The sequence below is a fragment of the Arachis hypogaea genome, chromosome 17 (genome assembly GCF_003086295.3).
Source record: "Arachis hypogaea cultivar Tifrunner chromosome 17, arahy.Tifrunner.gnm2.J5K5, whole genome shotgun sequence".
In the NCBI taxonomy this organism is placed as follows: domain Eukaryota; kingdom Viridiplantae; phylum Streptophyta; class Magnoliopsida; order Fabales; family Fabaceae; genus Arachis; species Arachis hypogaea.
In genome coordinates, this window is record NC_092052.1 from 117,844,026 (window position 1) to 117,915,876 (window position 71,851).

The following is a 71,851-nucleotide window of genomic DNA, read 5'->3' on the forward strand; positions in this document are numbered from 1 at the left end:
ATTTAAGGATTTGACTCCCCTTGAGACAGGATGGGACAGCTCCGTCAGGATAATGGATCAAGTTGTACCAATTCTGCATTGCCATGACATGATTCAATGTAATTGAGTTTTCAATTTTTCATCATTTGAGTATTATCCTTTTCTTTTTCTTTTGTACGTCTGTGTTTCCAGCCAAAATTAAATATTAATTAAACTCTAATCATATTGCTGGAAGAATTACTTGGCCCCATTAGTTTGGTTGGAAGATTTACTAATAAAGGCAAAAGGGTGATATTATTTATACTTGTATGTCTCAAGTCTAACCAAACTATTCAACCCATTCAGCTCCATGCCATAGCGTTCTCTGATCTGATCTCATAAGTCATAAATATAAAGTATTACTACCACATCATATACAAAATAAATGTAGCGTGCAATACCATAACTATTTTGTTAAGACGAGTATTTCAATAAAGATGTCAAAAATATCTTTTTACAATGATTTTGATTTTAAAAGTGTAATTTATTTGTTGTCATATTTTAAATAAAAGTAATATTTTTATAACATATGAAAATCAAGTCCTAAAATATATTATCCAATAATCAAAATAAAATATTTTATATAATAATAATTATAAAATTTTCATTGTAGTATTACACTTTTCTAATCTCAACTCGCTCTCTCTTGTTCATGCTTCTCCCGACTCTTCTTTTTTATATTTTTCCAGAAAACAGCAACCCTTTTCGATCGCATACATACTCTAATTGGAAAACACTACCAAATAGAAATATAAAATAGTAATATACAGTGCATCTTTGTATTTTAATACAATATGTAGTAAAACTAGTAGTACTTGTTTTCCTTTCTCTGATTCCTTTTGAAACGAGCAAAAAACAATAGTAGTTTGAGATACTAGATTGTGTATGTGTGTGTGAATATGGGAGAGACAGCGAACCACCCACCACCCGTGGCACCGGCACCAGCACCACCACCGCCTAATCTTGCACTTTCAAGGGGCCCCACTTGGACTCCAGCTGAACAACTCTTGCAGCTTCACTACTGCATCCACTCCAATCCTTCATGGCGTTAGTATTCTCTTTTCATTTTCTCTTCCTCCCAAATGAAGCATAAGAATCTTAGTATTAGGCTATGTATGATATGTGCTTGTGTTAACAAGTCCTTATATGTGATTGAATTAAATTCATCAGCACAAGCACTTTTACTTGGTTTTCAACACTACATTGTTATGCTTGGAACAACGGTTCTGATCGCAACTACACTAGTGCCTCAAATGGGGGGTAATCATGTAAGTCCACTCCAGTCCATAGCATATTATAACAAGCTAAGCTTGGTGTTAATCAATCTCAGGATTGTGTTGTGTTGCAGGGTGATAAAGCACGCGTGATTCAGTCATTGCTGTTTATGTCCGGTGTGAACACGCTACTACAGACATGGTTCGGATCAAGGCTTCCTACAGTGATGAATGCATCATTTGCTTTTGTTCTTCCTGTGCTCTCCATCATTAATGATTACACCGACAGAGTATTTCCATCTGAACACGAGGTTAATAACATCGTTTTCTCCTGTTTTCCTTACAATTGTTATGGTTAATATTATGTCTTATTATTAATTAATGTTAATTGCTTTCTCTAATATGAGTAATGAAAAACAATACCGGAACTTGCAGAGGTTTATCTACACAATGAGAACAATCCAAGGGTCTCTTATTGTTTCTTCCTTCATCAACATCTTCCTTGGGTATAGTAAGTCATGGGGAAGTTTAACAAGGCAAGTTTATCTGAAATTTGCCCTTTTTCTTCCTAAAATTACTAGTTAATGAACTAATCCTTTGTGTGACTCTTCAATTTGGATCAGATTGTTTAGTCCTATAGTCATTGTACCTGTGGTATGCCTGGTGGGTCTTGGTCTTTTCATGAGAGGCTTTCCACAGGTAAATAGAGTGAAGGGTAAAGTATATTTTTTGTCATTGAGTTTGGCGAAAGTTTCAAAAATATCCCTAAATTTTATTTTATTTTAATTTTGTCTAAAAGTTTTCGATTTGCATCAAATATACCTTTGACGGCTAAATTTTCAAAAAATTTAAGACCAATTTAACAATAATGCATAAAAATTATGCTTGATTTGTTTGTGTTGAGGGTTGTTCTTATGAAATTGTTGTTGAATTGGTCTTAAATTTTTTAAAAAATGAGCCGTCAGGAGTATATTTGATGCAAATCGAAAACTTGTGGGACAAAATTGAAACAAAATAAAACTTAGGGGTATTTTTGAAACTTTTATCAAACTTCAGAGACAAAATATACTTTACCCTAGAATGAATTAGTTATTGTATTTTTTGGCTAAGGAGATGAGTTTGTTAACTAAACTTCTATTTTTGTTCTTCCCTACAGCTTGCAAATTGTGTGCAGATTGGACTACTAATGCTGATACTACTTGTCATAACCCAACAGGTTTGAAGCAATTTGAGTTAGCTATACTATACTATGCACTTTTCTATCTATGGAATGTAAAATAATAGGATATTTTCTTGGCTCATGACTTCAGTATTTGAAGCGTATTCATCCCTCCATGAATCATGTTCTTGAGAAGTTTGCCTTACTTATCTGCATTGCTATCATCTGGGGATTTGCCGCCATCCTTACCGTGGCCAGTGCATACAACAATTCCAAAGAACGGACACAAGCCAGTTGTCGCACGGATCGCTCATACCTCATGTCTTCTGCTCCTTGGTATGTTTGGAATTTGGATACTAGCAGCTCTAAATGACAACTTTATAGCCATATTTTTTTGGATATATAACATTGTTTCTATTCTAGGATTAAAATTCCATACCCATTTCAGTGGGGTACTCCAATATTCAGAGCCAGTCATGTCTTTGGGATGATGGGAGCTGCACTTGTCACATCTGCAGAGGTCTGCCAACTGTTCTTTTTAGTAATAATTTCAACTAATCACTGGAGATTCTTATATTTGATGAAATTTGGAATCTTTTGATGCAGTCAACTGGGACTTTCTTTGCAGCAGCCAGAATCTCTGGTGCAACACCACCTCCAGCACATGTGCTCAGCCGAAGTATTGGGCTTCAGGTGAAGTTTTCCTCATCTTCTTTGTCTTCTAACAACAAAATCAGTATCGTGCCATTCATATATTAATACAGGACTTTGAATTATGATTTTCAACCTCTTAAGAACAGGGTATAGGCATGCTGCTTGAAGGCATTTTTGGTGCTGCTGTTGGTACTACTGCATCAGTGTAAGAATTATTATGTTCTAATGAATTCTGGTTCTTTTGCTAAAGTTTGCTACTGATTCTGTGATCACTCGATTGATATTTTCAGTGAAAATGTTGGACTACTTGGTCTAACTCATATAGGAAGCAGAAGGGTAGTGCAGATATCTTGTGGTTTCATGATCTTCTTCTCAATATTTGGTATTATGCATGCTTCACCTTAAATGTTCCTTTTTGGTTATACACACTTTATCTAATTATTTTTATTTTTCTTATGTCTCCTTAGGGAAGTTTGGAGCATTTTTTGCATCAATTCCCTTACCAATCTTTGCTGCTATATATTGTGTTCTATATGGTATTGTGGGTAAGTGGATTATTCTGCTGCTGTGTAAAGTATAACAAATGTTATAACTAGTTAGTACACTCCATTCATCACTTTTTTTTTTCCTTCAGCTGCTGTTGGGATCTCATTTATACAATTTGCCAATAACAATTCCATGAGAAATATCTATGTTTTGGGGGTATCCTTGTTTCTTGGGATTTCAGTACCTCAATATTTCATCATGAACACTGCCCCAGATGGACATGGCCCAGTTAGAACAAACGCTGGATGGGTAAGTAATAATAAATGTGCCAATCATGGGTTAAGAGTTAAGATCAATATTATTATATTTAAGATGTTAATTTATTAATGTTGCTCATTTTATTGTATGACAGTTTAATGACATTTTGAACACCATATTCTCTTCTGCTGCAACTGTTGCAATAATTGTTGGGACTATTCTTGATAACACACTTGAGGCAAAGCATGCAGCTAATGACAGAGGAATGCCATGGTGGGTTCCTTTCCAGAACAGAAAGGGAGATGTTAGAAATGATGAGTTTTACGGTCTTCCTCTTAGGATAAACGAGTATATGCCCACCAGATTTCTCTAAAAGCAGGTTTTTTATTTAAATAAATAGAAAAAGTTCAGTATTTCCAATTCTAAGTAAACTTATCAATAGGGTCTTGTGAAATGTGGATATGGTTTTCCAAACCGGGTTTTAATTCGCACTTCGCAGTAGACATTGTAAGATTGAATCACTTTTAATTTCGAGTGTAATTATAGGTAGATATTAATTAATAATAACAGTTATGGTAAGTGCTTTATTATTCTAATCAACACATTATCATATCTGTATTAAGATTTTATATGTCATGTCCAACGTGCGGATTCAATCCAATACGTGCTCAAGTTGTTCAGAGTAGAATGGCACATTGCCATATTCTCTTCCTATGGGTTTAGGGTTTAATTAGAGTATAGATTTTTTTTTTTTTTTAATTTTGGGGCCTCCCTAGAGAAATTACTGAAAATATAACAAAATTAGGATGAGTATATCTAGAGTGGTTATTAGTATAATAATTTCAATTCTTAAAATTAAAAAAAAATTATAAGGAAATAAGGAATAAGATTTAAAATAGAAAAAAGTATAGACAAAATAATAAAATGCACCGTTTGTTTATAATTACTTTAAAATTTTGGATGAAGTATATTCGGTCACACAACTACCTACGTTTTATTTGACTGTGAAATTGTGACTCATGCTCTTACAAGAAGCCTTCCCTATCTTGACTTGCACTGATTTTGTTTGTTTAAGAACTAAGAAGAGAAGCATCGTAAGACACGTAAGAAGGGGAATAAAAAAGTTTAACTACTCGATGGCAGTGATGAAATCAGCAAATTTTAAGAGTGAGAGTAAAAATATATATATTAAAATAAATTTTATTAAATATTATTAATTATACTTAAAATATAATAAAAATATAAAAATTAAAAAAAGTTGGTGAATAATTTTATTTTTAAAATATTATTTATTATATATAATTTATAAAAAATATTTTTAAATTTAAACTTAACATTTTAATTAAATTGTAGATAAGTTGTCATTTTAATTAATTTTATTTTTATTTATTTTTATACATATTTAATAAAAAAAAGATTGAATCGTACTTATTGATACTAGTATTTATAGTTTAAAGCTAGAATTATATATAAATATCACAAAAAATAAATATGTATATGAAAAATATGTTTTATATAAAATAATAAAAATTTAATTTATAATTATTTTTCTTTTTTTTTTAAATAATTAAATTTTTATATATTTTTAATTTAATTTTAATATATTATCAGATTAAAATTTTAATATATCTATTTAATTATTATTTTGTAATTAAAAATATTATCTTTTATATTTATTAAATAAATAGTTATCTAAAAGAATAAATGTAATTAAATGATTATGTAAAAAAATGTATGCTTTAAAATATCAAAATTAACTTCTATGCTTTTAAATAATTGTTCTACTAGTCACAAAAAACAAAAAACAAAAAATAATTATTCTACTACTCATTATAATTTTCAAATATTAATTACCTCTCATTTAATTAGGAAGTTTATTTGTTATAATATTTATGACATAAAATATTTTTTAATCTAAAATAATTGTTACAAGCAGATTATTTAAAAGATAAAATTAAAAATGTTATATAAATTTAAGGGAAAAATACCATAATAAGCCAGCATCACTTCAAATTTACGTATATCAGCCAAAATGAAAATCGATTCAGCAATGAGCCAAATCGTATTTTAATGTAATTCGAACCAGGCTAGTTCGAACTGCATTTAGTAATAAATCGAACCAGGCCAGTTCGAATTACCAAGAAAGACTTGAAGGTAAATCGAACCAGGCTGGTTCGAACTAGAATTGCATGTAATTCAAACCAAGCCAGTTCGAATTATAGGTAAGTTAGGTCTTCAAGTAATTCGAACCACCCTGGTTCGAATTACACTTATGCTAGGTTCTTAGTAATTCGAACCACCCTGATTCGAATTATTAGTGATTGGGCTATATAAGGAGTTCGAATCAGCCTCATTCGAACCATTCTCACCTTTCCCTACCCCACCAAATCTCAGAGAAAACGACCCAGATTCTCTCCGACAAAGACCTGAACGGAATATTCTGCTGATGGGGGACGATCCGGCACGGTTATATCGCTTGGACGGAGTCGCCCATATAGCTGGGGTCATCAACGAGGAGGTTAGTACGGAAATAACTTTGTTCTACCGGTACATGTGAGTTAGTGGTTTTGCATGCGGGTTAGATGGTGGTTTAGTTGGTGGTTTATGTTAGTGGTTTATGTTAGTGGTTTCTGTTAATGGTTTATGTTAGTGGTTTATGTTAGTGGTTTATGTTAGTGGTTTCTGTTAATGGTTTATGTTAGTGGTTTATATTAGTGGTTTATGTTGGTGGTTTATCTTAGTGGTTTATGTATGTGGTTTATGTAAGTGGTTTACGTTAACGGTTTATGTTAGTGGTTTATGTTAGCGGTTTAGTTGTGGTTATTTTATGTTAGATCTTTCATGTCAGTGGTTTATGCTGGTTTCTTATGTTAGTTGTTTATGCAAGTGGTTCTCGTTCTTGGATTTTTAAGCGGTCATATTTAGTACGATTTTTTGGTTTATCAATTATCGTGTTGATTATGTTTGTGACTGGTAATTAAGTTGGTTCTAATAATGCGGTTCATTTCTTCCGCAGCCTCAGCGATGCATCAGGAGCATGCGGCAGCAGCAGGGCATGCTCCTCGATGACAGATACGTTCCGTACCTGCAGATGGCAGGTCTTTACCATCTTGCAAGGCTGAACGATAGATGGTTCCGGTTGGACGAGGCCCTTGTCAGTGCGTTTGTCGAGCGATGGCGTCCGGAGACGCACACGTTTCATATGCCGTTCGGAGAGTGCACGATCACACTCCAGGACGTGGCATACCAGCTGGGTTTGCCAGTGGACGGGCGTTACGTCAGCGGCTGCCTATCAGAGTTCCAGATATACATCGAGGGTGGCCGTCCAGCCTGGGTTTGGTTCAAGGAGTTGCTTGGAGTGGTACCTCCTCCTAGCCAGGTTCAGAAGTACGCGGTCAACTGCAGCTGGTTTCAAGAGACTTTTGGTGAGTGTCCGAAGGGAGCTGATGAGGATACTGTGCGTCGATATGCCCGTGCGTACATCATGATGTTGTTGGGCACGCAGCTGTTTGCGGACAAGTCCGGCAACCGCATTCACATCAGATGGCGCTGGACTTGGGTCGGGACCTTTTGGACATTACTTTGTTGGAGTACCCGCCGACGACCAGCCTCAACAGGACGGCACTCCATGGGTTATTCCCGGATCACAGTGGCAGGACTTCCTTGGAGCAGATACGCTTGATGCGGACTTCGGCAGTCCACGGTTTCTAGAGGAGATTACGGCTATCATGCAGGAGGACGAGCCGGGCAGGAGGCGTGCTCAGACCTCCGGCACGCAGGCACCCTTAGATGTTGATCTGAACGAGCCTGCTACGACACCTGTTGGTGACCAGTTTGGTTTGGGAGGTACCCCACCTTCCGCCTACACCGCTGCATCAGAGTCTGTCGCCGGGCCGTCTGCTGCACCTGTCCATTTTACGCCACCCGCACAGCCTGCCCCGCATGAGGACGCGGATGAGATAGAGGATGAGGAGCCGTTTATCCGCAGAGGTCAGAGGCCACGGGTACCCCGTCGTTGTGGGAAGGCAAGCGATACTCTGTAGGTACCCAATGAGAAAGAGCCCGTCGGAGTGGTCTCGGCTACGGTGAACTCGGAGTTATCCCGGTCATACAAAGTCATCGTGAAGCACCTGGCCGTCTTCAAGTTGGCCTCTATACACTTCACCAAGTACTGACTGAATTGTTGTCCGGTTCCCATCTGGGCCTCAGCCTCTCTCCCCTTGCGAACAAAGAGTTCCGCAAGCCTTCCATATGTTGCCTTCACCAGAGAGCATACAGGGAGGTTTCTGACACCCTTCAGGATTGAGTTCACACACTCGGAGATATTCGTCGTCATGTGACCGAATCTCCGTCCCTCATCACGATGCTGAGTCCACAAGGAATAATCAATCCGGTTCGCCCACTCACACATCGCCGGGTCTTCAGACCGAAGAATATCAAACCAGTAATCAAACTCAACCTCGATCTTGGCATATGCGGCATTCACTAGAAGCCTACGTGCATCTTTGCCCTTGAAGGTAAGGGCAAAATTAGCCGCTACGTGTCAAATGCAGAATGCACGGTATGCAGATGGAGGTAACCAACCTCCGTCCGGAGCCTCAAGCGCAGCCTTGATGCCGTTATGCCTGTCCGATATAACCAGAAGACCGGGCTGCGGTGTCACGTGCTGTCGAAGGTAGGAGAGAAAAAATGACCAAGACTCTGCATTCTCACCTTCTACTAGTGCGAATGCAACAGGTAGAATGTTGGAGTTCCCGTCCTGTGCAATCGCGATGAGCAAAGTACCCCCGTACTTCCCATACAGATGGGTGCCGTCAATGCTAACTAGGGGCTTGCAATGGCGAAATGCCTGGATGAGCGGTGAAAATGTCCAGAAAAGTCTGTGGAAAAAAGCTTGAGACTCGTCTACTTGTCCACTAACTCGAACGGGGCTCGTCCGTAGGATTGCAACAGTACCGGGCATCGTCAACTGGACTTCCAAAACCCACCTGGGGAGCTCGTTGTATGACTCATCCCAGTGACCGTATTCGAAGGCAATTGCCTTCTGCTTCGCCATCCAGACCCTCCTGTAAGTCGGCCTAAACCCGAAGTGTGCTGCCGTGGCATTTAGGAGAGATGCTGACGGATGCATCAGCCCTAACCATTGGCATAATGAACGCCGAAATCACATGATAATCCAAGCTCCTGTGGTCACTCGAGATGGAGGTCGCAAGACAAGTGTGAGGTCCATTGTACCGTTTGACCTCCCAAATGCCCTTCCGCTGCCGCAGACTCAGTCGAATCAACCATGTGCACCCATTCCCAAACTCAGAACACTTGCCCACATAACGGCGATGATCAGACTCCACAACCTTGTACTGTACCCCTCGCCGGATGCTGTAAGTCTTCACACTTAACAGGGCCTCATCTTTATCCTGAAATTGCTGACCAACATGAAACTCTGTCAAACCAGCAGTCCCTTCAGCATCTCTAGCTCCAAATCCAACAGAGTGCCCTGAAACACCCTCTTGCCTCATGGCATCCAGGTCCAAAGAGGAAAAATGTGGTGGATACTGTTGTGTGCCAGAACTAGAACCACCGACCGCCAATGCAGGCTCAGTCGCTCCAACCTCGTCGCCGCTGTCATCCTCAATCATATCCGGCTCGACGTCGTCCTCCTCTACATCACCCAACACTCCGTCTCCGACGCCAACCGGTGGTACTCCCTGTAAAGCGTTCGGCAGAATATCAACTGATCCTACCACGTCGCCTACTCCATCATTGAGATCAACAGCAAAAGATGGGGAAGCGACTGGTTGGACCGCTGGCTCGTACACAGGGACGGACGAAGAAGCAACGACAGGCCTGAAATTGGAACCGGCCGCCGCGGCTTTAGTGGTGGCATTCCGGTTCGAACCCCCTGAGCTGGATACCACATCAACCAGCTTTGCCAACAACTCTGGTGTCCTCACCTCGGAAAACTGCCTCCGACATAGAAACATGACTTGCAGGTCCTCATCACTACCAATTGTGAAACAATCATACTTCACGGTATCCTGCAAGACAGTGATTGGAATGCGATAGAAAAACTTCTTAACTCGCTTCGCACCTTCCAGACCAAGTTTCATCAGCACAGATCTAACAAGGTCATCATAGCTCGTCGTTGGTTTCACGACAATACAGAGAGGATCCTTATCTGTAAACTTCACACCGGAGCGAGTTTTCCTCTTAATGGATCCTTTGTGGTGAACCAAAACCACAAAACTCTCCTCACTAGCCATCTTACACCCTCTAATGAGAGCAACTCACGTTTACAACCATATATATACTACACTGTCTACCACTAAATCGAACCGGACTGGTTCGAATTTGGGTTTGTGTAATTCGAACCAGCTTGGTTCGAATTACTTGATGCAGCGTCTCCCCATATAATTCGAACTAGCTTGGTTCGAATTATGTGCTGCAGTTTCTTCCTCTGTAATTCGAACCACCCTGATTCGATTTACTTGAACCAACTTCTCTCCATGTAATTCGAACCTCCCTGGTTCGAATTATTAATGAATGGAGTTCGAACCATGCTGGTTTGAATTATATAAATATAGGGTTTGACTCATTGCTGAAACAAATTTCACTTTGGCTCATTTAGGTAATTTGCAACTTCCCTTGGTTTATTCTAGTTTTTTGTCCTAAATTTAAAATAAAGAATATTAATTAATAGATAAATACTATTTTTTCTTATCTTAACTCATTTTTGAAGGCAAAAAAAGATATCGATAAATTTACTTATATTTAGAAAACTAAATTTTGGTTTGGCAATTAACTAGTTGATTAATTTTAAAAATTATATTATCACTGTTTATTAATTTTTTATTGAGTTAATTTATTTACTTATTTTTAATTTTGATATTAAATCAAATTTAATAAACTAAATATTGTTACATGTTAAATTTAATAAAAAATTATTTTTAACATAAATCTCAAGATAAAATTTTATAAATTTTTGTGGGGATAAAAATATAATTACAATGGAAACAAATATATATATATATATATATATATATATATAGAATTTTTTTTTAAACTTAGTAGGGGTAAGTGTCCCCCTCCTCTAAACTTCAGTCTGTTCTTATTCGGTGGGTTTCTATAATTTTATAAAATAAATATTAGAGTGAAAGACTTTTTTGGTCTCTAATCATTTACCTGATGAAAATTACGTCCCCTAACTAGGAGTGCACATGGGGCTCGGATTCGCCTTAACCCAGATCCGATCCTAAATAATGACCAGGTCTATTTATGAGATCCTTATCCGACCCTAAATCTGATGAAATCGTGTTACTTTTGGGCCACACTAAAGTCGGGTATAAACTGGATGAAGTATGGATCTTGATCAACTTTATCACGACATCATCAAAGTTTGGATTCTACATCTTTTGAACCTCTAAATTTTAGAAAATAATTATTCCATAACATTGCAACATTCACATAATAATAATTTAGAGTCTAATAATAATAATTTAAAGTTTTATAATAATAATTATGTGGGTTAAATACTTTTTTCGTCCCTAAGGTCTGAGGTTAAAATCAAAACCGTCTCTGACCTTTTTTCTTATTAAAATCATCCTCAACGTTACAAAACGTTATAAAATCGTCATTTTTTTACCTCAATTTTAATTTTTTGACTAAATTACCTTTAACAATTACTAAAAATAATATTAAAAAACAAAAACAAAACCCTTCAACCCCACCCCCGTTATCTCTTCACTCTCTTTCCTCCCATCTCCTTCCTCCTACTCTCTTCGAACTCCCCTTTCCCCCGAAACCCCAATTCTTCTTCTATCCCTTTTCGCCACCCTACCATCTCTGCCCTCGCCTTCTTGTCCACCTTCTTCTCCCTCTCCATCGCCAACCTCAACCCTTCCTCCATTGGCGTCGGCCTCACCTTCCTCATCTCCCACTACGACCACTCCCTCGGCGATCCCAATCCCTTTTTAGTCCTCAACGATAACTATGTCGGCATTTACCTCAACAGCGTCGTTTCAGCTCAGGCCGCCGATTTGAGTCTCCTACACCAGTGTGGCCGCTGCCATCGCATCATGTCTGAGGTGGGAGCTGCTCTATCGGCGTCGAGCTCCATCACCATCATCGAGCTTCTGGTGGTGAGGGGATTTACTCTTCTCCCTCTCTCGATTTGTTCCTATTCTCAACCACAGCTGCGACAGTGCCAGCAGCAGTAGCTTCCCGCACCGTCGCTTTTTTCTCCTCTTTTCTTTAACCGTGACGGCAACGGACGACAGCAACACCACCCCCTCTTTTGAGTTTCCTGTTCCTATTTTTGTTCTTCCTTTTATTATTTTTTTTATTTTTGAAGAACGTAAACATCATTTTTTTCTTTTTAATTTTTTTTAATTTCTGTTGTTGCTGATTTTGGATCTGAAGTTACAGTTGATAATTGCTAAATTATTGTTTAATCTGAAATTTCTGTTGATTTATTTTGGGAATGTTGCTATTGATTTATTTTATGGTTGTTGCTATTGCTGAATTTGCTGTTGCTGAAAGAAAAGGGTTGGGGGTAGTTTGTGGGCGGGTGATAGTGATTTAGGATGATGAATGGGTAATAGAGAGAAAGAAGGTGTGCTGGTTATGGTGGTAATGGTAATGATTATGGTGGCAGTGGTGATGGCGATGAGAAAAGAAAAAGGGAGAAAGATGCGTAGCGATGATGATGATGATGCAGAAGTTAGTAGTGAGGGTGAGGAGGGTTTTTTATTTTTGTTTAAGGGCAAAATTGTCTGAAAAATATCGTTTATGGACAAAAGGATGATTTTATAATGTTTTGTAACGTTGAGGATGATTTTAATATGAAAAAAGTCGGGGACAATTTTGATTTTGACCTCAGATCTTAGAGAAAAAAAAAGTACTTAACCCTAATTATGTCAATTACACACTAAACATTCAAATTTCAAAAGACGATTGAAACAAAGTTAACAACCAACACAAGATTAACATAATAATAATTTATAATGTCATACCAACCAATAACAACAAAATATTAAGTAACAAATAACTACAGAGCAAAAGTCATTTGATTCGTAGCTTGCTATCAAGATTTTGAACTTGATTCTTGTTGTGTGGATGTTTTAGTAACATCTGCAAAATATATAAAAATTAGTCCCTCAAGATTATTATATGAATTAAATTAACCAATAAAAAAGGAATAAAGACATCATGGTGCCTATGGTGCAAGGAATTAGGAAGCGTCCAGGATCTGGAAGCTTCTGAGGTAGCTTCTGCTGAACCAAAGCTTTGAGTTCTTTGGAAAGTACTGGAGGTTCTTCCTCCAAAGGCTTTGTACCAAATAGCTTGGCATTCAACTTCATAAGAGCTCCTAGGTTCCAAGCAACTTGCTCTTCCCTAGTGTCTTCATCCTCATTAGAGGATGAGTATTCATCAGAACTCATGTACTACAGGAGTGCATGCAAGGGAACCTCTATGGTCTCTATATGAGCCTTGGCTTCCTTTAGTTCTTGGATAGGATTTATTGAGTGGGTACTGAGTACTCAGGGGGTGTGCCTTTACTGGCGTTCAACGCTAGCTCTAATGGCTCTTTGGGCGTTGAACGCCCATGCTGTATACCCTTACTGGCGTTAAATGCCAGTTCCCGTACCATTTTGGGCGTTAAACGCCTAGCAGGGATGTCCTGGCTAGCATTCAACGCCAGCTTTCCTGCCTGCTGGGGCGTTGAACGCCCAGTGAGGTCTTCCTCACTGGCGTTCAATGCCTTTCCAGTCTCTCCAATTTCGGTCTCAACCTCAGTGGTGATGGCCTTGCACTCTTCTCTTGGGTTCACTTCAGTGTTATTAGGAAGAGTGTTAGGAGGGGTCTCAGGGATCCTTGATGAGTCCATATTTTACGATATATTTTGGTTTAATTTGAGTGGATTTCATCACATAAACCCACATTTATTCATCTAACTAGCATGCTTTTGAGATTTCTTCCTAAATTGTGCTTGAAAGTAAAAACATGCTCTTTTGTACTTAATTTAGTCAATTTTAATTCACTTTAATCCCATTTGGTGCCTTGATGTATTTGTTAAGTGATTTCAGATTTTCAAGGCAAGTATGGGTTGAAGAAGTGAGGAAAAGACCATGCAAAAGGGAAGAAACCATGAAGAAATGGAGTTTGGAAGTTTCAGCACCCGTACGTACGCACAAGTATGCGTGCGTTCGCACAAGAGGGATTTGCGAGTGATGCGTACGCGTGACCTAAGCATATGCGTGGATGGATTTTTTCCAGGCAACGCGTACGCGTGACCCGAATTACGTCAGCTCATTAATTGTAAATCGCTGGGGGTGAATTTTGGGCCTCCAGAACCCAGTCCAACTCATTTCTGAAGCTATATGAGGCCAAAGTGAAGAGGAGTGAAGGGGGGAATTAGGTTTAGCTTTTTTGATGTTTTCTTTTAGTTTCTAGAGAGAGAAGCCCCCCTCTCTCTATAATTAGGATTTTTAGCTTAGTTTTCTTTTAATTTCAGCACTTTAATTCTTGCTTTAGTGTAGTTTCATTTATGTTTCTATGCTTTCTTGTCTTTATTTTCTTCATCTCTTTTGTTATTTTCTCTTTTATGTCAATTTTTATGTTATGAACACTTTTGTTATTTTAATTCTAATTAATGCAAATTTATGTTTTCATGTCATTTATTGCTTTCTTTAGTTGTTATTGTCATTTCCTTGCTTTTGGTATTTTAGAATTTATTTTTAATGCAGTTCAATATTATTTTATTTTCATGCACACCAAGTGATTGATAAAATGCTTGGCTTAGTTTTCACTTAGTTTTTCTACACTCTTGGCTTGAAATTGATGACTTTAGTGTTCTTTGAGTCATTGATGTCCATTCTTGTTTGATACATTAGAGTAGTTAGTTGATTTGGTCTCCATTGACTCTATGTGACCCTTAGTGTTGACATAGGACTTATGGATTAAAATTAGCTATGCCTATTTGACTTATTTTTTATGTAAGGTTGACTAAGTAGGATTAACTCTTCATAATCATCATGTGTTTGTGGTTAATGGCTAGGATAGGTAGCCTTAGCTCTCAATTACTTGCCAAGATGCTTTCTTGCATTTGAAGTTTCCTTTCCTTGCATTTAAATGCTTTGATGTCTAATTTCTTGTATGTTTAGTTTTCACACTCTTGGTTGAGAAATTGGGTGTTTGGATGGAATTGAGTTGTGGATGTCCATTCCGCATTGTGTGAGAATGGTTAATTAGTTTGGTTTCCATTGACGCTAGTCTTTCACTAAGTAATTAGTGAGTTGACTAGGACTTATGGATTGAGATTAATTACGCTCTTTTGACTAATTCTCAAGTAGGATTGACTAATTTGGATTAATTCCACACTATTGCCATGTTTGTGGTCCACAACTAGGATAGAAAACCTAAATTACCCATTTCTTGCCAAGAGTCCTTTTTAGCACTTAATTTCCATTTTCATTGTTTCTTATTGCTTTGATTTTAATTCCTTACATAATCATTTAATTCCTTGCTATTTACATCTCTTGCTCTCTTGCTTTCATTGCTAATTTCCCATGCTCCCTCTCATAGCCAATAATTGTAGATTTCATTACAACTCCTAGGGAAGACGATCCGAGGTTTAATTACTCTCGGTTATTTTGTATTGAATTTAATATTTGATCTTGAGAATTCATTGTTGGTTTGGACTATGCTACCAATGAATTGATTCTTGTCTTTGATTGATTCTAGATCAATAAGAATTCTCACGTTATCAATCCTCTTGCTCAGTTGACCAATCTGTACCTCCAAATTTCTGATGGAGGATCTTGTTTCAGTTATGAAACTATGAGTGGTCTTAGAGAGGCTGGAGACTAGAATGGCTAAGTCAGAAAGGCTCTACTTAGGAGTCTCCAAATTTCCTTGAGAAAATGGGAATGGTGGCCTGTTGTTGAACCTATTCTGGGTTCTTTCACCTTGATTGTTATTGAAACCTTGCTGAGGTTTCTGTTGATCCTTCCATGAGAGGTTAGGATGATTCCTCTATGAAGGGTTATAGATATTTCCATGGGGTTCTCCCATGTAATTCACCTCCTCCATGGTGGGTTGATCAGGATCATAAGCTTCTACTTCAAAAGAAGCTTCCTGAGTGCTGCCAGCTGCAGCTTGTATTCCAGTTAAATGCTGAGAGATCATATTGACCTGTTGGGTCAAGATCTTGTTTTGAGCTAATATGGCATTCAGAGTATCAACTTCAAGACCTCCTTTCTTCTGAGAGACCCCATTGTTCATAGGATTTCTCTCAGAAGTGTACATGAATTGGTTGTTTACAACCATCTCAATGAGTTCTCTTGCTTCTGTAGGCGTTTTCTTCAAGTGGAGTGATCTACCTGCAAAGCTGTCCAATGATATTTTGGACATCTCAGACAGACCATCATAGAAAATTTCTAGGATAGACCATTCTGAGAGTATGTCAGGAGGACACCTCCTGATCAGTTGCTTGTATCTTTTCTAAGCTTCATAGATGGATTCACCTTCTCTTTGTCTGAAGGTTTGAACTTCCACTCTGATTTTGCTCATCTTTTGAGGAGGAAAGAATTTAGCCAAGAAAGCATTGACCAGCTTTTTCCAAGAGTCTAGGTTCTCTTTTGGTTGAGAATCCAACCATATCTTAGCTCTGTCTCTTACAGCAAAGGGAAAGAGCATAAGTCTGTAAACCTCAGGATCCACTCCATTGGTCTTAACCGTATCACAGATTTGCAAGAATTCCGACAGGAATTGGTGTGGATCTTCCAGTGGAAGTCCATGGAACTTGTAATTCTGTTGCAGAAGAGAGACTAACTGAGGCTTAAGCTCAAAGTTGTTAGCTCCAATGGCAGGTACAGAGATGCTTCTGCCATAAAAGTCAGAGGTAGGCATGGTAAAGTCACCAAGCACCTTTCTTGCCTCTCCTTCATGTTCGGCCATGTCTTCAGCTTCTTGTTCAAAATTTTTTGAAAGGTTTCTTCCGGAGTGTTGTGCTTTAATTTGTTGTAAGCTCCTCCTTAAAGTCTTCTCATGTTCAGGATCAAGATTAAAGAGAGGTTCTTTATCCCTGTTTCTGGTCATAAACAAGAAAAGAAGAAACTAAGAAAAGAGGAGAATGGGAGCTCTATGTTCAAGAACAGAGGACTCCTTGTGAGATGTGAAGAAAGAAGAGAAAGAAGAATGAAGATAGAAGAAGGAGAAGAAGAATTCGAATAAAGAGAGGAGAAGAATTAGAAGTAGAAAAGATAAACAAGAATTAAAATATTTTTATTTTTGTTTTATTTATTTATGAAATTCGAAAATAAAGGTTAATAAATTAAAAAGATTTGAAAATTAAATGATGAATTTTCAAAAATATAAGAAAGAGATAGAAGAGAATTTTCGAAAATAGGAGAGAGAAGAATTAGTTAGGAGGTTTTGAAAAAAGAAGAGAGAGTAAACAAGTAACTAATTAAGAAAGATTTTAAATAAAGATAAGATAGAAGATTAGAAAAGATTTGAATTTAAAAATAATTGAAAAAGTCCACAAGATAATATAAGAATTAAAAAGATTTGAAAAAGATTTAATTTTAAAATTTAAAAGAAGATAAGATAGAAAAGATAAGAAAAGTTAGGTTAAGAAAAGATAAGTTTTAAATTTAAAAAGAATTTGAAATTTAAGATCTGAAATTTTGAAAATTAAATTTTGAATTTTAAATTTGAAACAAGATAAAGATTTGGAAAAGATTTGATTTTTGAAAAGGTTTGATTTTGAAATTTGAATTTGAAATAAGATAAGATAAGATTGTTGAATTTTGAAGAGAGATAAAAGATAAGATAAGATTTTGAAAAAGATATGATTTTTTGAAATGATTTGATTTTGAAAAGATTTGAATTTTGAAATTTCAAACTAAGATAAGATAAGATAATGATTTTGAAATTAAAATTTGTAATTTTTAATTAAAATTTTCGAAAATTAATTAAAGATAAGAAAAAATTTTTTATTTTTTTGATTTTTTTATTTAATGAAGAAAGAGAAAAATAATAAAAAGACACCAAACTTAAAATTTTTAGATTTAAGACACCTACTATGCGAAAATTTTAAAGAAAAATACAAAGAGACACAAAACTTAAAAATTTTAAGATCAAAACAAAAAGAAAAATAAGAACACTTTGAAGATCAAGAAGAATACCAAGAACAAAACTCAAAGAATTCAAAGAAAACAAGAACATGCAAAGGACACCAAACTTAAAAATTTTAAAAACAAAAGACACAATTTTTGAAAATTATAAAGAAAAGACACAAGAAGACACTAAAATTAAAGATTGACACAAGATTAAAAAAAGAAACTATTTTTGAAAATTTTTAGAAAGAAAGACTCAAAGAATTCGAAAATTTCAACAAAAACAAAAACATAAGACTCAAACCAAAAACAAAGATTAAATAAAGAAAAGAAAAGGTTTTTAAAATTTTTTTTTGATTTTTTCGAAAAAAAAAGAAGAAGAAAATAAAAATAAAAGACTCTAACAAAATTAAAGACAATACCTAATCTAAGCAACAAGATAATCCGTCAGTTGTCCAAACTCGAACAATCCTCGACAATGGCGCCAAAAACTTGGTGCACGAATCTCCACACTTCGTACAACTGAACCAACAAGTGCACTGGGTCGTCTAAGTAATACCTGAGCGAGTCAGGGTCGATCCCACGAGAATTGTGGTTTGAAGCAAGCTATGGTTATCTTGCAGATTTTAGTCAGGTGAGTAGGAGATGTTGGTATGTTGTTTAATAGCATAAAAGGAATAGTGAGATCTGAACTAGGTTGACCTATTTACAATGATAAGAAGATGGTTAAGGCTTGGAGATGCTTTGTCCTTCTGGATTAACTCTAGTCTTTACTGTCTTCTTCAATTGTGAATGATTTCTTCTATGGCAGGCTTTATGTGATTGTCGCCGGTTGAGAGGTCGCTAATGCTCCTCCAGATCTGAACCCCAGGGTTAGTGTGGATCCATTCTGATTGAGGGTGAAGCTCCTACAGTCCATTCTCCTTAATGATCATACTCAAAACGCCACAGACAAGGTCAAATCTTCCGGATCAAAGAATGCTGCACCTTTGGGTTCTAGCCTCTACCACAGAGACCCTAATCTTCCCATACCTCAGCTGAACTGGTGTCTCGAGAAGTCCCCAAAGAAGTTGTGGATTAGCCGTCTAAGAAATGTATAATCAAGTTGGTGGTTCGATGCTTTCCAATTACGTATTCACACGAACCCAAGAAGAACACAGGTGGTTGTCAGGCACACGGTCTTAGTATGAAGAACGAAGATGATTGTCACGGTTCATCCCATTCATCAAATTGAATAACGAAGATACATCTTAGAATTGAATCAAACACGGATTGAAGAGAAACAGTAATACTTTTATTAATCCATAAAACTTAGCAAGGATCCTCCCTTCAACCTAGGAGGTTTAGAAACTCATACTGATAGAAAATACAATGTGAAAAATGAAATATGGCCGATCTCCCTTTGAAGATCGTGTAAAACTTCTTTAAATACTAAGTTAATGACTAAGGATTACATAAGAAATGGTAAAACAGTCTTTTAGTGCTAAAATCCACTTCTGGGGCCCACTTGGTGAGTGTTTGGCTGAGCTTTGATGAGATCCACATGCTAGGAGGCCTCTAGGGCATTGAACGCTGGCCAGGGGGTCCTCTTTGGGCGTTTGGATGCTGGTCTCCTCTTTGTGGGCGCTGGACGCCTAGACTGGGGCAGGAGACTGGCGTTGAATGCCAGTTTTGGGCCTTCAATTCTGAAGCAAAGTATGGACTATTATATATTGCTGGAAAGCTCTAGAAGTCAGCTTTTCATATCCGTTAAGAATGCTCCATTTGGACTTCTATAGTTTCAGAAAAGCTCTTTCAAGTGCAAGGAGGTCAGATCCGAACAGCATCTGTAGTGCTTTCTCTGTCTCTGAATCAGACTTTTGCTCTAGCTCCTCAATTTCAGCCAAAAAATACCTGAAATTGCATAAAAACACACAAACTCAAAGTAGAATAAAAAATGTGAATTTTACACTAAAACCTATGAAAACTTAATAAAAATTAAACCAAACATACTAAAAACTATATGAAAATGATGGCAAAAAGCGTATAAAATATCTGCTCATCAAGGTCTCCTGTATCAAGTGAAATTCCAATGAAGAAGGAGGTTGTGGAGGCATATAAGCCTAGGATTCCGTATCCACAGAGGCTACTTGAGGTGACAAAGTAACATGCAAATCACTCCCAAAAGAATCAATGCAAAATCTTGCAGAAGGAAGAGAGGAAAACAATCAAGAAAGTCCACATTCCCATGAAGCAGAAAGTTGCATAGAAGGTGAGTTCATTGGATCACCAATCCAAGAGGTTCTTGATGAAGGAGACACCCCAACAATCACACAACACCCAAAGCTTGAAATCAAAGAAGTGAAGGCAATCAAGAAAAGCACTAAAAAGAGGATTGTGACCAAGGAACGGAGAACAATATCCATGAAGAAGAAAAAGGTCAACAACAAGCAATCCCACCCCTAACCCAACAATCAAAGTGAGTCAAGCTAATAACAAAAGAAAGCTTGCTGGGAGAAGATCAAAACAGGGGACATTAATTTTCTCCTTTTCCCCCTTGAAGTCATTTTTCTTAACCAACTGGAAGAAGAGGAAGAAAGTTAACAACCACATGTCAAACTAATGACATTAAAAGAGCACTTGTTGGGAGGCAACCCAACCATAGGTAACACTTTCTTTCTTTGCTTAGTTTACTTTCAAATAATTTGGCATGAGATTGCATAGAATAAGTTTGGTGTTTCCATACAACAAATTTAATTTCCAAATCTTCACGGGGTACTTGCATCATTTTCAAATGAAAGTGTCACATTAAGTTTGATATTACCACTTACCTTTCATGCAAAGTACCATGCACAACTCACTTATTGATGCAATCACATTGTTTCTGTTTCTTTCTTGTGCCTTTATTATTATCTTTAATTTTTCTTGCTTAAACACATGCATTACTCACATCTCTTCTTAAAGACATTCATGATTAATCATAAACTCCATCACCACAGTTTTATTTGTTGCTTGAAGACAAGCAATCATTTTAAGTTTGGCGTGGGAGGAGAAGAATAGGAGGAAAATGACAACAACAATGATGAAGATCGATAAGGTGGTTAAGTTTCTTCTCCTCTTATTTGTTTTTAGTACTTTCAATGGCATGATTGTCTTCTATTCCTTTTATATGCATGTGTGTTATTCCTTTTGAATAAGCATAGTTTGATTTTTAAGTTGTAACATGTTGCTCTGATATCATAACTATCATCTTAAATTTAACAATAATAAATGAAAAGAGCATTAAATGTTTAATCTACTAATCCAAAAAGAAAAACAAAACAAATAAGAAAGATTTATTTTTATTACTCCAATGGCTTAGTCAGTTAGTCTTAATACAAAGACAAGGACAAGTGGAGTTGAAGAGCATTGCAAAGAGCTCGCTAACAACTATGGCACAATAACATAAAATGCACAGATATAACTTTCTAATTATTGATATTTGATTTTTAAATAACATCAAATTTAAAGTCGAAGGGATCAATTATAGTTATTGACGGTGCATATTATAAAAATGAAATTACTGTTCCTACTTCCTAAACAGAGATTCACAATATATCATAATTCCTATGATTTGCTGATTGCTATCTCTAATCAACAACTTCTTCCTACTTTCGTCTAGTCTGTAACTCCTATCATTGAAGTATTCAAAATATAAACCAAGAAATTAAACAAAAAAAAATCAATTTTGTTTGTTTTTTCCAAAATTAAATCAATTATGGTAAGAACAATATCAACAATTTTATTAGTTTTTTCTAAAAAATAACAAAACGAACAAAATAGGTGAAGTATTTAGCACCCAGTAGGCTAGTAGTTGTAAGAAAAAAAATGAAAATCAATGGTTTTTAACAAAAACAAATTACCTGCTCTGCTGTCTTACGATGAACACTATGCTGGTGAAAAGTCTGAGTCTTTGAGAGGTGGTTGACGGTGAATTGTTAGTGCGCACGGTGATTAACGGTGAGCTGCTGGCGTGGTGGTTGATCAAACATGGTGGAGAAAGAGGAAGAAGGTGAAAAAAGGGACATTGAAAAAACTAAAGAAGATTGGTGGTGAAGGAGGGAGTGAGCTAAAAAGCACAAATGGCATGGAGGTGTGAAGGAAGAGCTCTCCGCTGGCCGTTGGGGGCTGCGGCGCTGCGCCTCTGGAAAGGGTTGAGAGTGTGTGTGTTGTGCCCTAGCCCCTGAACATGAGTCATGTGAACTGTGAAGACTGAAGAATAAAGTTGTGAACATTGAACATGAAGTCACAAAATAGAATGTATATTTTGTTTTTTTTTACTACATATACACAGGTCCAATGGGTCAGGGCCGAGTGACTCGAGCCTTAGTCCGAACCCAATTTAATGAATAATTAGGGCCATTTATTGAAACCTCGGGTCTGACCAAGCCATAATGAAGTCGGGCCAAATTAGCCCCGAAGTGGCTGAATTTGGTCTGGGTTTTCGAGCCAGACCAGGTCTTGTGCACCCTTATTCTTAACAATTATAAAAATACAAATCGATCCCCACCTACCTTCATATTTGTTCAATCCAATCCCTGTTACCGGTTGGCAGTAGGTCACATGCTGACGTGTCAAGTAACGTGTCTATGTGGCTGTCTCCTTCGTAATGCGGATAAATCGCCCCCTGAGCTCTTCAACTATCTAGCATGATCTCTTCTCCGCTTCTCTCGCTCCCTTTCCGACGCCGCCTCCTCTCTCCCTCTGAAACTCTCTCTTCCTTCTCTTCTCCTCCCTCTTCACCATCGCCTCCCTTAGCTCCAAAACCCTAATGCCAACACCTCCAATCTGCCTCACCTCTTCCTCGGAATCATCATCAAAATCATTATCATCGCACTCACACTCCTCTTCATCCTCATCACAATCATCATTGTAATCAATAATATCATCATCAGAACTTGAAAATTCGAGGTACTGATAGTGTATATTTTGGACTTTTATGGAGACATCGCACCATGATCACGTGAAAGAGAAGACGGAGGGATTGCGGTGGTGGTGGTAATGGAGGGAGTTGACGTGGTCGGCAACTAATTTGAACTTCTTCTCACGGGTCTTGAGCTTAGCGAAGAGTTTAGACATAGGAAGAGAGAATTTTGGAAAGAGAGGGAGGATTTGTTCCTATTACGAAAGAGACAACACTGTAAACATGTTACCTAACACATTAGTGTGTGACCTGACCAATTTGTTATAAGGAGTGGATTAAACAAATGCCTAATAAATAAATAATTAGGAACTGAAAATAATTTTTACTCTAAATATTAAAATGTCGGTAAAAAATAAGCAAACTATTTTTAAAATATCCATTATTGTATTTAGTGTAAGTTTTGAATATTAAATTTTCATAATGTTATTTTTATTTTAACGGTTAACAGAGACTTAATTAAAAATATTCTTTTAGTTATATAAATTTAGTTATAAATTTTCAAATCATAAGAATTTAGTTAAAAGTTTGATAAAAGTAAACTAAGGTCAATATACTATTATTATTTATACTTATACTTAATTAAGTTTCCATTTGAGTTTTACAATTTATATTGCTTTTAAATAACAATACTAAAAATTTGAATAATGAACTGATGATAATAAGATAATTACATTATTTATTTAATTAGTTCATTTTCACTCTATTGTTTCGTCTCTACATCCTTTCTTAACCCTGCTTGTAGCAACTTTATTATTTATTAAGTTCTTCTCCGTTTACCCCTTCTTCATATGACTTGGTAGTTGGTTCTTTCTTTCACATGTCACTCTCTACATGCATGTCATTAGCTAACCATAGCAAATATTCCTATTAGTGGCAATATTTTTTTTTTCAAAGGGTGTTAAACATTAGCAGTAGAGACTAATCAAAACATTAAATGATAATTATAGAGAAGTAATTTTCAACGACAAGGTATTTAAATTTTGGTGAATTTTTTATCATATTAAAAATAAAAGGTAATTTGACTTCACGCTATTTTTTCCAATTGGACGTAATAAGTTTGTGATAGTGAGTATATCCCATTGTGAACGCTTAATCTGTCTTCAAAGTTTACCCGTTTAATTTAACCAAAAGTCAAAGGTGTTGACCACTTAAACCTTGATAGAATGCGTATATTGAAATTAATTCAAGTCCAACACAAAACACAAGGCACAGTATTATTTTGAGAAGTAGCGGAGTTGCTTCCCACGGTTGACGGAACTTGTAACTTATTCCTCTTCCTATGCCTCTGTCGTCATAGCCAAAAAGTGGCACTCCTCACATGACGACGACGACGACGACGACTTCAGAAACCACAACCACAGCCACCGCCACCGCCACCGTCCTACTCCCTTCTTCTTCTTCTTCTTCTTCTTCTCCGTCTCAGATGGATTCTTCTAACTATAACAAGCCTTCTTCTTCTTCTACTTTTTATTTTTCTTGTTCAACTGTCTCTTCAGCTGCCGCTGACAGCAAGGGGCAGTCGATTCAGCAGCGGAGGCTTACGAGGCAGAGGAGACTCCGCGACCATGACGCTGCCACCGACACCTATTCCTTGCCGGCTTCTCCTCTCCCTTCTTTCAAGTCCTTCGACTCGCCTCCCGTGCCTCTCCCCCTGCCACGTCCTGACTCCCCGTTGACCCGCCGTCCCGAGTCAACTAGTCCCAATTCCGGTCATCCTTTCTTTGCCACTCCGCGGTAAGCCCTAAGCATCATTATTAATGTTGCCGTGCCTCTCAGTTTCTAGTTTATTATCTTCACTTGGATTTGTGTTTGATTATTGTATTGGACTTGGTCAAAACTTCATACTTTATATCATATAGGGTTTTTATGCTTAGTTTATAACTTTATATACCTTGTCATAAAATCTCAGTAGTCTTTGGTTATAGACAGGGCTGCTATGTTTCTTGTTCCATTTATTTCTTATGCGATTTTTTTTTCCAAAAATGCCATGTGCACACCAAATCAACCACCAAATTAACTGATTTTAATGTATATTTTGTATTTCAATATGTATTTTATACTCGTACTTGATTTTAATAGCTGATTTTGGTTTTGACGTGTATGTTTTTTTTCTTTTTAATATAGTTTAATGAAATCAGCTCCTAATGAGTTATAATTTGATTCCTTTTGGTGTTATGTTTGTGTATAAAGTACCAGAAAGAGTGCGGATCATGATGCAGCTAAAAATGTGAGATCTCCAAGCAATTTGCGCAGAGCATCTTTTGATCCGACGATCCAGAGTGCAAGATATTTAAGGGTCAATATACCATCTACAACGGTGCTATCTGGTGATTTCTCCATTATTGTTCATGTATTGAAATTGAATGTTATATGTTTTTGGTCATGAACCTTATTAGCTTGTCATATCTGCAGGCAATATTGCATACAAAGATCCCCAAGAACACTCTCATGAGAGTTACTCTGAGACTATTTCTGAGTTGAAACTGCATTATGCTGCCAAGAGTGCCCCAACAAGCGTACTATCCAGTCCTGTTACAAGTCCGCGTAGATCCAGCAACTTAGATTTCTATGATCCTTCCATACATTTTATTCAAGATTTCAATGAAACTTTCAAAGTGTCACCGGCGAAAACACTTCACAGTCCAGACCTTTCTTCCCTTCGCGGCCGCAGTCCCTTCCACACTCCTAATAACATTCGAGAGGGATCTCAGCCTTATAATCTTTGCTCCAAAGAGCGGCCTGAAAACAATGCACATCCATTACCCCTTCCGCCTAAATCTCCATCTCCATCTCCATCACCGGCTCAATCAACTATCATGCATCAAACTTCTGAAATTTCACCCTCCATGAAGAAGGGTCAATGGCAGAAAGGGAAACTCATTGGCCGTGGATCATTTGGAAGTGTTTATCATGCTACCAACCTGTATGCACTTCATTTTTTTTGTTTATTGACTTCAAAGTATGCCTTCTCTATCATAACTCATGTGCATTCATGTTTATCTAACAGAGAAACGGGAGCATCGTGTGCAATGAAAGAGGTGGATCTGATTCATGATGATCCTAAGTCTGCTGATTCCTTAAAGCAACTAGAGCAGGTTCTACACTCAAGTCTTTTAATTTTTAATGTTGATCTAAATGGGACCACAGGAGCTGATGTCTGTTCAAGAATAGTTTGTAAATTTCTTTGGATAACTAATGGAATATTATTTTGATCTTTTTGGACAATGATTAGCCTGTTATTCTAAACAATTCCTTATTTCAGGAAATCCGAATTCTCCGTCAGCTACACCACCCTAACATTGTGCAGTATTATGGCAGTGAAATAGTGAGTAAATTTTGCTTCTTGTTCCCACTAGACTTATAGAATCTAAGTAAAAGTTTAAGGCTTTTTATGATTGTCAAGTAAGATTGAATATCTAAAATATCTTTGTTGTTAGGTTGGTGATCACTTGTACATATATATGGAGTATGTTCATCCTGGATCAATTCATAAATTTATACATGAAAATTGTGGAGCTATGACTGAGTCTGTTGTTCGCAATTTCACTCGGCATATTCTCTCTGGATTGGCATACTTACATAATACAAAGACTATCCACAGGTAACAAAGTTTGATGAAAGGAACGAACGTAATTGGTTTATCTCTCAGCATATGATATATAATAATCTAATCTGATGAGCAAGCTGAAACAAGCTTATACGTATGCTCAAAACAAATGAAAAAAATCATGAGTGTATAACTAACATTCGTGCTGCCTACAACTTTTGTTTTTTGGGGTTCCATTTCTTGCTAATAAGGTCTAATGGCCATTATTAAACCAGAAAAGTGGGGTCTAATTGACATTGTTGTTTATGGCTCTAGGGATATCAAAGGTGCAAACTTGCTGGTTGATGCCTCTGGCATTGTCAAGCTTGCAGATTTTGGGGTGTCAAAGATTGTGAGTTTCGAAGTTCTGTTGTTCTATCTTAGTTTATTTCATATAGATATATAAATATTCTGTTAATTTTCTCACCTGGTGTTATAACTGGTCTCTAGTTGTTATTACTAAAGAATTATCATTAAAGCCAGCAAGCAAATGCATTTTTTGTTTTTACAATTTTACTTGTGGTTTTCTTTTTCCAGCTGACAGAGAAATCATATGAACTTTCATTGAAGGGAAGTCCCTACTGGATGGCTCCAGAGGTAATTTATGAATCATGATCACTATGGATTACAGATTTCTAAATTGATGATGAGTAATGACATGCTCTTTTTCCTCTAATTTGTTGAGTGAAGCTTATGATGGCTGCCATAAAGAAAGAATCAAATCCTGACATTGCCATGGCCATCGACATATGGAGCTTAGGGTGCACCATCATTGAAATGCTGACTGGCAGACCTCCTTGGAGCGAGTTTGAAGGGGTGAGCGTCTCATTTATAATTGAACTTTCTGTTCTAATCTTCCCATGTAGTTTTATTAAACTTGTTTATTGCACTATTTTTGTGCATTAGCCTCAAGCAATGTTCAAGGTACTACACAGATCCCCACCTATACCAGAAACTCTATCTTCAGAGGGACAGGATTTCCTTAAGCAGTGTTTCAGAAGGAACCCTGCGGATCGACCAACAGCAGCAACCCTCCTTACACACGCCTTTGTACAAAATTTGCATGATCAAGATGTCCTAATTCATCCACAACAACTCTATCATCCTAAAGGAGACCCGGGACCAAAAGTAAGTGCTAGTTATCCTAGAATCTTAATTCTTAATCATGACTTGAACATGCTGATATGATCTTTTTTTATGCTCTGTAGGAGAATACACGCAAACGCAATAGCCCAAAACACAATTCAAAATCCAGTCCCAGACACTCCATTGGCTCCAGGATTATTAACAAGATTCATAATATAATCGGGTAACTTCCTTTTGCTGTTACTGTTAGTTAGTATCACATGGCTACCTCTAGCTGATTAATTGTCTTAGCTTAGCTTGGGTTCCTTTAATTTGTTGTTTGCTTTCTGACAGTGATAAAAAATATGATAGTGATGAATGTAATCATAGTACATCTTCTGCTGACTCTCCTCACTCCCTGACAGAAGTTAACGCTCGTCAACCTCCCCTGAAACCTACACTCAATTTCATGTCTCTTGCACCATTCAAGGTTATCAAAATCATCAGACACATTTGAAGGATACCGCGGTGAAGAGGCTGGGGCATGAATTTCTTCTGATTTTGCACTGAAGATCACGAGATGCATCAATATGCCAAATCACACTCTAGTAGTTCTTTGATTTGGTTGGATTTAAGAGATGTAAATGTGGTTAAATCGAATATTGTGGCATCCATCACAAGCTGCATTTAACCACATTTATCAAGTCTAACCAAACTAACTAACTATTGTATCATAGGTGATGTAGTAATATTGATATACCTTGTACCTTGTACCTTGTGATCTTCACTGAACGATCGCCGAGACACATCACATGATTTGATCACAACACTATTTGATGAGGATCATTTCTGTTCTTGCCTAGAAACATAACAGCCAAGGATATGATCAGATCATCTGATCTGATCTGTGCGAAAAATTTTGTATGATTTATCATGTATAGATTTTTGCAATGGATTAAGAACTTGGTTCATCATTGATTAGATTCTCTACTTAATCAATGACAAAAATCTATTCATGATAAGTTATATGAGATTGTGATGATCTAGTATACCCAAATATTGAAATAGAAGAAATAACACATTCATATTGATTTGTACTCGTAGTTATTATGTCTGTATATATCAAGACTAGGTTAGTCGACGAACTTCTTCCATGTAAAATTGATTTATTTTTTAATATATATAACCATTTTTCTTTCTTTCCTTTGTTTCCACAACCATAAAATATTGTCATTTTTTATTTTGTTTGAAGGGTACACTTAGTTATAATGTCATTTTATTTTGTTTAAAGGGCACACTTAGTTGTGAAAGTCATCTTTTCACACACTAAAATAGTAAGATTAATGCAGCTGTCCATTCAACCAGAGTAAATGATACTACAATTATAGACCTCAGTTGAAACGTTGCCAATTTATCCTTCAAAGTTGTGACTTTTCTTCTCAATTTTGCAACTCTTGGGTCATCCTCGGATTCTGCCCACCACACAAAGCACAAAGTACCCTCACTCTTTTCCAATCTAATCCATAAAAATAACACAAAAGCAGTCATATAAACAAATATCTTCAAATAACTTCAAACTATAACTATCAACAGAAACACAATATTTTGTACTAACCACATAATTAACACAGCCCAGAACCTGCATACAGGATTCTCTGCAGTGGACGAAGTAGCAAGCACGGGCCTCTCACCACAATAACATGTTGTCCTCCTTCGACGGGCGTCAAGGGCCTGGTTGCTGATTCGACCTGCTACGCGTGCCTTGGGAGCCTTGCGAGGCCATGGAATCGATAACCAAAAAGAAAGGAGGAGAAGATGCAGAGAAGAGATAGAAGCTGGGAAAGGTTTAGGATTTAGGATTTTCTATCCTTTTTAACTATTTATTATTTTACGTAGAGTATCCAAATTTTTTTATGAACTAAATTTAATAAAATTAAATAATAAAATAGTTATAACATATTTTTGTTATATTAAATTAATTTAGTTGAATTTAGTTAGGAAAAAATTTAGATATGTAATATTATTTTTTTATGTAGTTATTTCTTTTAGAACACTAACAGTAAGAAGGGGTGGTTTGCCACATTGGACACTATTGTTTATGTGTAAGTCCATACTAATTTGTTAGTATAATTGACGGTAAGATAATACTAAAAGTATTTTAGAAAAAATTTAAGGAGCCAATTATAATATAAACTAATTTAAGTTTATCTTTTGTATTTTTAATTTTAAAATTTAAAAAATTAGAATAATTAAATTTTTTTTTGTTATAACAGAGCTCCTATATTTCAACTAATTTATTTTAGTTAACTACTTTTTTAGTTGATTTTCTAATGGTACGGGATATCTTAAAATATTAAGAATACAAATAAAACGATTTAAACGTTAGGAATATAAATAAGATTTATCTCAAATATTAGAGACAAAAATAATATTTTATTTTTTATAATATTTTAATTATCAAAAAAATTGGAAAAGCATATAATTTTAGAGTTGATTGGCCACGTTATAACTTACAAAAATCATTGACTTCAGAAAAGGATTGAGAGGAGGAAGCATGCACAAAGAGAGGGGAACATGTAATGATAGAGGACTTTAAATTTCATTATGCCATTGTTGCTGTTTTAGCTTATATTCTTTCTATGATGTTGATTTATTGATTTGTCTTTAAACTTGTTCTCAAGTCCCTCCCGTGGGATCTTTGTGAGTCTTTACTGATAAAATATGGAGTAAACTATCGTTTTTGTCCGAACATTTGGGGTAAGTCCTATTTGTGTCTCTAACGTTTAAATTGTCCTATTTGTATTCTTAAGGTTTATAAAAGTGATTCAATGTTATTCTACTATCAATTATATTAACAAATCAAATTATATTTTTCAATTATTCTCATTTGGATGGATTCTCTCAATTAGGTTTCACTTGGATGTGTTCGATTTTAATATTATACCTACTATTTGTGTTTAGATTCAATTATGTCCCTAAAAAAGTGAATTATGTAAATGTTGTAGGAATTAATTTCAACATTTGATGAGATATTTTTCGGAGTAGATCATCGATTCTATCCCAGACATTTGTATTCTAACTTCAAGAAGAGATTTTTAAAACTCAAACTAAAGCGCTCATGATGTGTAATTGACGGCAGGATAACATTGAATCACTTTTACAAACGTTAAGGATACAAATATGACGATTTAAACGTTAGGGACACAAATAGGATTTACCCCAAACATTGGAGACAAAAACGATACTTTACTCTAAAATATATATATATAATTTTGGATTAATAAAAGAAAATTATAAAATTAAATGAGAGTAATAATTACCAGAACTTTTCATGTAAAATTGATTGATTTTTTTTTTAATGTATAACCATTTTTCTTTCTTTCCTTTGTTTCCACAACCATAAAATATTGTCATTTTATTTAGTTTAAAGGATACACTTGTATTGTCGTTTTATTTTGTTTAAAGGGCACACTTTGTTATGTCATAGAATCACATTACATAATTTCCTTGTCACTTGCAAGCTTTGCCTTCAACTTGTTTAAAGAAGAATTGGTATCACTAAAACAACTTATTTTGTCCATAGCAAATTTCTAATGACCCCTATATTGTTACTGTTCTATAGATATCTTTGCATTCTTCACTAATCATTGTTGCACATACATTGCTGCAATACTTTCAAGTTAAAAATCGTTTTTCTTGTTAATTATAATAGTAGAAGTAATAAACTAGACAAGGCCTGAAAAGCTGTATATAGATGCGTAGTTGTGGATTTTTATGAATGTTCGCTAAGGGAGAGAGACGTTTTGAGTTCTTATTTACTGTTTATGATGCAAAAGCTGATGTGGAGTTACTTTTTATGATAGGTGGGCCACAAATAGGTACTGGAATGAGTTCCTTACTGGAGATGATCTAATGAGTAATGATTGAATAATGAACAGAAAATAAACGAGACTAATAAAAGATTTTTTATGACTTATGTATTTAATTTTATTTTTGTTATGTTTTTAATTTTTTTTTTCAAAAATTTATTTATTGTTTGTATCTTTTAAAGTTATTTCTCTCCCTAATATGATTTATGTGGCATATTATTTCCCGAAAAATATCTTTCATACCAAGTGTCTACCTAAATGTAAGAGTGAAAAAAATAAATGAGTAGATTTATAATTTAATCTAAGGGTAATACGATTAATTTTGAAACAGACGTAAAAAAAAAAAACAAAATTAACTCTAGCTATATTAACTAAAAGCCCCCAACTAAATTGTTAGATTGAAGTTGCATAAGAGAAATAATAATTTATTGGTAATTTTATACTTTTCATTTTAAAAATTTAAATTCAATCTTTTTTGCAAACTAGAAGACCTAAGTTTACTTCATAATGAATTGTTGGCAAATATATGCACTATTTTTTTACACAGATTTTTTCTATTAGAAATGACTAATAAAAAATAAGAAAAATTTTATAAAAAAAATTAATTGTACTTAGTTAACAAAAACACTTGAATGTGTAGTTTCAACATCTAATTACAAATGAAACATACATGAATGAAACACTAAAGACACATGACACTTTATTAAATAACTCTTTGAGCCCAGTTGCAAACTCCCAGTATTGCTCCTTCCATCGTGTACTCCCATGCATCATAGTGTGTGTGCTTTTTGAAAAGTACTAGTTACCACCGCCTCTCAAAGCAAGCACCAAGTGAAGCACCGATCCGCCTTCGATGTTGTACTCTTTTGCCGTTTTGTCATCTGCGAGCTGCTTACCAGCATATATCAGCCTGTGCACACAGTTCCAACAATGTAAGATTCAGTTTTCCAAACACAACTCAACATAAATTATAATCATAAAGTAATTACTAATTAGAAAAGAAGTATCATCCGAAACAGGATATGTACTTCAATTTAAGGGCATGAGAATTATACATCAATGATGCACTTGAATATCAAGCATTAGCAAGACAAATAAAATGTAAAAATAAGAGGCAAGTAGTTTGTCAATTCAAATGCTTTGTTAATTGTTAATTGCGTATGGCTTATTTTGATTCACAAGGAAAATAAGAGCGGCACAAGAGATTTTCAAAGGCGGGGTGGAGGGAATCAGAATAGCAGAGCTCTCAATCTCTCTGCATATGTATATAAGAGAGAAGCTCCCGACGGGCTGGGGTGGTTCGATATTCCTCTAAAAACATCATGTTCCTTCATCTTTACCATTATGAACTAAATGACACACAGAAAAGGAAAAAGAGAAAACCTTTGCTGCACAGGAGGAATGCCCTCTTTCTCTTCAACACGTTCCTTGATTCGATCAATCGTATCAGTTGGTTCAATGTCAATTTCAATTTCTTTTCCAGTTAGAGTCTTCACTTTGATCATGGTTCCTCCCCTGAGCCTCAAAACCAAGTGAAGTGTCGACTCCTTTTGTATGTTGTAATCCGCAAGAGTGCGCCCATCTTCCAGCTGCTTGCCCGCAAAGATCAGCCTCTGCTGGTCAGGTGGGATACCCTCCTTATCCTACAAACACATATTCCATGCATCTTAGAAGTGAAACTATCATTTTCACACAAAGCCAAAACTTCACAGGCATCACAAAACAACAATAACTAACACTCCAAGCCAGGGCAAAATTCAAACATCACAATAAGCACCATGTTATACAAAACTACACAGAAAGATTCAACAAGAGAATCATGTCAAACTCTCAATACCAGCAGATAAACCTGCTTTGAAGATCTTATTTTCTGCTCATAAGGGTTGATCCTATAATCGCATATAAGATGTGTTTGCACTTCATTTCATAAGGTTAGTTACAAAGCAAGAAAATAACTTAGGCATAGCAGTTTTCCATAACAACCCTTCACTAAGATGAGTTACACCACTTTGGCTTTCACAGCTTTTCAACTTATCCAACCAATGACCTAATGTCTCCAAAAAGCCTAGAAAGTAACTCCCTTAAGAGGAAAAGACTCTATACCCAAAACATCATAGGTAAACCAATGCAAGAAACGATGTTGACACCACTACCCTATCAAATAAAGGATGAATCTTTTTCAGGAGCAAACTATCCTTTTCACAAAGGGTAACTCCAATCCCTTCCATTTTTTCATTCCACACAATACATATTCAAAGTATGAACCTTTACAATTCAAGTAGTTTCAACTTTTAACGCTACAAGAACACAAAAGATCATAAACTCTTGAAAATTTACCAACAAGTGTCATGCAATATATATCAACCAAAGAGAAAAGAATCAAAGTAAAACCCTACTCGAATTAAGTACGTAAAAAAAAAAAACCTGGATCTTGGCCTTGACGTTGTCGATGGTGTCGCTGCTCTCAACCTCAAGAGTGATGGTCTTTCCAGTAAGAGTCTTCACAAAGATCTGCATCTTCTTTCCTTCTTCTTCTTCTTTCTACTTATTAGAGTGAGCGAGTTTGTGTAGACAGAGAAGAGAAGAGAAGGGAATGTACCAATGTTAATGTGTGTGCGGAGGTTGTAAATTGTAAGCTATGTGTTTGCGTTTAAAGCGAAATTCAATATATATAGGGTCATGGGGGATGACTGATGATATTGGGATTATTTTTTTTTTCCGGTGAGATAAGATATCCATCAAAATTTATCTTTTAATTAATTATTATCAATAAAAATTTAAAAATTAATTATAATAATTATATTTAAATATTATCTTTCAAATTTTTTTCATATATCTAAATTTTAAAATTATATTTTCTTCAAGTTAGAATATTTAAATTTGAATTTAAATATAATAAAACAAAAATAACAAACTAAAATTAAATTCTAACAAAATTAAAATTAAATAAATATTAAAATTAATTTTCTCAATTCTAAGTGTGGTATATAATTATTTTAAAAAATAATAAACACAATTATTTTTGGATGTGTTAAAAATTTATTTAGTGAATAATTTTATAATTTTAGATGTGTTAAAAAATAATTTATATTAAGAAAATATAAGTTTGAATTTTGAATGTGTATCAAAAATATTTTGTATATTATCTTATTATTTTAGATGTGTTAAAAAAATATTTGTGTTAAGAAAAATATAAACACAAAGGACTTGTATGGGCGAACTTCTAAAAAATATTTTTTTTAAGTATATTTTTTAAAAGATTTTATAAAAAAATAAAAGTAATTTTATATTTAAATATCTCATATAAAAAGATATTTTTATTTATTAATTATATTTGGATATCATTACGAATATAAAAATATTTTTTTGTTTTTTTATTATGTGAAAAATATCTTTTTTTAAATATCTTTTAAAAAAAGATGTAAATTGTAACTTTTTTTAAAAAATATTTTTATTTTTTTAATATTTTTATTTTTACTAATAAAAATTTACCAAATGCATTAAAAAATAAAAAAAATCTTTTTTTATTGAAATTTTTTTATCATTTAATAGCGTCCAAATAAACATAAATTCAAATAAATTTTAGATGTGTATCAAAATATTTTGTGTTATTTTATTATTTTAAATGTATTAAAAATATATATAAAATAATAAATAATTAATTTGATTATTAATTATTATAATGATATTTTTCTTTTGTTCAAGCATAAAATTAATGTTCGAAGAAAAAAGAAAGTTGAAATAAAGAGAACAAGAGATTTAAAAGAGCCCACCGTAAATAAGAAATAAAAACAATAAATGAAAGAAAAATACTATGTAAATAAAAAGAATAAGTTCAGATAATTTATCATAAAAAGTTAAAAACTAAAAAGATAAAAATTGGAAGGAATAGTGAGGCAGAGAAAGGTTGAGAGAGAAAAAGACCAAAGAGATTAGAAAGAATAGTGTGACGCATCAAAAGTTGAAAGGGATTAGTAAATGTGATGATGGTACATGAGAGAGAAAATGAAAAGCAACTTTCTATTAAAAACTAAAAAGTAATTTCTGGGATTTTTTGAAAAAATCAGTATATTGAAAGTGGATACAAGTTTTACGATAATAAATATAATAAATATAAATTTAAATTGACTAAAAATAACAATGTTTTCTTAAAAATATAGGAGACATAATTAATTAAAAAATTAAAATAATATAATATTAAATTTAAAGACAGAATGAAGAATAATATTTAAAAAATGAGTATTATTTTAATTTTTGTATTTAATATTAGTATAAATTATTAAATTAGTGTATGTATCTGTACGATATATAAAAAATATTTAATATTTTATATATATTTAAAGTATTTTTTAATATATTTAATTTTAAATTAAGTTTAATTTATTTTTTTATTCATGCGAATACTAAACAACAGTACATAACAAAAAAATTCATGAAATAATTGGATTAATTAAAGAAAAAGACATAATATGTAATAATTAATGTCTTAATTTTTTTTATGAAAATATACATACATATTTTTTATCTTTAACATTAATTGTTGCATATTTATAGGTTGTATTTCTGTTCCTATATCAAATAAACTTTAAATATTATTTATATAAAAATTTGTATTTAACTAAAAAAATATAAAAAAAATTAATTAACAATAAAAAGATACTAATTAATTAAACAATATTTGATCATCTCAATTTATCAAAGATTTCTTTATATACGACATTAATCGTGATCCTATTAATTATACATTAATAAAATTTTAACCCAATTGAATATATTATTGAACATCTAAAATGTTCAATAAATACTATTGTTAAAAAAATTTTAATCCAACTATTAATTGATTTATTATTTATTTATAATAATTTTACATAATTAATTAAAATAATTATCATATCAAAGATATTATTTGTTATTAGCAGATTTTTGTAACTTAACTATTTTATTTTTTCTTTAGCTATTCTGAGAGCAAATAAGAATAAAAATAAATTTAAAAATAACATATACAAAACAACTTGCCAGACTCGAACTGGCACGGCTAGTCATATATACATTGAGACAATAATTTAAATTTTTTTAAAACTAATTTAGTTAAATACTAATAATAGAACTAAATTATTTAAATAATATTTAAGCGATAAGAACTAAAATTTTCACAAAATATCGCTTAAGTAGAATAGAATAAGTTAATTGCCCGGAATAGGTCGAAAATATAAAATGTCTTATTTTTTTCAAATATAAATATGAGATTCGGATTCAGTGGATTTTTCTGAGTGAAAAAATGTTCTCTTTTAAAAAATTTTATGTAAAAACGCGTACCGATAGATTAGCCAGCAGTACCGACTTAAGTCTGTCTAGTACTACATGAGAGAGAATAAAACAGTAGAAAATCTTAGAAAAGTATTTGAAATAGTAAACCGGGCACTTATTCTAAAGGTTTTGACCCAAAGTCGAGCCAAACGAACTAAAAACGCTACGCGGTTGGATGGAGCCCACGTTGGACCCAAGCCCAACATATAAAAGCACATTTTAACGAGCTTTCAGCTCATTCTTCAGCACACACACAAAGAGAGAGGTTATGGTTTTGAAGAGAAGTGAGGAAGAAGAAGAGCACTATTCATCTCCTCCTTCTTTTTGCCATTTCTTGAGTTACAGAGCTTCGATTGACGAGCTGTTTGCGGCCACGCAAAGCTTTCGTCGAACTCTTCGTTTCTATCTAAGTAAAGTGGTAAGAAACTCACTCTTTCCTTCCCAGTTTTTCTGCCCTATGTCATTTTTGAAAATGGCTTGTGGGTTGTTGAGTTTCTTTGTGTTATTGTTATTTAGGTGTAATCTAGCTTGGGTGAGTAGTGGGTTTTACCCCAAAACTCGTTGAACAAGGTAAGATATCACTAAATCCTTGTGTTTAGTTGAATGTCATAAACCCTAACTTTGATTCTTGTTATTTTTCATGATATAGAGTGTTTTTGGTGTTGTTTGGTGTGGAGTGAAGGGTTAAAAGCTTGTGGTGAAGTGGTTTTGTACGTAAAGGATAATCGACCAAAGTATAGTTTCGATTTTCTTTATGTAGTATATAATATTTCGTAAAATTTAGGCTAGTGACCTTTAAAATAGGTTTGAATAATGTGGTTGTGTGATTAATTGTATATAAATGCTATGTTTGATTGTGGTTTAGATGGAGGTTGTATGAGTTTGAATATGATGATATGTATATGTATGTTGGTAGATGATGATTATTGATGGGGATACCTTGATGAGTTATAATGTTGGGTATTGATGTTGAAGATGATTGTTGATGATGATATGGATTATTGGTTGTTGTGGTTCATGTTGAGAATAAATGATTGAGGAATTTTTTGTGTGAATTTAGGAGGAATTGAAGTTGAAGGAGGCGAGTATTAAGGGGCTTTGATAGTTACGTAATTGATAAATGTTTGGGAGTGTCTATTATGATTTTGGGGTTATTTTGAGTATGTTTGAGTTGGTTGGGTTTGAAAGTTTTGGAAAATTTGAGAATTGTCTCCTTTGGTAAAAACCTTTTTTTGGTGAACTTTAGTGGATCATAACTTGAGCCTCAGTTTTTAAAATTAGTTGAAAATTATTTTCAATTAAAGATGGTTTAAAGAGCTTTAAATTGATATAAAGTTTGATAAAAATAAATTTTTATAGAGGAAGTTATGAACATTTAAAGTTTAGTGTTTAAAACTTATTTCTGCATATGCGGGCACCCCCATACGCGGGATTGCATCTCTGCCAGGCACTCTTGCGTATGCGGCCTATGCACGCGTACCCGAGATGGGCCAAAACGCAAGGATGCGTACGCGGTCTCATGCACCATACGTGGGTGATGGTTTCTGTCCAGCACCCCCGCGTACGTGACCCATGGATGCGTATGCATGATAGTCAAAAATTGAAGTGTGCGTACGCACAACCCCTGTTTTTCTGAATATGTGTTTTCCTTCACTTTTAAGGGTTCTCTAGCTTTCCAAACTTCTTTAACTTCTCCTTTAGACTTGTGGATAGTAATTAGGCCCTAAGACTAGTATAGATGGATTTATGTTTGAGATTAATAGATTTATATACGGGTTTTAGAAGACAGTGACTTAGACTTGGTATGTCTGTTGGATATTTTCGTCTTGTTAACTAATGGGGAGTTGGGTTGATGTTGAACTTGATATATTGATGAAGGATTATGGTTAATGGAATGAGTATAAATGGAATTGTGCTATGAGCTATGATGTATTACTGAATTGTATGTTTGGCAAGTCGCTATGCCCCTCGGGCAAGGACTGTGATAGTCTCTCGCTTGTTTGAGGTAGCGGTGCCGGCGTAGGAGACGAAGCAGTCTCCTGCCTACGTTGAGATGTGAGGGCTATGGCAGTCTCCCGTTCACATAACCTTTCTACTGCCAGAGTGAACTCAGGCACTATAACCCAAAAGAGTATGCTAGACACTATAACTCGCGGGACGCAAGATAAAGTAAGAGTGAGAAGGGCACTATATCCCTGGTCGTGGCAGAAAGGCAACATCCCCGGAGATGTGTCGGGTTGGCATTTTGAACCGACAAGTGATATCACGAGCCAAATAAGATAGACATTCATCATATGCATCTTTTACCTGCTTGTTTGCTTTGATAACTTGAGTTATGCCTATTTGAATAATATGACTAAGTGCTAGTTGGCCTACCTGTTATACATGAATATTAATTGTGCTTTACTTGTTTGCATTAAATGTGTTTTACTGGCGTTAAGGACGATCGGGAGGCGGTGGCGATGGGATCGCATGGAGGTTAGGTTGGCGAAGGCTGTGGGATACAACGGTGTGATTAGTATTAGTTAGAAATCCCCTAAGTTTAGATGACCCTATTTATGGCTTATGGTTTAAGTTGTTTATTTTTGTTAAGCTTAAATATCTATGATATGAAGTTCTAGGATTGTCTTTAGCATCCCGGAACCTTATATCTTATATATTGGGCACTGTTACCATAATGAGAACCTCTGGTTCTCATACCATATGTTGTTGTTATTTTTCAGATGTAAGTCGCAACCCACCACGGTGAGTTTGCGGATGGTGACAGAGTGGAGGATCTTTTATTATCTTGTATTTTGGTTATTATGCTGTAGTTCTCTCACTTCTGTTATTATACTCTGTTGCCCTAGAGGCTTACTTTGAGAGATAAGTTGTATAAGCTGTTTTGACTCAAAATTCTGTTATCTTTGTATATGACTAGTCGGCTTAAACTTTGCGGGCTGCGGCTAGTACTCTATGTTTATCACTCTTTCTTGACTATCATGCTACGTCTCATGTTGTATCTTGTGCCTCTACGCTTTTAGTTATCGTGTGCGAACGCTTCACGCTTTATAATTCCGCTTATGTGATTTTGAACTTTATTCCTTTATCGGCCTCCTAGTATTACTATTTCCTTCTATATTTATTAATGTATGAGCTTTAGAACTGTCGTGACGTCTTGTTATCCCTCGCTTTACGGCTAGAGGTAAGGCTTAGGATAACGGGGTGTTACATAAGCTATTCTAGTCCCTAGACACATATATAAATTAGAGTCATTCTTGTAACGACACCCAATTAAAACAATGTCATCAGCTCGAACATTTAGAATCCATGCAAATGTAGACTATCCTCTTGTTAAATAAGCTTCATCATCCGCTATCCATGTAATGCGACAAGGTATATAATAGCCACACCGAAAAACTAAATTGACATTTATTCTCATCAATGGCATTGCATTGATGCACCAAAAGGCCAGTAATTTCTGAAAAAAATTACAATATGTTATAAAATTATTTTTATTACAAAAAATTTAAAAGAAGAAAATTTAAATACAGCCCTAATTTTTGAAATTGCATCTCCAAACTTGACACAATTCTAGCAAAATTGAATAAAATTGAAAAAATTAAATCTCATTATATGCTTTACTTCAAAGACTTTTGGACATACATAGAAAGCATGGAGTGAATGAAATTTGAACTTAGCCTATAAAGCTCCTTGGAAGCAATTGTTCGATAAACGAAAATAATAAACTTGAATAAGAACAATTATTAACTTATCAAAAGAATAATAATAGAATGACTACATAAAAAATATCATAAAAAATTATAATTTGTACCTTAAAAGGATCAATTTCAATGAAAAATGAAGAATAGTAGAATACATTCTTATTCTATGAAATAGTCAAAGAAGAATAACAAATAAAAAATTAAACAAAATAATTTGGCTCCTAAACTTAGACGTATAAACCATAAAAGAAATACTATATATAACCTTTAGTAGCACAAAAATAATTATAGAAATTAATTATTGATATCGAATTATCGATATCAATTTGCCACTAATTAATACACCCGTGCATTATAGAGTATTTTAACAAAGTTATTTACGTTTAATTTTTATTATTGAATATCAATTTGTCGTTGATTATGCTTGATTAAAAATTATATTATAATGATTGATAATTAGAATAATAAATAATTGACAATTAATATAATTAAAATGATTGAAAATATTAATAATTAATAGTTAGTCTAACTATACATTAAATGCTGATTTTTATATATAATTATAAAAAATATATTTTTTTAAAATAAATTGAGAAGAAAGTGGTAAGCATGGTACTATAAATCTATAATACACCACGTTGACATTCTTGACATCAATATTTAAAATACTATCTGTTGTACAATAATATAATAAAGATGATAAAAATGTGATTTTATAGATCTGATTTCGAAGATCCAAAATGTTTGGAGTATTAATTGATTTTAATAATAAAATATATTTTTTAATTTTTAATATCTCTTCTTTAATTTTATTAGTATTTTATATATTATTTAATTTTAAAATTTACTTTTTATTTTTTAAATTATTATTTTATTATTTATCTTATCTTTATAATTTAATCATTAACCATTTGATGTTTTATGAGTATCTATCTTCAATATCTTATCCAATTTTATTTTGAATTTAAAATTTAATCTTATCTTTTCAATTTTAAAATTAATAATTTCATAATCCGTCATTAATATATTTTTTAATTATCCAATTATATAAGTATAATCCATATTTCAATATCTTTTTCATTTTAAACACTTGAATTCAATTTTTTTTTCCTAACTAAAAAACTTAAGTTTACTTCGTGAAGAATGGTTGGCATATATATATATATGTGCTATTTTTTTACACACATTTTTTCTATTAAAAATGATTAATAAGAGATAAATAAAGATAAAAAATATCTTTATATTTTTAAAAATACAAAAAATATATAAAAATAATACAAATATTGATTTTAAAAAATATAAGAATAAATAAAATAGAAAGTTTCAATAAGGCATCAGCAAAAAGGTGGAGAATAAATAAAAGGCTAACTGCATATCCAAAGAAAAAGTCTCCTATGGGTACACAGCAGTCACAAACTGTGAAGAAAAATACCTATTTAGTTGAGTTAAATAGCAACACAGACCAAGAAATTCAAGACTTAAGTATTAAATAGTTTGTTTTCTATAATTAATTTCTAAGTGTCTCTGGCTGACTATTAGCTGTTTGTCTTGGGCTATAAATATTTAAATAGTTTATGTAAAGGTTAGGTGACCTTCATTTTTCTTCTAATAATAGTTCTATTTTCTACTCTTGTACTATATCTGTGTTTTACTTCTCTCTTCTTTTTTTTTTTTATTATCATTCTGGTTCTTCTCTTTTCTTTGGTTGTATGAAAAAGTTTATACAAACTGTTTCAAAAAAGATCAGGCTGATCCCATCCAACACCATTACTGCACTAGCTGCAACTATGTTTAGGGTGCTACAAAAATCATGTGAAGACACTGAAAAAAATAGTGTGAAACTACTAGTTCACCTATATTATGCTCTAGATTGGGATGCCTTTTGCCTTTTGCCTTTTGTTTTGAATCACAAATTATGTTTCTTGATTGAAGTCCTTTTTTTTTGAAGCTACTAAGATACAATATTCTGCATATTAGTATATTTGGTTAAGACCTTTAATACCACAATCCTAATTGGATACAATATTATGCATATTATTAGTTTATTTTCTATTGTGATTGTTTTTGAATTGTTGCAATATTATGCTTATTGAAAAAAGTATTATTTATCTTCTGTTATAGAAATATTGTCATTTATCTACAGGTCAAAATAATTGTGAAATTATTGTATTGCAAAGATGTAAATTAAAGGCACAAATTTGATTTCATTCACAATCAGATCATATAAGGAACTAAAATAAACCAAGCTGAATCCAAACAACGATTAACGAAAGATACATACAACCACATTCTTCTACCATAAACTCTCCCAGTCTCATTGTAATAAAAACCTCCCATTAGTTGTGAAAGTCATCCTTTCACATAGTAACATTAATGCAGTTGTCCATTGATGAGCGGATAATTTATACGCTTTTTGGCATTGTTTGTAGTATGTTTTTAGTAGAATCTAGTTACTTTTAGGGATGTTTTCATTAGTTTTTATGTTAAATTCACATTTCTGGACTTTACTATGAGTTTGTGTGTTTTTCTGTGATTTCAGGTATTTTCTGGCTGAAATTGAGGGACTTGAGCAAAAATCAGATTCAGAGGTAGAAGAAAGACTGCTGATGCTGTTGGATTCTGACCTCCCTGCACTCAAAGTGGATTTTCTGGAGCTACAGAACTCAAAATGGTGCGCTTCTAATTGCGTTGGAAAGTAGACATCCAGGGCTTTCCAGAAATATATAATAGTCCATACTTTGGCTGAGTTTAGACGACGTAAAAGGGCGTTGAACGCCAGTTCTACGCTGCTGTCTGGAGTTAAACGCCAGAAACAAGTCACAAACTAGAGTTGAACGCCAGAAATACGTTACAACCTGGCGTTCAACTCCAAGAATGACCTCTGCACGTGTAACATTCAAGCTCAGCTCAAGCACACACCAAGTGGGCCCCGGAAGTGGATTTATGCATCAATTACTTACTTCTGTAAACCCTAGTAGCTAGTTTATTATAAATAGGACTTTTTACTATTGTATTAGACATCTTTGGATTATCTTTTGATCTATTGATCATGTTTGGGGGCTGGCCATTCGGCCATGCCTGGACCTTTCACTTATATATTTTCATACGGTAGAGTTTCTGCCCTCCATAGATTAATGTGTAGAGCTCTGCTGTTCCTCAAAGATTAATGCAAAGTACTACTGTTTTTCTATTCAATTCAACTTATTCCGCTTCTAAGATATTCATTCGCACTTCAACCTGAATGTGATGAACGTGACAATCATCATCATTCCCTATGAACGCGTGCCTGACAACCACTTCCGTTCTACCTTAGATTGAATGAGTATCTCTTGGATCTCTTAATCAGAATCTTCGTGGTATAAGCTAGATTGATGGCGGCATTCATGAGAGTCCGAAAAGTCTAAACCTTGTCTGTGGTATTCCGAGTAGGACTCTGGGATTGAATGACTGTGACGAACTTCAAACTCGCGAGTACTGGGCGTAGTGACAGACGCAAAAGGAGGGTGAATCCTATTCCAGTATGATCGAGAACCTCAGATGATTAGCCGTGCTGTGACAGAGCATTTGGACCATTTTCACAAGAGGATGGGATGCAGCCATTGACAAGGGTGATGCCTCCAAACGATTAGCCATGCAGTGACAGCGCATCGGACCATTTTCCAGAGAGGATTAAAAGTAGCCATTGACAACGGTGATGTCCTTACATAAAGCCAGCCATGGAAAGGAGTAAGACTGATTGGATGAAGACAGCAGGAAAGCAGAGGTTCAGAGGAACGAAAGCATCTCTATACGCTTATCTGAAATTCTAACCAATGAATTACATAAGTATTTCTACCCTTGTTTTCTATCTATTTATTATTTATGTTCGAAAACTCCATAACTATTTTACATCCGCCTGACTGAGATTTACAAGGTGACCATAGCTTGCTTCATACCAACAATCTCCGTGGGATCAACCCTTACTCACGTAAGGTTTATTACTTGGACGACCCAGTGCACTTGCTGGTTAGTTGTGCGAAGTTGTGATAAAAAGTTGAGATTACAATTGAGCGTACCATGTTGATGACGCCATTGATGATCACAATTTCGTGCACCATCCATCCAACCAGAGCAACTGATATTGCAATTATAAATTTTGATTGAACAGTTGCCAATTTACCCTTCAATGTTGTGACTCTTCTTCTCAATTTTGCAACTCAGTCATCTTCAGACTTTGTCTGCACAAAATACTCACACTCTTCCCCCAATCTAATCCAAAAAAAAAAAAAAAAACACAAACCAGTCACATAAACAAATATCTTCAAATAACTTCAAATTATAACTATTAATAGAAACACAACATTTTGTACTTATGTCATAGTTAATACTGCCCCAAAACTTGCATACAGGATTCTCTGCAGTGGATTAAGTAGCACGGGCCTCTCACCATAATAACATGTTGTTCTCCTTTGACGGACGGACCTAGCTGCTGCTTCCACCTACTGCGCTATTGCTATATAAATAAGACTTACTCAAATATTGAAGGCAAAAACAATATTTTATTTTTTTATAATATTTTAATTATCAAAAAATTGGGAGAGCATATAATTTTGAATTAATAAAAGAAAATTATAAAATTAAACGAGACTAATAATTACTCGTACTTCTTTCATGTAAAATTGATTATTTTTTTAATATATATAACTATTTTTCTTTCTTTCATTTGTTCCACAACCATAAAATATTGTAATTTTATTTTGTTTAAAGGGTACACTTAGTTATAGGCTCATTTTTTTGGATATGCAAACTGTGTGTGTGTTGTGCATCACTATAGAAGCTGGTGGTACTAGACAGGGATGTGGTGGCAGCATTTTCTAAATCATGGGGTAAAGAAATCAGACCATCCGATTTTTTTGTTAGAAAAAGTAGGTACACAAATTAGACAGTCCGATTTGTGTTGGGGGAATTTGAATTTTGGTGTATGTAATCAGACTGTCCAAGTTAAATATAGTTTTATTATTTTTTTTATTTTGGAGAAGATCAAATTGGACCGTCCGATTTGATTATTATATATATATTATTTTGATGCGTCAATACAAATCTAACCAACTAATTTGTTATATATACTAGTTTTAAGACCCGTGCCAAGCACGGGAACATAAAAGGAGCCATAGTTGAACTCTGGAACAAAAGATGTTGCTGTCATGAACATAAGCAAGAGCATATTGGCAACCAGTAAATATAGATTTGGAGAAACGGTAAGGAACAACACCATAAAAGCAAACTAAGAGCATTTAACAACATAAATTTTATTAACTACTAATGGCAGGAAGCAGGTTGACAAAAACTTCTCGGTAAACAACATTAACAGTGTGATTTGACACCCTACCATTAGTATCAATGACTAAGATCTTGAGACCTGAAGTATTGTTTACTCTAGAGAGCGCAACATACAGCTTACCATGTGTGAAGACGGGCCTTGGAAGATATACGCCAACGGTGGATAGTGTCTGTCCTTATGACTTATTTATGGTCACTTCAAAGCATAATACAATTGAAAACTATCTCGTCGTAAACCTGATTATCAATGTTTCCTTATTAGGAACTGTTCCGAGGGTTACCTGAAACTGGAGGTCGATCTCGGACGAGATCTTCTGCACTGGTCGGAGCCGACGTGTCCGGTCGGTGGATGACGGCCGGAGCGGGTGCGTCCGACTTGTTGGATTGACTGCACTGCTGATCCTTCGTCACCGGAGGGTGGGGGGTACCTGCAAGAGACTCCGATGCTTAAGTTAGCATGGGTATAAAGCAGGTTTTATGTAGAATCAGAGTATATGTTATACCTGGGTGCTCCAGTGTATTTATAGTAGTTGTAGAGTGACCTTTCTAGATAAGATAAGTTAGTTATCTTATCTTATCTTATCTTATCTTCATCTTTGAGTTGAGGTCAGCTTATCTTCACGGGAACCGTCTTTATCTCTATAGGCTGAGACGGCCTTTGGATTTGGGTCGTGTCCCTCTACTTGGGCCCTTTATGGGCTTTCCTGTCAATTTGGCCGAGTTCTTTAAGAAGAAGTCGGTCCGCTTGACCTGAAGAGGTCGGTCGCTTTGTCGTTAATCATCCTAGGTCGGATAGCTCGACCTAGGGTATGAACAATGCCCCTGCTTGAGCTCGGTCTTCTTTGTCGAGGTCGAGTCCTCAACTTCGGTCCTTCTTGTAGCGAAGCCGAACTCAAGCATTTTGTCGACTCCTTTTTGTAGCAGCTTTTGAATGTAGAACGTTTTTCCTATATAAGCACGCGCTTTTGTATTAGCGATTTTTTGGGAATGCAAGCGGTTTTAATATCCGCATTTAATTGGCATTTAATTGCCCCGTTTCCCCTAACTTCTCTATTTTTGAATTTTGCATTCAAGAAACGGTTTCTCTCCTTCGCCCTTTTCATAACTTCTTCACACTTATTCATTTTCTACCTTTCACCCACATTTCAACTTTTCTTGCGACGTTGCTTGGTGATTTTTCTGAAGCTTCTGTTTTCGCCCGACGTTTTTGTAGTTTCGCGTTTCTTTCTGTGGTACTGCTTTTGTTCGTGCTTCTTTGCTCGTGAGAGGGCAATTCCCGATTTCGTCTTCCATCCTCAATTTCCCTGAAGCTTGCTACTTTTTCCAGGTTAGTACTAGCTTTCTTGCTTCTTTCATAGCTTCGTCTTTAGTTTTTTAATGAAGCTTTTGATTTTACATGTTGGAAAGTTGGAATCTTTTTCGTAGTCTTGTATTCGCTTGTCACTGTAATGTGTTTTTCCTGACTTTTCTTTTACGCATTCTCTTGGCATTTCCGTCGAGGCTTTCTAGGGTTTTGTGGTTGCTTCTGGTTGTTTTTCCTGTCTGATATCGATAGAGAATCTGCATCTGTTCCTCGCTTTGTTTGGAGATTTCTTTTTGATTTTGACAAAGTTTTGCACCTTTTGATGATTTCTATTTGGCGTGTTCAGTGTTAGTGCTTGCTCCTTGCTGATGATATTTTTGCTCGATTTCGAAAAAGTTTGCGCCTTTGCTGTTTTTCCGCTGATAAACTGTAGGAGGGTGGACCTTTTGCATTTTTTGCTTCCTTTGGTTTTTGGATTTTATTTTGATGAGTGCCGGGATGTCGGTTGTAGAAATAACTTAAAGACCTTGCTTTGTTTACTGCCTCCAAGGGATGCCCCAAGACCTTTGTCTTAAGTCTTGGGGTTTTCCCTTTTTGTTTATTCGTCCGTCGAGATGTTTTGCCCTCTGTTCGAGATGTTTTTGAGCAATCCATTCTTCTTTTCTTTTGTAGGATTTAGTTGAACTCATGTCTTCCCGAAATAACATTGTAGAGATGCCTTCCCAGGTTCTAGCGGGTATGGCCGATTGGGTGGACTCCATGGTTCTCATGTGTGTCTCGCTGGTTGATTCTGAATTTTATGCTCAGCTTAGGCAGTTTCACAGTGTCTGTAGTAATTCTGGTGATGAGAAGAACTATGAACTTGTCCCTCCCTCTTCTGATGAGAGAGTCTGCTTTTCAACTCGGGTTGTTGATGGTCGCCCTTTCTTTTATGCTTATGATTTTTTCTTTGGTCAGCTGGGTATCACCCTTCCTTTTACCAAATTTGAAACCGACCTGCTATGGTCTTGTAATGTTGCCCCTTCTCAACTTCACCCCAATTCCTGGGGTTTTATTAAAATTTTCCAATTGCTGTGCAATGGCTTTGGTATTCCTGCTTCCCAGTCTCTCTTTTTCTATCTGTTTGTCTTGACTAAGCCCGGTGTGGTAAAAAAGAAGTCAGCTTGGGTCTCCTTTCGTTCTACCCAGGGAAAGAAAGTTTTCTCCATGTTTGACGAGTCATTCCGTGATTTTAAAAACTACTTTTTCAAGGTCCGAGCTGTTGAAGGAGCTCGGCCCTTTTTTCTGGATGAAAATGACGAACCTGCTTTTCCCTTGGAATGGCAAAAAGACGTGAGGGTCTCCAGGTATTCGTGGGAGATGTTGGATGATGCTGAGCGAGCCTTTGTGACTATCCTGGAAGAACGCTGGGGTCAAGCTCCCCATCTTGACACAAAGAAATTTCTAACCAATCCTTCTCTTCTTCAAACTGAACTGGGTATCTTTGCGTATTCTTTATTATCCATGTATGTTGCTTGTAGCTGTCTTTCCGACTTGTCTGACTTGTAACTGATTTTCTGTTTTATTTGTAGAGGCAATGAAGAATAGTGAATACATGAAAGCTTTTAAGAGGGTGCAGAGGGCGACTGCTGCCAGAAATGTTGCTGCCAAGGCGGCTGGGGAGGGATCCTCCCAAGTGCGCGAGAAGCCATCAGTGCAAAGTTCCGCCGGGGTGAAGAAAGTGATCCCTACACCCCGAGTTCGTTTGGTAGATCCTCACGTTACCTCTGCTGCTCCTCTCAATAAAAAACAAAAGGCTGCTGAACCCTTTGACCTCGATGCTCCTGATTTTAATGCTATTGAATTCGTGGATCAACAAATCGGTCCCTATGGTGCTCTCTCCATGGACGATGTGTCCATCCTTCATCACTTGGAATTTATGGCCCGAAATCATGTGAAGATGGCGTATATGTCGGCTGCCATATATCGGACTGCTCAGAATCTCCCTCTCTACGCTACTAAAGCGTTTATGGAGGAGGCGAAACAAGAGTTTGATCGGATGAAGGAGTTAAAGGAGGAGCTTGAGACGAAGGTAGCTAAGTTGGAGAAGGACTTGAAGAATGAGGAGGTGAGTTCTCAGTCATTGGCGGCTTCTTTGAGGTTGGCTGAGGACGCAGTTCTGATGCACAAGGAGAGTTACCTTTCATCTTATCGGGAGGTGATGCGCCTGAGGGGGGAGCTTGACAGTGTTCGGGAAGATTATGCTGAGCTCCAAAGTCATCTCGTTGGCAGCGTGACTGCTGCTTATGAGAACTTGAGGGAGCAAGTTCAGGTCATTACTCCCGAAGCCGACCTTGCCCTTTTTAGCCTGGATAATATAGTCAGGGATGGCAAGATTGTCCCTGATGATGAGGGTGATGATGATGATGTTGTTCCTCCCCTGTGTCTTCTACCAAAGTGCCGACCTCTTCGGTTCTTCCTGCTGTGCCCGACTCGGATTGTCAGATCCTGAATCGGGAGGATGGAACTGTGGATGCTGTGCCGATTCAGACTCGCCCTCCTTCTCCTTGTCCTAATGCTGCCGAGAAGGCTCCCAATGCTTGTTGATCTCTTCTTGAAAATTTGTGTAGTTGGCCCAGCTTGTGGGCTCTTTTAGAACTTTTTTATTTATTTGCTGACGCTTCCTAGTTGCTTGTCTAGCAACTTTTTATTTTGAAAAACAAAAGGTAACTTGTTATCTCTTTGTGGTAGGTTTTGGTGGCCTTCGAGGCCTTATAACTTTATAGAGTAGAAGCAGTTGTTTGACTTGACATCTTTTTTGTTTTTCTATTGATGTTCGAAATCATGCTGCTCGACCTCCTTGGATTACTTTGCTGTTTGTAGCTTGAATCCTTTGAGGTTACGATTTGTGGGGTCCAACTTGTTTCTCGATTTTTCGTATTTGTGACCGGTTCCTTTGCGTTGGTCCCTTTCTAAGTTATTATTGTAATCCTCTCTTTCAGAGATTACTTTTATAACTTGTTTGTAGGAGATTGACTTCGTCAGGTTGATCTCTTTTTAAGTTATTTTTGTAATCCTCTTTCTTGGACCTTTGTCAGGTCTCTTTCAGGGATTATTTTGATAACTTTTCAGTAGTAGGAGTCCGACTTGGTTATGTCGGTCTCCCTTAAGTTATTTTTTATAGTCCTCTTTCTTAGATCTTTGTCAGATCTATTTCAGGGACTACTTTGATAACTTTTTAGTAGTAGGAGTCTGACTTGGTTGTATCGGTCTCCTTTAAGTTATTTTTTGTAGTCCTCTTTCTTGGATCTTTGTCAGATCTCTTTCAGGGACTACTTTGATAACTTTTTAGTAGTAGGAGTTCGACTTGGTTATGTCGGTCTCCCTGAAGTTATTTTTTGTAGTCCTCTTTCTTGGATCTTTGTTAGATCTCTTTCAGGGACTACTTTGATAACTTTTTGGTAGTAGGAGTCCGACTTGGTTATGTCGGTCTCCCTTAAGTTATTTTTTGTAGTCCTTTTTCTTGGATCTTTGTCAGATCTCTTTTAGGGACTACTTTGATCACTTTTTGGTAGTAGGAGTCCGACTTGGTTATGTCGGTCTCCCTTAAGTTATTTTTTTTAGTCCTTTTTCTTGGATCTTTGTTAGATCTCTTTCAGGGACTACTTTAATAACTTTTCGTTTTGGGCTGACTTTGTTATGTCGGACCCTTCTAAGTTAAAGTAATCCTCTTTAATAGGGTTGGCCAGACCTCTTTCCAGGGTTTACTTATAACTTGGTTTGACTTGGTTTGACCTCTCAACGTTCGACCAGTCTTTAAGTTATTATTTTAGCGATCCGTGAGACCTCGTCAAGTTCTTTTTTAGATCACTTTCGATAACTTCTTACATTATTCTGTGTTCATCTTTGCCGATTTGTAGAAAGTGGTTGTCATCTCTAGATCGTCCTTTGGGTGAATCGCGTTTTCACCTTTATCGGACGGTTGTCTTTATCGTGATCGTGCAGTGAAATTCTTTTTCACTTTCTGCCGATCTGTTGCTTTATAATCGGACGATGAATGCTTCAGATTAATGAGTCTTGAAATATTTGTAGAATATCTAAAATATATTTTATTTAAAGGAACAATGCAAATAGATACATATGGGATTGTCTGAGTCTCAACTTGATGCCTCATTAAAAAACCTTTTCAGGAAAAAGAGTGCATCCAATGATGAGATCTTTTATCTCTTCTTAACTGTAGTACCTTCTTAGGTTGCAAGCGTGCCACGACCTGGGAAGCTCTCGTCCATCGAGTTCAGACAGTCTGTAGTAGCCCTTTCCAAGTACTTCTACAACTCGGTAGGGTCCTTTCCAGTTTGCTGCCAGCTTTCCTTCTCCTGGTCGAGTTGTTCCGATATCATTTTGGATTAGGGTGAGATCATTCTCTGCAAAACTTCTCGACACTACCTTTTGATTATATCTGGAAGCCATTCGGCACTTTAGAGCTTCTTCCCTGATCCGAGCTCTTTCCCGGAGTTCGGGTAGCAAGTTGAGCTCTTCTCTCTGAAGTTGGGAGTTTGCTCCCTCATTGTAGTGGACTACTTTGGGCGACCCTTCCCTAGTTTCTACTGGAATCATCGCCTCTATTCTGTATGCTAATCGGAAGGGGAATTCCTTCGTGGTGGAATGTGGCGTTGTTCGATATGCCCATAGGACCTGTGGAAGCTCTTCTGCCCAGGCTCCCTTTGCATCTTGTAATCTTCGTTTTAATTCGGCCAGTATGACTTTGTTAGCAGTTTCAGCCTGTCCGTTGGCTTGTGGATGTTCAACGGAGGTGTACTGGTGCTTTATATTCAAGTCGGCTGCTAGTTTTCTGAAGCCTGCATCTGTAAATTGAGTGCCATTGTCTGTGGTTATTGAATATGAAACCCTGAATCTCGTGACAATGTTTCTATATAAGAATTTCTGGCTTCTTTGAGCGGTGGCATTGGCTAGGGGCTCTGCCTCGATCCACTTTGTAAAGTAATCTACCCCTACTATGAGTAATTTAACTTGTCCTGATCCCTGTGGGAAGGGGCCGAGAAGATCGAGTCCCCATTTTGCAAACGGCCAAGGCGAGGTCACGCTGATGAGCTCTTCTGGCGGGGCGATGTGAAAGTTGGCATGTTTCTGACATGGTGGGCATGTCTTTACAAATTCTGTGGCTTCTTTCTGTAGAGTTGGCCAATAAAATCCTGCCCAGAGTACTTTTTTGGTGAGAGCTCGTGCTCCGAGATGATTGCCACAAATACCGCCGTGTATTTCTTCTAGCACTTCCTTTGTGTTGGAGGTTGGCACGCATTTTAGTAAAGGTGTTGAGATTCCTCTTTTGTACAGGATGTTGTTTATGATGGTGTAGTACTGTACCTCCCTTTTTAACCTCTTTGCCTCCTTTTCTTCTGTGGGAGCGTTCCTGTTTTGAGGTAGTTGGCTATAGGGGTCATCCATCCTTGGTCCTGACTTGTTATAGTCAGGACTTTTTCCTCTTCCGAGATTGACGAGTTCTGCAACATTTCCTGGATGAGGCTTCTATTATTACCCCCTGATTTGGTGTTGGCTAGTTTTGAGACTGCATCAGCTCGGGCATTTTGTTCGCAGGGTATGTGGCAGATCTTATACTCCCCGATTTGTCCGAGCTATTCTTTGGTTTTATCCAAATACTTTTTCATGGTGGGATCTTTGGCTTGGTAGCTCCCTGTTATTTGTGATGTAACCACTTGTGAATCGCTGTAGATGTTGAGTTTTTGAGCTCCGACCTCTTTAGCCAGCTTCAAACCAGCTAATAATGCTTCATATTCCGCCTGGTTGTTTGAGGCCGGGAACCCGAACTTGAGGGAGAGCTCAACTTGGGTTCCTTGGTTGCTTTCTATTATCACGCCTGCGCCGCTTCCAGTTTTATTTGAAGAACCATCCACGTAAAGGTTCCATTCTGTGGGGGTTTCTAGGGTATCTGTGAATTCTGCGATAAAGTCGGCCAGATATTGTGATTTGATTGCCGACCGAGCTTCATATTGGAGATCGAACTCTGACAACTCGACTGCCCATTGTAGAATTCTACCTGCTAGATCTGTTTTCTGCAATATTCCTTTTATGGGCTGGTTAGTTCGAACCTTAATGGTGTGAGCCTGGAAGTACGGGCGGAGTCGTCGAGATGTTAGGATAAGAGTGTAGGCAAATTTTTCTATTTTCTGATAGTTCAGCTCGGATCCCTGTAGTGCCTTGCTAATGAAGTAGACAGGTTGTTGCCCATTTTCGTCTTCTCTGACTAGTGCCGAGGCTATTGCCCGGTTTCCTACTGCGAGATACAATATGAGCGGTTCTCCTTCTCGTGGTCGGGATAGGATAGGTGGCCGTCCTAAGAACTCCTTGAAGTCTTGGAAGGCTTGCTCACATTCTGTCGTCCATTCGAACTGTTTTCCCTTTCTTAACGTAGCATAGAAGGGGAGGGATTTTATCGCGGCTCTTGCTAAGAATCGGGATAGGGCGGCCAATCTCCCGTTGAGTTGTTGTACTTCTTTGACACAGGTTGGGCTCTTCATGTTGAGTATGGCTTGACATTTGTCTGGATTTGCTTCAATTCCCCTTTGTGTGAGCATGAAACCTAAGAATTTGCCTGCTTCTACTGCGAAGGTGCATTTTGCGGGATTGAGTCGCATGTTGTGCTTCCTTATGGTGTCGAACACTTGAGCCATGTCGGATAATAATGTATCTTCGCTCTGTGTCTTTATCAACATGTCGTCCACATAAACTTCCATGATTTTTCTGATGTGATCTGAGAAGACTTTATTCATTAGCCTTTGATAAGTAGCTCCTGCGTTCTTGAGACCGAAAGGCATCACGATGTAGCAGTAGTTTGCCTTTGGTGTTAAGAACGAGGTCTTTTCTTGATCTGGTGGATACATGGAGATTTGGTTGTATCCCGAATATGCGTCTATAAACGAGAGGTATCTGTATCCGGAGGAAGCATCTACCAGAGCGTCGATGCTTGGGAGTGGGTATGGATCTTTTGGGCAGGCTTTGTTGAGATCGGTGTAATCGGTGCACATTCGCCACTTCCCATTTGATTTTTTCACCAAGACGACGTTAGCTAGCCATAGTGGGTACTTGACTTCTCTTATAAATCCTGCCTCTAGTAGTGCTTGTACTTGTTCTTCCACAGCTTTGGATCGTTCTGGCCCGAGTTTCCTTCGTCTCTGCTGCACCGGCCGAGATCCTGGGTAGACCGCCAACTTGTGGCACATTAGCTTAGGGTCTATGCCTGGCATGTCTGCGGCTTTCCATGCAAAGAGATCGACATTATCTCGTAAGAATTGTATCAGTAATTCTTTTGAGTCTCCTCTTAGGATCGTGCCAATATTGGTCGTTTTGTCCGAGGTGTCTCCAATTTGAATCTTCTCTATCTCGCCTTCTGGTTGTGGACGGAGTTCTTCTCGTTGCTGGGCTCCGCCCATTTCAATTGTATGAAACTCTTCTCCTTTGCCTCTGAGGTTTAGGCTTTCGTTATAACAGCGACGTGCCATCTTTTGGTCAGCTTTTATCGTGGCTATCCCTTTCGGAGTTGGGAATTTCATACATAGGTGTGGGGTCGAGACTATTGCGCCGACTTGGTTGAGTGTTGTCCGACCTATGAGAGCATTGTAAGCTGAACTTACATCGACTACGATGTAATCTATTTTGAGGGTCCTGGATTGGTCCCCTTTTCCGAAGGTTGTATGTAGTGGTATGTATCCTAGTGGTCGAACCGGGGTATCTCCTAACCCGAACAGACTGTTTGGATATGCTTTAAGTTCTTTTGCTTCTAAGCCGAGTTTATCAAAGGCCGTTTTGAATAAGATGTCGGCAGAACTCTCTTGGTCTATTAAGGTGCGGTGTAGGTTGGCGTTTGCCAATATGATGGTGATAACCATGGGATCGTCATGTCCTGTGATGACGCCCAACGCGTCTTCCTTAGTGAATGTTATCGCTGGGATGTTAAGCGCTTCTTCCTCTCCTTTGACATGATATACTTCTTTAAGATATCTTTTGCAAGAGGATTTGGAGATCCCTCCTACTGCGAATCCGCCATGTATCATGTGGACATGTCTTTCTGGTGTCCGAGGTGATCGTTCAGTTCGTCCGTCTTCCTCGTCCCTTCGTCTTTTTCTTTGGTCATCATCTCGGGTAGCCAGAAATCGATCTAATCTTCCTTCTCTCACTAATTTTTCTATGATATTCTTTAAGTCAAAGCACTCATTGGTGGAGTGCCCTCGAACTCGATGGTATTCACAATATTCCTTCCGGTTTCCCCCTCCCCTTTTGCCTTTGAGTGGTCGCGCTGGGGGGATCTTCTCTGTGTGGCAGACTTCTTTGTATACGTCGACCAGGGATGCCCTGAGAGGGGTGTAATTATGGTACTTTTTGATTTTCTCCCCCTGTCGATCTTCTTTCTTTTTGGATTCCTTGTTTTTATCTCGGTAGGGGTTCCCAGATTTTGAGGTTTCTCCCAACCGAGTGTTTTCTTCCATGTTGATGTATTTTTCTGGTCGCTCCTGTACTTCGTCTAATGAGGTAGGGTACTTCTTTGATATAAATTGGCTAAATGGTCCCTCTCGTAGGCCATTGATGAGTCCCATGATGGCGGCCTCTGTTGGTAAGCTTTGTATGTCCATGCATGTTTTGTTGAATCTTTCCATGTAGTTGCGGAGGCTCTCCTGATCTCCTTGCTTGATCCCCAGTAGACTGAGGGCGTGCTTGGCTTTATCTTTCTGGATGGAGAATCTGGCCAGGAACTTTTTGGCCAGGTCGTCGAAGTTTGAGATGGACTTTGGAGGTAAGTTGTCGAAGCATCAGATTGCTGTCTTCGTGAGAGTTGTTGGGAAAGCTTTGCAGAGAACGGCGTCTGAGGCGTCAGTAAGGTACATTCTGCTTCTGAAATTGCTGAGATGGTGGTAGGGATCTGTGGTATCGTCATATAAAGTCATATCTGGGAGATAAAGTCCTTTGGGATTTTGGTTTTCATGATCTCCCTGGTGAATGGATCCTGTTCTTTACGTGAGCTTTCCTTAGGAGTGATCCGAGGGGCCTTCGATTTGAGATCGGCTTCTAATTGCTATAATTTTTCTTCCAACTGTCAACGTCGCCGTACCTCTCTTTGTAGATCCTTTCCGATTTCTCGTTGTTGTTGGGTTTCTTTTTCAAGTTGTTTCAAGCGATCTTGAAGAGCTTCTATTGCTCCCGGGTTTGCTGGATTTTTGTCTCCGTTGGATTCTGAGGTGTCTTTTAGTGGGGTGTCCGCATTTTTGTGCGGCGTTCTATTTTCTAGATCTGAATTGTGATCGTTGTCATGGTCGTCCGCCATGGTATTGGGATGACTTCCAGGTCCCCGACAACGGCGCCAATGTTCCGAGGGTTACCTGAAACTGGAGGTCGATCTCGGACGAGATCTTCTGCACTGGTTAGAGCCGACGTGTCCGGTCGGTGGATGACGGTCGGAGCGGGTGCGTTTGACTTGTTGGATTGACTGCACTGCTGATCCTTCATCACCGAAGGGTGGGGGGTACCTGCAAGAGACTTCGATGCTTAAGTTAGCATAGGTATAAAGCAGGTTTTATGTAGAATCAGAGTATATGTTATACCTGGGTGCTCCAGTGTATTTATAGTAGTTGTAGAGTGACCTTTCTAGATAAGATAAGTTAGTTATCTTATCTTATCTTCATCTTTGAGTTGAGGTCAGCTTATCTTCAAGGGAACCGCCCTTATCTCTATAGGCTGGGACGGCCTTTGGATTTGGGTCGTGTCCCTCTACTTGGGCCTTTTATGGGCTTTCCTGTCGATTTGGCCGAGTTCTTTAAGAAGAAGTCGGTCCGCTTGACCTGAAGAGGTCGGTCGCTTTGTCGTTAATCATCCCAGGTCGGATAGCTCGACCCAGGGTATGAACAGGAACCATATTCATCCTAGAAATAAATACAACCTGACCAACATTACGTCTAGTTAGTATCACGCACTCAATAACATGATCACCAAGTCGCCTAACTTGCATTCTTGTCCCATTGCACAATCCGATTGATCGGTCAATATTATGAAGAAGCATGACAGGAACACCAATCTTAAGAACTAACTTGTGTTGTGGAATACCAGAGCAGTTCAATGGATTCAAAGTCTCTGTGCTCATTGTGTATAATTCAGATTCCAAGTGACCATATTCATTCAATATTAAGTCAGAACTCAGATAAACCTTTTTATTACCACGGAGTAATGACATGACATGATTGTTAACTTTCGTTACAACATCAACTGTGAGTGCCAAGATATTCCAGTCCTTAAAATAATCAACATTAGAAATATTGATCAATAAATCAGGATAAACAAACAACACCAGATCATGCAGTGCAAGTGACTCATTAACCAATAGCAAATTTTATGATATCCTGACAGTCGATTTGCCATCAATGCTATCTCCTAATAACCCATCACCTAACTGGAGCAGTGATGGCGACCAAATTCGTCGGTTAAGAATTCCTTCTCGGTAAAGGAGAAATAACCTCGTTGCAAGTATAGTTCTCAACCAACAAGTAATGCTCGATCAAAGTTTACAATTTCTAATATAAACCGAGAGTAATTCAACCTCAGGTCGTTCTCCCTAGGATGCAATTGGAAGTGTTACGCCTTCGGTTGTTAAGGGGACAAAAGGGTTTTGAATTTAAGAAATGAAAGATTAAAGGAACTAAGAAATAAAAGAACTAAGGAATGCTCAAAATTGTGATTAATGCAAGTAAAAGGAAACAAGGTCAAAACTAGTGAAAATGCTATAAATACTAAAAGAGCCTTGACTTGGGAATGAGAGTCCAAGGAATCCTATCATCACCATAACCACAACTATGGTAATTATAATGAGTCAATCTCGCCTAGTCAACCCCAACCATCGAGGAGTAAGTCAAGCAAGCATAATTGACCTTAATCCATAAGTCCTAACCAACTTACCAAACTAGTTGATAAAAGGCTAGAGTCAATGAAAACAAGAGTCAACTAACTACCCAAGAATTACCACTAAATGTCGGACATTATGACTCTAGTATCCTAGGAACTCAAACCACAAGCCAAGGTGGAAAAATCTACTCAAATTCTAAAGTTGGCATTTTCACAAACACCTTGTGTGCATAAAAGTAAAGTGATGGGAGCAAAAATTAGTCGATTAAGAAATTAATATAGAAACAACGTTGTGAGTACAGTTCCTAATCGACGAAAATCCGCTTATCAATTTAGAAGGGTTGTCACAAAATTAGAATAAAAATACTGGGAGTAGGAATCCCAGGTCGTCTCCCAATGAATTGACAAAAGGGTGCTATTTTATCAGTCAGGAATTTTCCAAAGAATTTTGAGAGTTGGAGAACAGAAAAATAAAGGATTGTGAATTAAAGCAATGTAAATTAAAAGAGATTTATATAATCAAATAAAAAGCCTTGACCGGGGGAATGATTAATTAGAAGTTCTATCCTTATTGGATTTTTCCAAGTATAGTATCAAGAGGTTGTTGTTTTCACTTAGTTAACCCTTACTAAATAAAGGAAAGTCAAGCAATTAAGCTAACTCTTATTCACAAGTCCTAATCCTCTCCTTATGGAAAGATTAGCGTTAGTGCCTAGAGAGTTAGCCAACAACTTCCAATTTAACTAATCGCTTGAACATTCCAACTCAAGGGTCTCCTTTTAGTCAACCCCCAAGTCAAGTTAGGAGTCTACTCCATTGACATGAATATAAAGTTCACAGAAATATAAGAAGAAGACATGATGAATTAAATAAAATAGGAATTGAAAATTAATTAAAAGTAAAAATAATTCTTTGCATTAATAAATCCCAAAATGCAACATCCTTATCTGAACAGGGTTAATAGGTTATCAAAAGAGTAAAGGAATAAGAGAGCAAACTAGAATAATAGAAACTTCAACGGAGGTAGTGACTCTTCTCAATATCCAAAGCAAAAGCATAAACTATAAAAACTATGAGTGTGTAGAAAACCTAGAGGAAGAGTGATTTCTCTCTAAGATTCCAATTTAAAACTAAAAACTATGCGAATGAGAATGTCTGTTGAGTCTCTGCTTGTCCCTTGGCTCTAATCTGTGTTTCTGGGCTAAAAACTGGGTCCAAACTCAGCCCAAAATCGCCCCTAGCGTGTTCTGTGATTTCTGCAGGTAGCGCATGTCACGCGTACGCGTTAGTCACGTGTACGCGTCGCTGGTCAACTTCGCGTATCACGCGTACGCGTCAGGCACGTGCACGCGTCGTCGTGCGAACTCCAATTCACGCGCACGCGTCGTCCATACGTGCACGTCGCTGCTCGCTGGTTGTATCCTCTATTTCTTGTGCTCCTTCTATTTATGCAAGCTTCCTCTCCATCCTCTAAGCCATTCCTGTCTTATAAAGCCTGAAAACACTTAACACACAAATCATGGCATCGAATGGTATAAAGAGGGAATTAAAATACACAATTTAAAGGCTTAGGAAGCAAGTTTTCAATTATGGAATAAAACTAGGAAGGAATTGTAAAATCATGTAATTCGTATGAATAAGTGTGTAAAGACTTAATAAAAACCACTCAATTGAGCACAAGATAAACCATAAAATAGTGGTTTATCAATCTCCCCACACTTAAACATTAGCATGTCCTCATGCTAAGCTCAAGGAGACAAAAGAATGAATAGGGGAAAGTAAGAATCATGATATGCAACTTATGAATGTAACTATATGCTTAGATGATTCTGTCTACTTGGTTAAAAGTAAATAAGTTTTCCAAGACAAAAATAAATCGGATTCCACTAATTCAAATCACATAATAAAAGACAGGTAAACTTGTAAGAGGACAGCTCATGAAAGCAGGGAACATAGAATCAAACATTGAACCCTCACTGGTAGTGTATATGCACTCTAATCTCTCAAGTGTCTAGGGTCAGTCACTCTACTCTTCTCCAGTCATGCTTTCTAGACTTTGTTCTTCATTTAACCAATTAACAAGAATTTAGTATACCAATGCAAACATCATGAGGTCTTTTCGAGGTTGTAATGGGGCTAAGGTAAGGGTGAGGATATATGTATGGTCAAGTGAGCTAAAATATGAATCTTTGACTAACCTAAGCTCTTACCTAACACACACACACACACACACACACACTCTATGTAATTCCAATTCATGCCTAGCTACCCATAATTCCCACTTTTTGCATATTTCACATACTCATGTATCCAAATTTTTCTTCAATTTCATCACCTATGCATTGATCTTTTATTCAACTTAGCATTGGGGTAATTTTGTCCCCTTATTTATTTATTTACTTATTTATTTGAATATTTTTGGTTTTTTTTTAAAACATGAAAGCAAACATAACTTTATCAATGCACATAGGTTTTTAATTTTTTTTCTTTTTTTTTTTTGGTCTCACATGAGTAGGTACCCAAATTTCCAATATCTTTTCAATAAAATTCAACACTTTCCTATCAACCCAAGTTCCCACGGTTCTCCACACTTAATTGATACATAATCTCTATCTTAAGCTAACCAAAGATTCACTTGGGTAATTAATTATTTTTCCGCTTAAGGCTAGTGATGTGGTAAAATATAGAACAAAAGGGAATTAAAAGGCTCAAGGTGGCTAACTAAGGTGATTGAAAAGGTAGGCTATTTGGGATAAGTGAGGTAATAACAATTGATGGCCTCAATCATGTGCAAGCATGTAAATATACTAAACAATGGACATATAGAATGGAACAAAATATAGATTACAATCATAGAGAAGAAAACACATAAGAATAAAATATTATGGTTAAATAATGTAACCATGTAATTAAGCTCAAAATCTCACAGGTTGTGTGTTCTTAGCTATAATTCATGTTCCAATTTACAATTTTCAAACAAGTTTAACACAAGTTTTCAATTTAGATTAGTAAAATACTATAAAAAAGGGTCTTGAAAAGAAACTCATTACTCTAACCAAGCAAAACATACATGCAAACAATTATTATCATGCAATCTATCCTATCTAACAAAAGAAAAAAGTCAAATGTTAGTGTTGAGAGAGAGAAAAGTTACCTCCGGAAGTCAAGGACTGACCTCCCCACACTTAAGGCTTAGCACGGTCCTCCGTGCCGTCAGTAAGGAGCATGGGAGGGCTGGAAGCGTCGCCTCCAGTGTCTGGTTCGCCTTGGCTGCCTGTGCTACTGGATGAAGGGGAGTCTGGGGTGTCCTTCTGTTCTGGAGGTGGGTGAGTACCAGCTATGAGTTCCTTCAGATAGTTGTATCTATGCTTGTTACGGCGCTCTATTTGCTCCATTTGCCGGTCTTGCCGGTCGAACCTCTCAAGGATATGTAGGAACATCTGATGGATGGATGGTGCTTGTGGTGGGGATGATGGTGGAGTAGAAGAAGGAGGAGTATCCAAAGATGGACCTGTAGGTCGGCTCGCAGAGGGAACTGGCGGCCGGATGTACTTTCCATTCAGGACATACTGGTCGGCCCTAGGGATCATGACCTTCGTGTCTTCTGTCCGATATGACACACCTGCTGCAGAGACTAAATCTGAAACCAAGGCAGGGAAAGACAGGTTACCCGTAATCTGTACATGTCCCATGGCATCCCGGATGTGTCGGAGCAGGTTGAGGAGTTGCTCTGTCAGGATGCACCAGATGAGGATAGCCATGTTTGCTGTGAAGGTCGACTCGTGAGTGCTCAGAAAGACATAGTGAGACATAATTTGTGCCCACACGCGAGCCTCCAGGGTGAGTAACTGGGCTAAGATGCTCTTGGGTTTTGAACGATGCTGCCCGTAGATCCACTTGCTGCCAGGTTGGGCTATAACTCTGAGTACGCTATCCCAGTCGAACTGATACATCTGGCGCTTACGAGATGCTTCTTGATATGCATCCCATCCCTCAGGACTAGGTGGAAGGTCCAATGTTTTCTGTATGGCACTCTCGAAGATAGGGACCTGCTGCTGACGGACGAAGATAGTATGTAGAGTAGGCGAGTAGAAGTTTGAGTAGAATTCAACTACCCAGGATAAGTTGGCCTCTCGAGGCTGCTTCCTCAAAAATCCCCAATGTCTCCTCTCTATTCGGGGCTCCACAAAATAAAAAAAGTGTGTTGGGACAATGAGTAGATGCTCATTGTTGTAGTTCCTCTCAGCCAGGATGGGGAACATCTGTTCGCAATAACGGTTAGCAAACCGTGTGGAGTCTCGTACGGGAAAGGCTTTCTCTGATTCATCAACTTTAATGATCCTCTTCACCCGCTTTGTTGGCGGCTTGACACTGGTAGATGGAAGTGCCTTTGCCAGTATTCTCTTGGTTCCTCTCCTAGCCGGTGGCTTGTCAGTGACCTTCTCTTTTCCTTTCTTGGTACCCATGCCTAAGGAAGAAGAAAAAGGAGGAATGTAAAATATAGATAACCAAAATCGGAAGGGAGAAAATTCCAAGTGATAATGAATGCCAAAGGAAATATGTTAGCTCAAATACATGGTAGCTACAACATGTAGGTAAGACATCAATCAAGATCAATAAGGCAATTCATAATTAAATAGATGTAAGAGGTGAAAGCATGCAAGGAATAGGCATGAGAAGCATAACTCAAGCATCAAAAATTAAATGTGCCAATATAGAGAGTATATGATGACAATTGTGAATGATAATCCCAAATACATGTGGAGTGCAAGGGTTGTGAAAAAGAGGCATTCAAGTAAAAGAGTAAAACAAAATAGAGTTCAAGATGCCATATGTGATTTTTCACAAATATTTGGTGAGCAAGTTAAAGTAGGAATGAAAATAATATAACCCAAATGTATATGAGAGCCAAATTAAAATACCAATTGTCAAATCACTCCTCATAATATCCACAAGCTTTATTATAGTAAGAAGGTAATACCCAAATAAAACTCTAATACCAACATAATAATGCATGAAAAAGAAAAGAAAAAGAAACCATAGATAAATAAGCTAAAAGAAAAATAGAGAAGAAAGAAACATAAATAAATGCAAGAATGAAAGAGTAGATGGGAGGAAGAAAAGAACCTTGATGAAGAAGATGGAGAAGGAAAAAAGAAAGTAGTAGAAAGTAAGAAAGAATAAGGAAGAAGAAAGAAAGAAGGAAGACATAATTAGGATTGAAAAGAATTAGGATTGGGGGAGAGGAGATTTGAAATCAGGCGCTGAAGTGGATAAATTGTGCGTCGCATGCGACGCGTACACGTGGCTCGCGCTAGTTTTAAGTGACACGTACGCGTCAGGGACGCGTACGCGTGACATTGGTTGTGCGGATGGCGCAAAGACAGCCCCGCGCGCACACAACTCTCTGTTTAGATACGCACGAGAGCGAAATTGCATATGACGCGTGCACATCCCTGGCCAAGATGGGAAAACGACGCGTACGCGTCAGGGATGCGTAAGCGTGATGGGGGTTGTGCTCCCAGCACAGTTTCAGCCCCACACCATCATAACTCTCTGGCCAAACACCCATTTACGCCGATTTGCAGGGTCACGCGTACGCGTAAGGGACGCGTACGCATGGTCTTGCTTGTGCCTAAGGCACGCTTCCAACCCTGCTCCCATGCAACTCTCTGGTCAATTCTTCCTTGTTTCGCATACACATATGACGCGTACGCGTCAAGGACGCTTGCGCGTCGTGTGTTCTCTTTTTTTTTTTTTTTGCAGTATGCAGAATGCAGAATGCAGAAATTATGAATGACTATTATGAAAAACAAAAGAAAATAAGACTAGGAATAAAGAGGAACAATCATACCATGGTGGGTTGTCTCCCACCTCGCACTTTGCTTTTACGTCCTTAAGTTGGACGGTCCATAAGCTCAGTCTGCTTTTGTTGGTGGATCTTCCAAGAGGAAGACCTCTAACTCCTTATTTTCCTTCATCTTCTCACCATGATACAACTTTAAGCGATGTCCATTGACCTTGATGAATTTGGAACTTGAAGGATGACTCAGGTAGAAGATCTGCCTTCTCTACTCTGTAGGGACCTTCCCATCTTGATCTCAGCTTGCCTGGCATGAGCCTGAGCCTTGAGTTGTAGAGGAAAACTAGCTCCCCAGGTTTGAACTCTTTTCTCTTGATATGCTTGTCATGCACAGCCTTCACCTTCTCTTTGTATAATCTGGAGTTGTCATAAGCTTCGAGTCGAAGGGTCTCCAGTTCTGCTAGTTGCAGCTTCCTTTTAGCACCAGCTTTTTCAAATCCCATGTTGCATTCTCTTACAGCCCAGAAATCCTTGTGTTCCACCTCCACTGGGAGGTGACAAGCCTTTCTGTATACTAAGAAGAAGGGACTCATCCCAATGGGTGTCTTGTCCAATAAGCCCAGAGCGCATCTACAAGCCTGGTGCTCTAGTCCTTCCTATGAGGCTTGACTATCTTCTCCAGAATGTACTTTATCTCTCTGTTAGACACCTCGGCTTGCCCATTGGTCTGGGGATGGTAGGCTGTTGCTACTTTGTGAACAATCCCATGCTTCTTCAGTAGACCTGCTAATCTCCTGTTACAAAAGTGAGTGCCTTGATCACTCACGATTGCTCGTGGTGATCCAAAGCGACATATAATATGGTTTCTAACAAAGGAGACAACAGTGTTAGCATCGTCAGTACGGGTAGGAATTTCTTCCACCCATTTAGAAACATAATCTACAGCTAACAATATATATAAGAAACCACTAGAGTTTGGGAATGGACCCATGAAGTCAATGCCCCAAACATAAAAAATTTCACAGAATAGCATAAGCTGTTGGGGCATCTCATCCCTCTTGGATATATTACCAAATCTTTGGCATGGGGAGTAAGATTTACAGAAGGCAGTAGCATCCTTAAAAAGAGTGGGCCACCAGAATCCACAGTCTAAAATTTTTCTAGCTGTTCTTTGAGGACCAAAATGTCCACCACTCTCAGAGGAGTGGCAGGCCTCTAAAATTGACTGGAATTCTGATTGAGGCACACACCTTCTAATTATTTGGTCAACACCATACCTCCATAAATATGGGTCATCCCATATATAATATTTGGACTTGCTTTTCAGCTTGTCCCTTTGATGCTTAGTAAAATTAGGAGGGAATGTATGACTAACTAGATAATTAGCCACAGGTGCATACCAAGGAACTACTTTAGATACTGCGTGCAAGCTATCAAATGAAAAAGCATCATTGATAGGAGTGGAGTCATCCTTAATGTGCTCAAGGCGACTCAAGTGGTCTGCCACTAAATTCTAGGAACCACTCCTATCCTTAATTTCTAAATCAAATTCTTACAGCAACAGTATCCAACATATTAACCTTGGTTTGGACTCTTTTTTAGCTAATAAATATTTTAGAGCTGCATGGTCTGAATACACTACCACCTTAGTACCAAGTAGATAGGCTCGGAATTCATCCAGAGCAAAAACAATAGCCAGAAGCTCTTTTTCAGTGGTAGTATAATTAGACTGAGCAGCGTCTAAGGTCTTAGAAGCATAAGCTATTACAAAAGGATCCTTACCTTCGCACTGAGCCAGCGCCGCTCCCACTGCATGGTTGGAGCCATCACACATAATCTCAAAAGGCTGGCTCCAGTCTGGTCCTCTCACAATCGGAGCTTGAGTCAAGGCAAGCTTCAGCTTATCAAACGCCTCCTTGCAGTTCGCATTCAGCTCGAACTCAACATCCTTATGCAGTAGTCGGGATAAGGGCAGTGCTATCTTACTGAAGTCCTTGATAAAGCGCCGGTAGAAACCTGCATGACCAAGGAACGAACAGACTTCCCTCACGTAGGAGGGGTAAGGTAAACTAGAAATGACATCTACCATTGCTGGATCTACAGAAATACCAGTATTAGAAACAACATGTCCTAGAACAATACCTTGTTGTACCATAAAGTGACATTTTTCAAAATTTAATACAAGGTTTGAACTAACACACCTATCTAATACTCTAGCTAAACTATCGAAGCAAATGTTGAAAGAATCACCATACACACTAAAGTCATCCATAAAAATGTTCATACAGTTCTCAATAAGATATGAGAAAATACTCATCATGCACCTTTGAAAAGTAGCCGGTGTATTACATAAGCCAAAAGGCATCCTCTTGTATGCATACGTTCTAAAGGGACATGTAAAAGTAGTCTTCTCCTGATTCTCAGGAGCTATATGGATTTGAAAGTAGCCTGTGTAACCATCTAAAAAGCAGTAATGTGATTTACCTGACAGGCGATCAAGCATCTGATCAATAAATGGCAAGGGGTAATGATCCTTGCGAGTAGCTTGGTTGAGGCGCCTGTAATCAATGCAAACTCTCCAGGCGTTCTGCACTCTAGTTGTCAGGAGCTCTCCATGCTCATTCTTCACTGTTGTGACTCCAAACTTCTTGGGCACCACTTGTACTGGACTGACCCATTCACTATCTGAGATGGGGTAGATGATATCAGTTTCAAGCAGTTTGGTCACTTCCTTCTTGACAACTTCCAAGATGGTGGGGTTCAGTAACCTCTGAGGCTGACGGACAGGCCTTGCTCCCTCTTCTAAAAATATTCTGTACTCACAAACTTGAGGGCTGATGCCTACTATATCTGCCAAGCTCCACCCAATTACTTTCTTGTGTCTTCTCAACACACTAAGCAGCTGCTCCTCCTGTTGGGAAGTGAGTTCCCTTGCAATGATAACGGGGAGCTTCTGATGATCCTCAAGGTAAGCATACTTGAGGTGGGGTGGAAGGGGCTTTAACTCCAACTGCTGTTCATGGCTAGGTAGTTGATCATCTGGAGCTAGTGATGGTGGCACAGTATCGTCAGTAAGCTCAAGGGGTGTCCCCACACTTGCATCTTGCTCCATGTGCATCTCTTCTGCTTCTTCCTGGTGAACTGCAGCTACAGTCTCATCAATGATGTTGCACTGGAAAATGGAATGATCTTTCGGAGGATGCTTCATCCAAGTTGAAGCTCACTGCTCTGCCATCTATCTCAAAGGAGTAAGTTCCTGAGAATGCATCCAACTTGAACTTTGAAGTCTTCAGAAAGGGCCTCCCAAGCAGGATGGATGATGGTCTTCCTGAGTCATTAGGGGGGATCTCCAAGATATAGAAGTCAATAGGAAATGTGAGTCCCTTAATGCTCACCAGCACGTCCTCAGCAATTCTAACCATAGAGATAATGCTTTTATCTGCCAAAACAAAATGTGTTGCCAACCTTTTTAAGGGAGGGAGCCTCAAAGCATCATATACAGATAATGGCATTATACTAACACACGCATCTAAATCACACATGCATTCAAAAAATTTCACACCATTTATAGTAATAGTAACCATGCATGGACTTGGGTCACTACATTTTTCAGGTATATCACCCACTAAAGCAGAAATGGAGCTACCTAGAGGAATAATTTCTAATTCATTTAATTTATCTTTATGCATGCACAAATCTTTTAGAAACTTAGCATATTTAGGTACCTACTGAATGGCATCAAAAAGTGGAATGGTTACCTCAATCTTTTTAAATATTTCTACCATTTTAGGGTCTAGTTCCATCTGCTTTTTGGGCTTCTTAGCAAGGTGTGGAAATGGAATAGGAATGGCGCCACTTGTAGCTTCTGCGTCCCTTAGTGCTCCATTCCTTGGTTGAGCTGCTTCTTCATCAACCATGTCTTGTACTACATCTTCTTCCGCATCTTCTACCTCCACAGTACTTTCAACTGGAGTGTCTTCTTTTAAGCTTGGCTCCGCATGACTCTTCTCTGGTAGCGTAGTCCCAGACCTCAAAGTAATGGCATTGATTCCTCCTTTGGGGTTGGGTAAAGGCTGAGACAGAAGTGTACTGGAGCTTGCAGGTTGAGTGTTGGAGGTACTCGACGATCCCATCTGGGAGACGAGAGCTTGTATAGCAGAGGTTAGACCGGTAAGTGTGCTTTCCATGGTCTGTTGTCTTTGTGCAAGAGAGTGAAGTAACTCGTCATTGGGAGAGGAAGATGGGTAAGTGGCTTGAGGGCCCTGCTGTTAGTTGTTTTGAGATCCCTGGGCTTGTCTTTGGTGGGGTGCCTGGTAAGGCTGGTTTTGGTTTTGCTGAGACCGGTTCTGCTGATTGTTGTTGTTGTTCCACCTCTGATTCCCACCATTATCTCTGCCTCCTTGGTTGTAGTTGTCCCTCCAACTTTGGTTGGAGTTACCTCTCCACGCTTGGTTGGAGTTATCTTGCCAACCTTGGTTATAGTTCCCACCTTGGTTATAATTGCTGCCTTGTTGATAATATCCTTGATTCGGGCAGTCATAGAAGTTGTGGGTAGCTGCCAAGGTGTTGTCTTCTTGTTGGAGCTGCGGGCATTCATCAGTGTAATGAGTATTGCATGCACGTGTTCTACAAATTCTTTGAGGGGCCAACTGTTGATACTGTTATTGTGGGGAGGCTGAGGTTGTTGTTGATTCAGCTGTATCTGCTTCAGTAGGTTGGTCATCTCACATAGAGTCTGTGTGAGAGCAATAGTCTCACTGCTAGAGAAAACCTCTGCAACAGCCTTGGGATGGTTGTTCCTGTGCCTAGCATTCCGAGTGGACTTAGCTAGGTCGTTGATCAGTTGCCACGCTTCATCCGCGGTCTTGTACTTTTTCAGAGAACCATTACTCGCACCATCCAATGTTGTCTTATCGTGAGGCTTCATGCCTTGTGTGAAGTAGTCGATCAACATCAACCTGTCAATCATGTGGTGGGGCATGCATCCAGAGGATTCCTGAAGCGCTCCCAATACTCATAAAGAGTCTCTGATTCGCCTTGAATAATGCAGGAAATTTCTTTCCTCAGTCTATCAGTAACCTCAGCTGGAAAGTATTTTTCCAAGAATTTTCTCCTGAGCGTATCCCAGTTAGTAACAACTGCTTCAGGTTGAGTGTAGTACCACTCCCTCGCCTTTCCCTCTAGAGAAAACGGGAAGGCGGTTAGCAGAATAGAAGTCTCATCTGCACCATGACGCCTAACAGTATAACAGGCTGTCTGAAAATCCCTGAGGTGCTTGATAGGCTCCTGAGCAAGTAAGCCATGAAACTTATGTATTAAGTTGATTAGCGTAGTCTTCAGTATAAATTCTGCAGCCAGATTTGGGTGACGTGCTTGATACGGTTGCAGTGTAAAGTCTGGAGCTCCTGCTTCTTGGAGAGTAATCCTTCTGCGCTCCGCCATATTACCTGCATGTAAATCAACAGAAGCAGTAATAGAGGAGCTTTTTTCTTCCTCAGATAAGACTGGTGAATTAGTAGTAACCACTTCACCACCCTCAGAGGCTAACCGACGCCGAGCTCGCCTAATACGTGAAATAGTTCTTGCAATTTCAGGATCAAACGCGGCTAAGCTCGGATCAGGCAGTGAACGCGTCATTCAATGAAAGAAACATATAGCTCATGGTAATAAAATAAAATAAAATATGCAAAAATTAAAAATATGTACACTAACTAATAATTTAGCACACTATTGCAACTCCCCGGCAACGGCACTAAAAATTGATGGGAGCGAAAATTAGTCGATTAAGAAATTAATATAGAAACAACATTGTGAGTATAGTTCCTAATTGACGAAAATCCGCTTATCAATTTAGAAGGGTTGTCACAAAATTAGAATAAAAATAATGGGAGTAGGAATCCCAGGTCATCTCCCACCGAGTTGACAAAAGGGTACTATTTTATCAGTCAGGAATTTTTCGAAGAATTTTGAGAGTTGGAAAATAGAAAAATAAAGGATTGTGAATTAAAGCAATGTAAATTACAAGAGATTTATATAATTTTTCATACCCTGGGTCGAGCTATCCGACCCGGGATGGTTAGCGACAAAGCAACCGACCTCTTCAGGTCGTACTATCCGACCTCTTCTCAAAGAGCTCGGCCAAATTGCTAGGAAAGCCCAATAAAGGGCCCAAATAGAGGAATACGACCCCAATCCGAAGGCAGCCCAAGCCTATAGAGATAAAGGAAGTTCCCTTGAAGATAAGATAACCTCACTCAAAGATAAGATAAGATAAGATAACTAACTTATCTTATCTAAAAAGGTTACTCCACACCATTTTAAATACACTGGAGCACCCAGGTATAACTCATACTCTGATTCTACAAAAAACCTGCTTAATACCCTTGCTAACTTAAGCATCAGAGTCCCTTGCAGGTACCACCACCCTCCGGTGACAAAGGATCAGCAGCATTACCAGTCCAATAAGTTGGACGCGACCACTCCGGCCACCACCCACACGCCGGACACATCATTACCGATTAGTACAGAAGATCTCATCTGAGATCGACCTACAGTTTCAGGTAACCCTCGGAACATTGGCGCCGTTGCTGGGGAATCTGGAAGTCATCCCACCACCATGGCAGACGACCATGACAACGACCACGATTCAGATCTAGAAGATAGAACGCCGCACAAGAACACGGAAACTACACCAAAAGATACTCCTCAACCTAACAAAAACAACGATTCACCAAATATGGGAGCCATGGAGGCACTTCAAGATCGTTTAAAGCAACTCGAAAAAGAGGTGGAGCATCAACGAGAAGCTGATAGAGACCTACGAAGGGAAGTTAGGCGACGCCGCGAGATAGAGAACAAGCTCCTAAAACTCGAAGCCGATCTCAAGACCAAGACTACTCGATCCGGTCACGAAGATGACTCCCGTAAGGACCAAGACCCATTCACTAAAGAGATCATGAGGACCAAAATCCCAAAGGACTTCAAACTTCCCGATATGACTTTATACGATGGCACAGCAGATCCCGGTCATCATCTTAGTAACTTCAGAAGTAGAATGTACCTCACCGACGCCTCAGATGCAGTTCGCTGCAAAGCCTTCCCGACTACTTTAACAAAGACAGCAATTAGATGGTTCGACATTCTACCTCCTAGGTCCATCTCAAGCTTCGACGACTTAGCCAAAAAGTTTCTAGCCAGATTCTCCATCCAAAAAGACAAAGCTAAGCACGCCCCAAGTCTATTAGGAATCAAGCAAGGAGATCGGGAAAGTTTCTGCAGCTACATGGAAAGATTCAACAAAGCATGTCTGGACATACAAAGCCTACCAACAGAGGCCGCCATTATGGGTCTCATCAATGGCTTACGAGAAGGACCTTTTAGCGAATCTATATCAAAAAACACCCCACATCTCTGAACGAAGTGCAAGAACGAGCAGAGAAGGACATCAACATGGAGGAAACCTCTCGACTAGGAGAGACCTCAAAATCTGGATTTCACTACTCCTCCCGAGATAAGGATAAAGAATCCAAAAAGAAAGAAGATCAACAATGGGGAAAAATAAAAAAAATCACAATTACACCCCTCTTCGGGTGTCCCTCGTGGATGTCTACAGAGAAGTTTGCCATACTAAAAAAATACTCCCAACTCGACCACTCAAAGGCAAAAAAGGAGGAGGAAATCGGACTGAATATTGTGAATACCATTGAATCCGTGGACATTCCACCAACGAATGCTTTGACTTAAAAAATGTCATAGAAAAACTAGTAAGAGAAGGGAAATTAGGTCGGTACATAGCCACCCGAGACGATGAGCAAAGAAAAAGAAGAAGGGACGAAGATGTCGGACGAGCTGAGCAATCACCTCGTACACCAGAAAGACACATCCACATGATACACAGAGGATTTGCGGGAGGAGGAATCTCCAAATCATCTCACAAAAGATATCTTAAAGAAGTATATCATGGCAAGGGAAAAGAGGAAGCACCCGACATCCCCACAATTACTTTTACCAAAGAGGACGCATCCGGCATCATCTCAGGACGATCCTATGGTCATCACTATTATACTGGCAAATGCAAATCTCCACCGCACACTGGTAGACCAAGGAAGCTCCGCCGACATCTTGTTCAAAACTGCCTTCGACAAA

At 37.5% G+C, this 71,851-nt stretch overlaps 3 protein-coding genes and 1 long non-coding RNA gene across 7 annotated transcripts; 2 read left to right on the forward strand and 2 right to left on the reverse strand.

Moving 5' to 3' along the window:
- The first annotated feature begins 304 nt into the window (after positions 1-304).
- LOC112766096 (nucleobase-ascorbate transporter 3) lies at positions 305-4,385 on the forward strand. Its single transcript, XM_025811955.3, has 14 exons — positions 305-1,065; positions 1,189-1,286; positions 1,367-1,543; positions 1,668-1,768; positions 1,856-1,931; positions 2,389-2,448; positions 2,543-2,727; positions 2,815-2,911; positions 2,998-3,084; positions 3,192-3,250; positions 3,336-3,427; positions 3,513-3,590; positions 3,680-3,840; positions 3,944-4,385. The coding sequence occupies exons 1-14, from the start codon at positions 918-920 to the stop codon at positions 4,160-4,162; spliced, it is 1,638 nt and encodes a 545-aa protein (XP_025667740.1). The 5' UTR covers positions 305-917; the 3' UTR covers positions 4,163-4,385.
- Positions 4,386-23,929: 19,544 nt separating this feature from the next.
- LOC112765027 (uncharacterized) lies at positions 23,930-28,698 on the forward strand. Of its 4 annotated transcripts, none has more exons than XM_025810883.3 (12): positions 23,930-24,582; positions 25,039-25,175; positions 25,261-25,771; positions 25,856-25,943; positions 26,111-26,173; positions 26,286-26,449; positions 26,711-26,786; positions 26,972-27,031; positions 27,125-27,250; positions 27,341-27,562; positions 27,643-27,743; positions 27,854-28,698. In XM_025810883.3, exons 1-12 carry the CDS (start codon positions 24,167-24,169, stop codon positions 28,014-28,016), a joined length of 2,127 nt encoding a protein of 708 aa, XP_025666668.1. In that variant the 5' UTR covers positions 23,930-24,166; the 3' UTR covers positions 28,017-28,698. The 4 variants fall into 4 exon arrangements, with proteins under 4 accessions (XP_025666668.1, XP_025666670.1, XP_025666669.1 ...); XM_025810885.3 differs by having other exon boundaries at positions 24,034-24,582; positions 27,925-28,698; XM_025810884.3 differs by having other exon boundaries at positions 24,034-24,582; positions 25,045-25,175.
- A 60-nt stretch (positions 28,699-28,758) lies between these two features.
- LOC112765028 (uncharacterized) lies at positions 28,759-29,364 on the reverse strand. The gene is made up of 2 exons (XR_003183467.3): positions 29,115-29,364; positions 28,759-29,015 (listed from the first exon to the last, which is right to left on the reverse strand). It is a non-coding gene; the product is annotated as an uncharacterized lncRNA (long non-coding RNA).
- A 2,572-nt stretch (positions 29,365-31,936) lies between these two features.
- Positions 31,937-34,016, reverse strand: LOC112765817 (ubiquitin-NEDD8-like protein RUB2). The gene is made up of 3 exons (XM_025811680.3): positions 33,793-34,016; positions 32,752-33,011; positions 31,937-32,278 (listed from the first exon to the last, which is right to left on the reverse strand). The coding sequence occupies exons 1-3, from the start codon at positions 33,883-33,885 to the stop codon at positions 32,167-32,169; spliced, it is 465 nt and encodes a 154-aa protein (XP_025667465.1). The 5' UTR covers positions 33,886-34,016; the 3' UTR covers positions 31,937-32,166.
- Positions 34,017-71,851: the final 37,835 nt, after the last annotated feature.

Excerpts from the sequence above, each read along its gene's own strand:
- LOC112766096 (XM_025811955.3), top strand. The coding sequence starts at position 918 with ATGGGAGAGACAGCGAACCACCCACCACCCGTGGCACCGGCACCAGCA. Across the intron at positions 1,932-2,388 it reads TCATGAGAGGCTTTCCACAG|CTTGCAAATTGTGTGCAGAT; the intron begins GTAAATAGAGTG and ends TCTTCCCTACAG. Across the intron at positions 3,085-3,191 it reads GCCGAAGTATTGGGCTTCAG|GGTATAGGCATGCTGCTTGA; the intron begins GTGAAGTTTTCC and ends TCTTAAGAACAG.
- LOC112765027 (XM_025810883.3), top strand. The coding sequence starts at position 24,167 with ATGACGACGACGACGACGACGACTTCAGAAACCACAACCACAGCCACC. Across the intron at positions 25,944-26,110 it reads CCTTAAAGCAACTAGAGCAG|GAAATCCGAATTCTCCGTCA; the intron begins GTTCTACACTCA and ends TCCTTATTTCAG. Across the intron at positions 26,450-26,710 it reads AATACAAAGACTATCCACAG|GGATATCAAAGGTGCAAACT; the intron begins GTAACAAAGTTT and ends TTATGGCTCTAG.
- LOC112765817 (XM_025811680.3), bottom strand. The coding sequence starts at position 33,885 with ATGCAGATCTTTGTGAAGACTCTTACTGGAAAGACCATCACTCTTGAG. Across the intron at positions 33,012-33,792 it reads ACGTCAAGGCCAAGATCCAG|GATAAGGAGGGTATCCCACC; the intron begins GTTTTTTTTTTT and ends ATGTGTTTGTAG. Across the intron at positions 32,279-32,751 it reads ATTCCTCCTGTGCAGCAAAG|GCTGATATATGCTGGTAAGC; the intron begins GTTTTCTCTTTT and ends CTGTGTGCACAG.